The following is a 60,948-nucleotide window of genomic DNA, read 5'->3' as shown; positions in this document are numbered from 1 at the left end:
CCTGTGGTACCCCACTAGTTACGGTGACCCAATCGGTGAACCACCCAGTCATAGCTATCATCCAACCATGTCTAAGTTATTCCCACTACGTCATAGTCCTCCTTAGACATTACTAATTCCACTTCACCAATTTTATTGGTCGGGCTTCTGGCATTAGTATACATACAATTAGGAGGTTTTTGGATACTTTGCATCCTACACCTTTCTCATGAACTGTTCTAGTCCCTCCCTCCATTCCAACCCCAGTTCCTTACCATTTTCCAAACATGTGCTACAGACCCCATATATACTGTAATCAATCCTGCTCTCAGCTGATCGACAAGAGAATTCTCGGTCACTGATAGCAAACAAATATCTTGAAAATGGTGAGGAATAGAAAAATAATGCATATCAGAATGTTGTAAAACTTCCCATCCATAAAATGATAAATCTTAATTTACATAAAACCGAGAATCTTCTATCACAGCACAGTAAGACAGAACAGGGGAGGAGGAACAATACAATCAGACAACATGATCTTCTAAAAGGAGAAGACTTTTCTCAACCAACTAAACAACCAATGTGGAAACAATGAGATTGCTGTGGGTTTGGTTTTACGCTTCTGCTGTTTGTTCAGCATCAGCAAGACTGACTTTTCATGGGTAACATTTGTATTTCGACATGGTAATTTAATAGGAAGTAAACTTGGCAGACTTCACATTGTAATATCTAACTTTTATTTCAGGCACAAGGTGATCCAGGTCCAGCTGGAGACAGAAGAACATGTTAAGCTTATTAAAAGTATACACAGGAACTTCAGTGTAAGTAGTCATATTGATAAATGTTGTTAAGAACCTCTGGTAATTTCAAAAATATTCCAACAAAATTGAATTTATACTTTTAAATTTGCAACAAGATTGTGCATCTTTCACAAATGGTCACATAGTGTATGTAGTTGTTAATAATATGGTCAGCAAAGAAAAATCATTGTTGTATCTGGTTACTGAATCCAACTGACAGAACCATCTAATGGAAATGTATGGCATCAGTCATGACAGGCTGAGACAATGCACATAACTCTATAATAAATAACAACAGTGGGAATGGTTTTCTACATGGAAAATCACTCCCATCATTGCAGACAGCTTGTTGTATAGGTCCCTTCAACAGATGATGTTTAGTAAAAAAAAAAAAACAATCCGGTCTAATTAGACCTAATTGGCTTTATTTAATTATTAGTCAAAATGAACTTCTTTTTGAAAAATTTTCAGAATCTGCCGCTAGCTGGCTTTTTTGTTTGCCATGTTCATTGTCATCTGAAGTTTATGGGATCAAAAGATCATAGAATCTATTGGATATTATAATAGACCATGCTTGTTGCCTTTCCTCCAGAAGTTTGTCATTACATTTTCAAAATTATTTGTAGAATTATTTGAGCACACCCAGCTTTCTCCATTCAAGATTCCTCACTTGGTAATTTTTGGAAGTTCCATAGCAGTAAATTGAGCACTGCATGCTCTCCATTCATCCTTGGGCACAGTTCTTAAGATAGAAGCATATCCCAGAAGTGATTTCCCCACCTATTGGACATTTATGGCATATCCTATTTGCCTGACCATCACCCCAGGCTCCCTTACATTTCTCCCCCTCACCTATATAGCACTATTAAGCAATCAAGTGTCACGGACATATCGAGACATACCGAGATCTTTCAGACTGGCAACACGTGGTTTGATTTGACATATTTACCTTGTGGATCAATAGGCGTCTGTGTTGTTTCTGGTACTGGCCACACCCTTAACCTCCAGGTGTTGCTATTGTGGTCATTTAACTTTCCCTATTTATTGTTGTTTCTTCCACAATGCTGCGCTGTTTACAGCTTTAGTTGGACCTGTGGATAGCTGGTGTTTTAATCTCGGCTGTATTCCTGGTGCTGCCATAGCTTCTTGGAAGTTAAGTGTTACTTTTCCCTTTGTATTTTGACTTTTCTGTGTTTTGCATTCCTTAATTTTTTGTATTAGGCCTCAGGGAGACTCCCGTTCATCCTTCCTTTTGGATGAACAGGATGTCTCATTCCTGTCATTAGTATCAGGGTTTTTTAGAGTTAGATAGGACTTTACGTATCCTGTGTATGAACTCACCTACCTCTGGGGTCTCTTCATACAGGTAGTTAGTCAGGGCTTTGATTAAGGTTTTCACTAGGAAGTGTCCATCTTTCGTCCCTAGTTTTCAGGCTTTATTTCCTTTTCCCTTTCCCTCCTATGTTCGGTGTGGGGTTTCCCTACCACACTAGAGCATGACATCAAGATGGGAAACTGGGAAGTTGCCTATGGCCTACATCCCTAAAGGAGGCCCCTCTGGTCAGCTTCACAGCCACTATCAGAGTTGGAAGGGAGCAGGCTGGCTGCAGATGAATAGCGCACTGCGAGCGCACCCAGCAAGAGAGTGGAGAGTGCTGCACCTGCTTCCTAGTGCTGGCTCAGCCTCGTCCCATCAGAGGAGCCAGTGTAAGTGGAGCAGATGCACTAAAAGACTCAAGTCCTGTTTGCATCACTGGCTTCGCCTCCACCATTAGCATAAGTCAGTGATGTAATGTCAACTGTAACAGTCAATGCAGCACATGCTGGATACAGGGGTGGGTGAAACCTGAATCCTCCTGACCTATGATGTCATCCACCTGACCAGCCGCAGCATCAAGTCAGGCAGGGTCAGGACAACATGTACCAGAAGTTCTTTTTTCTCTGTGCAGTGGTGGTGAGGGGTACGAGTGTTTATAAATGAATATATATAGGTGTACCTGCATTACTGCACTAAGATGAATATATATATATATATATATATATATATACTAGCAGAAGGACCCAGCTTCGCACGGATATATTTCATCAATTTCATTTCATGTTTGTTTGTGTCGTTAAAAGATATCGACTGTATCCCCCATACAGTGACCTCTACAGCACCCCACCCCTTTACCAGTGAAATCCACAGTCCCCCACCCCTTAACACTGACCCCCCCCACAGTGCCCCGCCATTTTAAAATGGGACCTCCACAGCAGCCCGCCCCTTTATCTGTGAGTTTCACAGCACTTCCTTGACAGTGACCTCCTCAGTGGCCCGTCCCCTTAACAGTGACCTCCACAGTACCCCGCTGCCTTAACAGTGACCTCACAGTACCCTTCTGCCTTAACAGCGACCTTCACAGCTGTTGCCCCTTTAATAGTGGCCCCTGCCCCCTTAACAGTGACCTCCACAGTGTCGCCCCTTTAATAGTGACCTCCACAGCGGCCTACCCCTTTAACAGTAACATCCACAGTGAACGCCTCTTTAACAGTGACCTCCACAGTGCCCGTCCCTTTAACAGTGACCTCCACAGCGCCCTGCCCCTTTAATGCCAGGGCTACACGACGAGATGTGTCACGTGACATTTTGTCTTAACAATTTATTATAATGATAGGCTATGGTGTCGCACTGCGACATGTGACATGCTGCGACACGACAGTTGCAAAATATCCATCCAAGACACCAGTGCAACACCATAGACTATCATTATAAAAATTGTTGCGAAATCAATGTCGCGCAACACATGTAGCAGTGTAGTTGTGCCCAATGTGTCATACAACTTATTGTTGCACGACACATGTCGTCGTATAGCCCTAGCCTAAAGCTGACCTACAGCAGTGAAGAAAAATGGCTCTGTTGTTATGGAAACCTGGAGTAAAACTGTGTGTATGTGGAGACTAAGGGCCTGCGAGCTTCTATTGGCTGATAAGGGACATGTGTGTATGGCAGTTGGAATATGAAGAGAAAGACTTGCACGCTTGTATTGGCTAATGCAGGTCATTTTTTGGGAATATCTCAGGAACGGTACGTCCTAGAGAGCTGAGACCCGCACAAGATTTATTTCCAGGTAGCAAGGGATGTGTCTACCAAGTTTTGTTGAAATCGATGGTTGCATTTTTGAGTGATCGCAGAACATACACACATATATACGTCCTTTTATACATATATATATATATATATATATATATATATATATTAGTGACACAGTGAAGGGTATGCTCTGGGAAAACAGGTATTTTCCTCCCAGCTGATTTGCAGCCAGGTGGGGTTAAACACCGGACTGGATTTTAAGTGCCGGTCCGGGTTTTGATAGCACCGGGTTTTGACAGCTGGGCTCAGCAGCAAGGTGTGTGTGCTGGGATCTGAGGCTTGTGCTGTGCTGGAGGGCTGAGACCCGTGTTTAGGGGAAACAGGCTCCCTAAAAGCCTGCTATGGACTGCTGGAGATAGACCTGCCAACACGACGATTTTCGCTATGTGGACTTTTCATTGAGCGTGAACTAACACCAAGACTGCAAAGTGACGTTTTGTTTTTGCCTTACGTGTGAATAAACACAGAAGTTTGATTTAAGAACTGGTAATTTTCCTCTGTACTGGGTCCGCACACCCTGTCTACCAGAGCGAATCCCCACAATATATATAAATACAATTATTTATTTACTGTAACATGTTGACTGTTAAAGTACCGGAGGAGGTGTACATCTTACCCAGATGGGTTAAAAGGAATCCAGGAAAGCTGGCATTTTTTCTCCCTTCTCACTGCATGCTGAGAATAGGTCATCAATACTAAAATCCTGGAAAACCCCTACTTTGGCTTCTGTCCTATTTTTTTTTTTAGATAGAAATAAATCCCAATTTAGACTGTGCTGTGTGTCATTGCCAACCCCTCCCACATGTATATATATCAGCAGTCATTATTGGGAGCGTTGTGCAACTCAGTTGCAGCAAAATCCAAGGAGCCGTTCGGTTGGTATACCAGCCTTGGGCCTTCTGAAGACTCTGAGGCCTACCACAGCATTGAGGCCGGTTTTAATTTTGACCAGGGCCACATTTTGCCTAAAACTGGCCCTGTCAAGATGACTGACATACTTTCTTTAAATACTTAGGGGGTAATTTACAAACATATATACGCCACTTTTGTGGCATATATCTGGCGCAGATTCTGTCGCACGCCATGTTGCGGCAGAATTTGCGACTTCTTCCCAGGTCTAAAAAAGTGGGCGGGAAGGGGATGGGACAGTAGGCCAGTCTCATTTATCATTTTCTGGTTTAGGCATAGAAAATGGTCTAAATGTAAAACAGCAAGCAAGTTGTCTTACATTTAGAATCAGCGGTAGATACACCAAAGTTAGGTAGAGGGCGGTGTCTAAATAAATGTGCCCCTTAGTACATTACATTTGCTTTGTCTCTACAATATGCAGCAATAACCTTGTTGTACTTTTCTTAAGATTGATTTTTGGTGTCCAGATTCACCATCAAGAATAGCACCAAAGATGACTGCGGATTTTCATATTCATGCCAATCAGACTGAAAACGTCCTTAACCTTCTGAAGCAGAATAATGTTCAATTTGAGTAGGTATCAAGGTTTCTGATCAACACGTGTTAATTTGTAAATATTAATTTATGTTTTAGGACCTACTTCCGTGAAATAACAATACTGGATTATCACTTCCTATATCTCATATGCAATGCTACCTCTCTGTTATTCCTCCTAGAAGTTTAGGAATGGGTTGTGACACTGGCAGCTCTAATTGTATAGTTTTAGATTGTAACTAGCTACATCAGATACAACCATCCTTATATGCATCTCCTTAAAGCTATTAGAGGCACAAAGTTTCAGCTTGATGCGACCTTCCTGCACCGAACTGAAAAAGACCTTGAGATGGACAAAGTTCTACAAATTAGCAAATTAGCCAGATAAAATGCTTGTTGCCAGATTGCGCGCCCGGCAGTGTCTTAAAACGGTATGTTAAATTAAAGACGGAAGGGGGCAGATTACCTCCAATCCTGCTAGAATTTATGAACAATTCCATGCCTTTTTATCAGAAGCTATACTTCCCACCCATTTACCGCCCCACCCCCACCCCTCGCTGACTTACCGTCTATTCTCGTAACTTTACCTATTCCGACTTTATCATCGTCTGATGCAGAATTTCTTAATCACATAGTTTGGATGAGGAAATAGACATAGCGATAATGTCCCTTAAAAGCAGTAAGTTGCCAGGACCGGATGGACTTTCACTACTGTATTTTAAAAAGTTTAAGGATATTTTATCTCATCAAATTAAAAGTTTATGTAATTCTATTTTCCAAAGGGGCACATTACCTTCAGATATGCTTACTGCCTTAATTACAGTGTTTTCTAAACCTGATCACACTAGTCCTGCGAATTAACTTCCCAACTCCATCCTTAATGTTGACCTTAAACTTTTGACATCTATACTAGCTAAACACTTTAATTGTTACCTTCCCGCTCTAATACACTCTGACCAAGTGGGGTTTATTCTAGATCGCCAGGTACTGGATAATGTGCGGAAGGTGTGTAATATTATTCAGTGGGCTAAAACGAAATCCCAGCCTATCTCCTTGTTGGCCCTAGACATTGAGAAGGCTTTTGATAGACTCTCTTGGTCTTATATTTACCAGGTTATGACCACCATGGGTATTTTAGGAGCCTTTCCACTCTCTATAAAAACCTTTTATTCAACTCCCACTGCATATCTTAAATTGCCAACAGACTGTCCAGTTACTATTCCAATTAGTCGAGGCACACGTCAGGGTTGTCCTCTTTGCCCTGCTCTTTTTGCTTTGGCTATTGAACCGTTGGCCATAATGATCTGTACTAATCCAAACATTGCATCTCGCAAATACAAAAGTAAATCTTTTCATAGATAATATACTCCTAACTATTATCCTGACATTATCTAATTTATTGAACCATTTGTCCCTATGTGGTAGTTTTTCTGGCCTGCGGATCAATGTTGCTTAATCTGAGATCTTACATTGCAATACCTCCTCTTTAGTCCGCGATTTAATCATGCTTAAAGGGAACCTGTCATCAACTTTATGCTGCCTATATGTCACGACCATGGTTATGGTCGTGACTCTTGTGGTCGCATGCGGTTGTCAGCAGTTTGTTCTGTAGTGTCAACCACAGGTGAGGGCTCTGGGTTTGTTGCCTCACGTGTGGTTGCCATTGTGTACATGCTGGATGCTACAACTGATCCTTCCACAGATAAGTCTGTTCATTGATTTGTGTATTCCTGTTTGCTTGATCCTAGGTGACCCTGACTCCCTCCGTATTAAGTGTAGGGAGCCGGTGGTTGTGTCCCCTCACTATTATAGGGTGTTCAGATGTCATACAGTCGAGGCACGAGGGCATGCAATTTTCTATCATAGAGATCTTTGCATGGGCTGAGAAGACAGGGAGAGTTTCAAGGCTTAAATAGGGGTCACCCTTTTGTTTCTTAGTTTCGGATCAAGCCAGTCGGATCCTTATTTGTAACTTCTTGTTTTCTTTTTCTTTTACTAACGGCAGCATTAAGCAGAGACAGTTGAGTTGATTTCAGCGGTCTGTCATTTAAAAGTAAGTGGTTGCCGAGAACCAACATCACAATCATTGCAGACTGGGCCTGGAAAAGAGTCACTGCCACCTGAGAAGAGTCATGGTTATTTATGAATTCCTGCACTCCCTTCCCACCGGCTGATTATTGACAGTCTTCTACCTAGTTTTCTCCCTTTTTTTGGGATAGAACTGCCAAGCATCAGCAGATGGGCGAGAGTGCAGGAGATTATGAATAACCATGACTCTTCTCAAGTAGATTTGACTCTTTTCAAGGCCTGGGCTGTTATGATGCTGGTTCTCAGCAACCACTTACAGTCATGTGAAAAAATTAGGACACCCTTTGAAAGCATGTGGTTTTTTGTAACATTTTTAATAAAAGGTTATTTCATCTCCGTTTCAACAATACAGAGAGATTAAAGTAATCCAACTAAACAAAGAAAACTGAAGAAAAGTCTTTTCAAGATCTTCTGTAAATGTCATTCTACAAAAATGCCTATTCTAACTGAGGAAAAAGATAGGACACCCTCACATGTATTCCCTCTTAAATTGGCTCAGATCTCACACAGGTATATCACACCAGGTGCACATAATTAGTAGATCGTTACTCTGCATGTTGAATGAGGCTTGCCCTATTTAAACCTCAGACATTTAGTTTGGTGTGCTCCTGACTGTTGAAGTGAGAGTGAGCACCATGGTGAGAGCAAAAGAGCTGTCAGAGGACTTCAGAAAAAAGATTGTACCAGCCTATGAGTCTGGGAAGGGATTTAAAAAGATCTCAAAAGATTTTGAAATCAGCCATTCCACTGTCCGGAAGATAGTCTACAAGTGGAGGGCTTTCAAAACAACTGCCAACATGCCCAGGACTGGTCGCCCCAGCAAGTTCACCCCAAGAGCAGACCGCAAGATGCTAAAAGAGGTCTCCAAAAACCCTAAAGTGTCATCTCGAGAACTACAGCAGGCTCTGGCTACTGTTGATGTAGAAGTACATGCCTCTACAATCAGAAAGAGACTGTACAAGTTTAACTTGCATGGGAGGTGTGCAAGGAGGAAACCTTTGCTTTCCAAGAGAAACATCGAGGCCAGACTGACATTTGCCAGAGATAAAGTTGACAAAGACCAGGACTTCTGGAATAATGTTCTTTGGACAGATGAGTCCAAAATTGAATTATTTGGACACAACAGCAGAGGACATGTTTGGCGTAAACCAAACACAGCATTCCAAGAAAAGAACCTCATACCAACTGTGAAGCATGGAGGTGGAAGTGTCATGGTTTGGGGCTGCTTTGCTGCAGCAGGACCTGGTCAGCTCACCATCATAGAATCCACAATGAATTCTACTGTGTATCAGAAGGTGCTTGAAGAACATGTGAGACCATCAGTTAGAAAATTAAAGCTGAAGCGGAACTGGACCATGCAACATGACAATGACCCAAAACATACTAGTAAATCAACCAAAGATTGGCTGAAAAAGAAGAAATGGAGAGTCCTGGAATGGCCAAGTCAAAGTCCAGATTTGAATCCCATTGAGATGCTGTGGGGTGACTTGAAAAGGGCTGTACGTGCAAGAAACCCCTCAAACATCTCACAGCTGAAAAAGTTCTGCATTGAGGAGTGGGGTAAAATTTCCTCAGACCGATGTCGAAGACTGGTAGATGGCTACAAGAACCGTCTCACTGCAGTTATTTCAGCCAAAGGAGGTAACACTCGCTATTAGGGGCAAGGGTGTCCTATCTTTTTCCTCAGTTAGAATAGGCATTTTTGTAGAATGACATTTACAGAAGATCTTGAAAAGACTTTTCTTCAGTTTTCTTTGTTTAGTTGGATTACTTTAATCTCTCTGTATTGTTGAAACGGAGATGAAATAACCTTTTATTAAAAATGTTACAAAAAACCACATGCTTTCAAAGGGTGTCCTAATTTTTTCACATGACTGTACTTTTAGCTGAAATCAGCATTTCTGTCACTATTTTATGCTGCCTTCAGTGAGGTCAGAATAAAGTTGATGACAGGTTCCCTTTAATTTTTGTTTTAAAACCCGAGATCATTATCTTCTTTATTTAGGGATTACCCTTGGCGCCACTTTTAAGTGGAATTACGCCCGTCTCATCCCTAAACTCTGCCAGGAATTGCTTACCTGGAACACACTATTAAAATGGTCACCTAACCTCGAATACTGTATTAGTTTTGTTCCCTTCCTGTACCAGTGTAGGGTTTAGCTCTCGAATCTTTACAGAATGAAATCTTCCTCTTTGTGTGGGCCTCGAATATCCAGGTCTAATATGCACTTACATAAGAGGGTGGGTGGATATTCTGTGCCCCATCTATATAAATATTATTTAGCAGCTAGACTGTCTCAATTAGTATCATTCCATGCAATAGGTTATACTTGAATCCGATTTATTGATGCCAGTGTCCTCATTAGCATTAATTTGGTCACCTAATATTTCCTTAAAGGGTAGTTGACCCCTCGGCAAAAATCCCCTATCTTATTTTACAACTATGGAGGAAAGTCCACTTTAAATACAAATTACAGCCCGACCTCATCAATGCTTCCTGAAGTCGCTTCATTCAAAACTTTGCTTGAATGCTGTATGGATACCCATCTCTATACAGTATTCAAATGTATGGGCTTCGCGGAGGTGAATTTTGTTATCATTGAATAACTTCAGACTTCGATTATTCAACTTGAAAAACATTTTAAAACTTTGGACTTAACGAATTTCACCTCTGCAAAACCCATACATCTGAATGCTGTACGGAGACAGGTCTTTGGTGAGGGCAGCTTATAAACACCACGTGTGCCTAAACACAGGGTCGGTGACTTTTTTACACCAGAAAACTGGCGCTTTCCCCCCATGATGTATAGAAAAGCATATTTGGGCAGTATCTGCTTTGAATATGACTGATAAGGGTCCATTCACACGTCCGTTTTTTCTTTCCAGATCTGTTCCGTTTTTTGCGGAACAGATCTGGACCAGATCTGGACCCATTCATTTTCAATGGGTCCTGAAAAAAATCGGACAGCACAATGTGTGCTGTCCGTTTCCATTGTTCCGTTCCGCATGTCCAAAAAAATATAAAACATGTCCTATTCTTTTCCGCAAAAATCGGATCCTGGTACAATACAAAGTCAATGGATCCGCAAAAAAACGGAAGACATTCGTATGTCATTGAGTATGTCATCCATTTTATGCGGATTCCGTTCCTGGAAATTAAATCCTGCAAACAGAAACTTTTTTTTTTTTTCAATTTTTTTTCAAAGAAACCCAAACAACTTTATTTGCTTATTGAAATTTATACATGTTTCCGTTTTTTGCGGATCCGCAAAAAACTTATGACATACGGAAACATTTTCAGGAACAACGGATCTGCAAAAAACGGACGGAAATTCGGGATATAGAAAAATACTGACGTGTGAATGTAGCCTAAGAAGGGGGACAATGTTACTAGGAAAAGTGACTTGTATTATCTATTTCTTTCTATTAGGGTTTTATTCCATGACCTTCAGGCAGGAATTGAAGCACAGCGGGACAGCCCCAGGCTTCGGAAGTCTAAGAAGCATAGCTATATTAAATACAATGACTGGGAGACGGTAAGAAACCTTAACACATTTGTAGATTTTATTTTTATATATTTTTTGTCATTTCCATTACAGTGTTGATTTTTGACACGGTATAAAAACACACCAATGTTATAACTCCATGACTTTGCACTAAGTTTTATCTATTGTCCTGATTTTAATGTTATACTGAGTTCAGGAGAAAAATGAGAGATACTTTACATTTAGGTGGTGCCAAGTTAACAATGGCATTGTCATTAAAAAGATAGCACACTCCTGGAAAGCACTCAGGGGCGTACTGGCCTTTGATAGGTGTCTGCAGTGGACCAATGTCTTCATCGTTTCCTGCAAGCTCCTGTAGCTCCTTCCATCTGAACACCTACGGCATGATGGACAGGAAGTGTGGCTCAAAAGAGCACTCCAGTCAAAAATGAAAAATCAGCCATCACCTGGTATTTATATTTCTTCCTTATTTTTACATAACCTTAGCTGCCAACTGTCCCGAATTTGCCAGGAGTGTCCCTGATTTTTAGAGACAGTCCTGGCAAAATTGCTCTGTCCCAGGCTGAAAATGGACAGGGCTAACGCAAACACTGCCCATAAATAGCATTCCTAGGGCGAAGCTTATATGCCCCTATTTTGCCAACTCAAATGTTGGTAAGTATGCATTGCTCAGGCTTTCTGCTTCCTTTTATTTCCTGTTACCACATATTCTCCACATTGTAGTATGAGCGAGAAGTATGGCTATTACCTCTCAGTACATACCTGCCAGTGGGCGGTACACAGAACTAAGCCCCTCCCACAACTGTGAAAATGTAAACTGGCAGGTAGAATTGATGCGTCACGAGCCTGAGGGACACAAATCTGAGGTAAAAGTCCCATCACCACTGGTGTCCTGTTAGTGTCCTGCAGACATAGTCATCACTGTAATATTATGTGATGTTGTCTGCATATATTTCATATCCTAGGGTGGGTCAGGACAGCACCATTCTGTTGTTATGGCAGCTCAGGATTCAGCTGCGGCCTAGTGGGGGATCTGTGTAATGGTGAATAATACTTTAGCAGCATGATTTTGGCTAAAGGATTTTTTATTTTTTTTTGCCTGGAGTGACCCTTAACGTATAATGCCGCACATGTATGGCATTATGCACCAACAAATAAATAAAAACAATAAAAAAAAGTAAGCATATTTGGTATTGCTGCATCCAAAAATGTCTTAATTTTTCTATATATATAGAAACATTTCCTTTTTAGTCACCTTGTCCGCTCCCCCCCTCCCCCAACGAATTGAATAACAGTGATCATAAAAATGGTACCAATAAAAACTAGAGTTCGGTATGAAAAACAACAAGCCCTCACAAAGAAAATTTCGATTTTTTTCAATGGTTAAATTTAAAAAAAAAAAGTCATTAAACAAAATAAAAACCATACAAGTTTGGTATCGCCGTAATCATATTGAGCTAAGCACACATGCAACAGGTCAGCCAGTTTCATAGATACAAATCTGCTGAAAGATGCACTTTAGAAAATCTTAGCTTTAAAACAAGACCAGAAATGCAGATACCAGTGTTCTGGCTCTGATCAATGGTTAGGTAGGTTGATACACTGCTCCAAATTAGATAGATAGATATGTGCATGCACGGCGAGAGAAATAACACTGACACTCTAGATAATGTCAAAGCATAACTCTAATTTATTAGGTGGGGGCTTCACATTATATACCCTCCATATAAGTAGGAGGAGTGGGCTCAAATGATTGGTCTTTTTGCAAGAAGGAATGTAAACAGGAAATAATTTTAAGGCTAGATAGACTCATACTGGGGGTTGTCTCTCGGACAGACACCATTTTGTAAGTGACAAACAAGTGTTCATTATATTCCATAACAGTCCCCCCTTGGATTCTTGATTGTAGAACTTTCCCTGCCTAGTGAACCCCTGGGTATACCATTCGCAATCCTCTTCACCCACAGTGGAGACAACCTACCCCTTTTGGGTAGACTCCCGGTTAATCGGACTTATGATAGTACCCTGGGATTCATCTTTCCCTATCTCGGTACGACATCGCAATTGGTGGGGGAACTTGTGTTGAATTCCTTGGTTTCCATTTCTTCTTCACCATATAGCAGCATGATGGGCTGTTCAGTAGTTGAAGTCATAATTTTTTCACATATTTTTCGGACACAGGGTACAATGCAACATAACACTATTGACATTAATACTAGCATCAAGACTATCACTATACCTATCTGGGTGAGGAAGAATTTCCAGTTTTGGAACCCTCCAAAGTACTCATCCCATGGGTCTGTTATCCCTGAGTTACGTTTTAATTCCTCTGAGAGGTTAGTAGTAAGCTTGTTTATTGCTTCAGTTACCGTCCCTTTGGGGCCAGTGTTATCTGGCATGTAGGTGCAGCAAGTTTCCCCAATCATTTTACAAACTCCCCCAGTCTCAGCTAGGATAACATCTAGGGCCATCTAGTATTACCTGCACGTCTCACTCCGGTCCTGATGTCTAGGAGTTATGTGTCAGGCTGCATGGCAGCTAGCACCACAGTCCTAGATTCTTAACTTCAAAAGAAGATTTGGCTCATAGCTATAGGTGATATGCAGCCTGAGATATAGCCATTTTTAGCAAGGAGGTATCTCATACCTCCTTGGCTACTGAAAATTACTGGCACTGATTATATCGACTAGGCTGTTGGTTTACGTGTGCAGCATGTGTCCTACATGTGTGTAATGCGTTAATAGTGCATGTGGGTCATTTTCCCTATGTGTGAGTGGTGCGTGTGCTGTGCGTGTCCTATATTTGAGTGGTACATGTGCCGCGTGTGTCCTAAATATGGGTGGTGCATGTATTGCTTTTTGGGTGAAAAACAAGGCAAGTGTGCTTGCATGCTTTGAAATTTTAGACCTGAAATTTATTCCCAGTTTAACACAAAATTCTGCACCTAGATTGCACCGCACTTCCAAAATGACAGGTTCCCTTTAGTGATGACCTCTCATTATTTGGTTGATTCTAGATCGCTGATTGGACCAGCAATATGGCTACTAAGCACTCAGATCTTGTCAGCCGCATTGAAATTGGCAACACCTATGAAGGTCGCCCAATGTATGTTCTTAAGGTGAGAAAATTAAAAAAAGAGGTTTGTTCTGAGGCATTTAGAGGTTGGAAACTATAAAAATGTACCTGTTGATAAAAGGATCCAGATTTACACTGTAGCTATAAACATATGACCTCTCATCTTAATCATTGACATCTCACTCTGTAATAATAGCTGTAGGGACAAGGGGACTGTTTTTTTACCTACATACAAACTACTGAATACAAAAAAAAATGCTAAAAATATAAAACGAGAAGACGTAAATTTACAATATAGTTGTATGTATTGTTCACAATCACATTCTCTGGTAAAGTAGTAAGGCTGCTTTCACACTTGCGTTCAGAGCGGATCCGTCTGGGGTCTGCCCAGACGGATCCGCTCATATGATGCAGACGATGGGATCCGTTCAGAACGGATCCGTTTGCATTATATTGTTGAAAAAATTCTAAGTGTGAAAGTAGCTTCAGACGGATCCGTCCAGACTTTAGATTGAAAGTCAATGGGGGACGGATCCGTTTGAAAATTGAGCCATATTGTGTCAAATTCAAATGGATCCGTCCCCATTGACTTACATTGTAAGTCTGGACGGATCTGTTTGCCTCCGCACGGCCAGGCGGACACCCGAACGCTGCAAGCATGCACACAGTCTAGGATTGCCAAAGATAGCCAAGTAGAGCATTGTCTATTCCTGGCAGTCCCCCAGACTTTGAATGAAGCGGCAGTGCACATGTATTACCAGCACTACACTTAAATGGGGGATATTTTCGTGATCAGTGGGGGTCCAATTGGTCAGAGCCGCACTGAGCAAACACATCACATATCGTGTGAATAGGTGACATATATGGAGTATCTAGGTTCCCCACGCATTGGGAGAACAGAGATCCCCTTACCCTCATTCCATTAGGCGAGGTGAAAAATTTTCGTTTTTTTTAACTACCAATTAATTCAGCTCTTGAGCCATCTAGTATAAAGTTCTATTCTTAGCAGTTTCATAAAACTGGCTACAGTATATGACCAATATTACAGCTACCACCAGGTTTGCCCCCCCTCCAGCTTTCTTTGATTCTAGAATGAAAATTATGTTTACAGGTAATTTTTTGGAGGAAATATTTTAAATAGGCAAGTACCATGCAAGTAATTGAAAAAATATGATTTTGAGGGCATTTCTTTTGGGAGCCATATCAAGAAAATATCATATTATATAATATTTAACCTTTCCAATCAATAGAGCAACTTTCAAGATATGGCTTGTCTCCATCATTTTCAGACCACACTTAATGTATAGCTACTTTAGTGTTTACATTATGCATGAAACTATTATTTAGCGGACATTTTTGATCACGGAAATCCTTTAAATTATGCAAACTTCATCTGAGAGCAGGAAAAATCAAGAGATCGATGGTTAAATGAGAAATCTGCTTATCCATCAATCCAATAATGACACAAATAGTCAACATTTGGTCATTAGATAAGTCCTAATTTATTTTCCATTTCCGGAAACAAAGGCTTAGATATGATGATGATAATAATAGAAAATGTGAATCATGTTCTGTACAGTATGACATTTATATTGTTGTTTTTTTATTATCCTGGAAAGGTTGGGCAGTCAAGCACCGCAGGGCCGGCCATCTTCATTGACTGTGGTATACATGCCAGAGAATGGATCTCACCTGCTTTCTGTCAGTGGTTTGTTAAAGAGGTCAGTATTACTATTATTAAAAGTAGCAGTTGTAATAGTACTAGTTGTAGTAGTATTCATAGGCCAGTGCTCGCCGCTCCATGCCCACCAGTATTTCCCTGCTCTTGACGGGAACACACCCCATCCCACCAAAACCCATACCCCATCTCCCACTCCAGTGCTCTGACAGTCCATGTTCTTTGATGTCTCCTTGTCCCTTATCAGAGGGCACATCCACAGAAGTAGAGCTGCTCTGTCTACTCTAAATGTTGGCTGCTATTATCACAAGGAGTTTCTTAAATCAGGCCTTTATTAATATTTAATATAGTTATTGTTTAAAGGTTATATTTTAATTAGAAACAATTCAAATGGAAATAATAATCTGGGATAATCAACATATTCATGACATAAAATTCACTAGTTCTAACTGCCTAAAACTGTATGGGTTCAAATAAGGATAAACATTGTCTCAAATTTGAAAACAAGAACGGAGGTCCCTGATTTGCATGTGTGATTGGCACTGCAGTGCAAATGCATGACTAGAGGTCGCAATAACACTGTACAAGCGTCATACACACCTGTACAGGCAGTTTTACTTTCTGTTTTCTGGAGCACTGTATCAGCGCAGCCTGCCCACTGTACTCTGTCCTGTCCCTGCCACAGACACCATTAATTCTGATGGCAGGAACTGAACAGATCTTATGGAATGTTCTGATACAGCACTCCAGATCACGGTCAATAGGAAACGCGGCATCTAGGCAGTTGGAGGAAGAGGGTTCACTCTACCACCATCAGCTCTCCTCGAACACAATCATGGGGCGTCGATGCATTGCCAATTTTTGGTTTTGCATTTTTGTTTTTTCCTCCCCATGTTCCAATAGCCATAACTTGAGGGCTTATTTTTTGCAAGATAAATTGTATCTTGTGATGTTAATAAAAAATAAATTAAAAAAAAGCAATTCTGCCAAGGTTTTTGGGGTTTTGATATTACGGCATTCACTGCGCACTAAAAATGACAAGAAGACGTCTTAAAAAAAATAAAAACCTTTGAAAAATTTTTTAATTTTCTTTGCATCGCCATTTTCTGACAGCCATATTTCCATCCACAGAGCTGTATGAGGGCTTGTTTTTTGCAGGACGAACTGTAGTTTTTATTGGTACCATTTTTGTAGTACAGATGTAGCCAAGATAAAATTGATGGGCAATGCGTTAAGTAAATAATGGCAAGAAAATGTTAATGACTTTTTCAGTGGATTTCAATGGCTTTTGTCACATGTGTTATCAGAGTCAATTTTAGCCCGAATACATATGTATGACTTTTTGATTACTGTTATTCCATTTTTTGGGGGGACAAGGTGATAAAAATTGTGAATCTCGTGTTTTTCTTTTTTTTTTTGGTTACAGCACTCACTGCAAAGTATTTTTTTTATTATTTATTTATATCTTTGTTTTTGTTTTTTTAACTTTTTAACAGTATCATTTAGCCCCCTTAGGGGGTTGGAACCTGGGATCTTTTGATCCCTTGTCCTATTCACCCTAAGAGAGATGTATTATGGTGAATGGCATTTCGATGCGCTCCCTGCTTGAGCTGTGCTTTGTACACAGATTAGCAGAGAGCTTACCATGGCAGGCCTGGAAAGCTTCAGCATTGGCCATGGTAACCATTGAAGACACGCAATTTCACTGCGGGCCTTCGATCAGAAGACAGAGGGAGCCGCATCCCTCTGTCTAACTCCACAGATGCCGCGATCGCTGTTGATCACAGCATCTGAGGAGTTAAATGACAGGGTTCGATGTGATCACCATTCCTCGTCATTGGAGCCGGGTGCCTGCTGTATTATACATATGGAGTGGACTCACTGCAGTAGCCCGCTTCATACAATCTCTCAGCCACTGTGACATACCCGTACATCACGGTGGCTGAAGGACTTTTTTTTTTCTCCATAAAAGTGGTAAGAAACACACATACATATGATATCACACCATGTTTGTCGGAACCTGCATAATAAAGATAATATGTTATTTAAACTGTTCTATGAACAGCATAAAAATACGGAATTGTTTTTTTCCTGTTCACCCCTCCCCCAAAAAATAACTGTTAATCAGTTCCATGTAGCCCAAGAAATGGTACCAATGAAACCCACCTTTCTCAGCAATAAAACAAACTATATATGGCTACTACAGCTTAAAAGTGAATGCGGTCTGGCTCTTGGAATGCAGTAACATAAAGAGATGAGCTATTACTGTACAAAAGTAGTTAAAATCTTAAAACTCTACATATTTAGTATCACCGGAATTGTACTGACCCAGAGAATAAACGTAACATGCTAGTTATGCCACACAGAGAACATTAGAAATTTAAAGTGCAGAAAACATTTTTTCCATTACCACCCCAAAATAGGTAATACAAGTTAATAAGTTATATGTATCCCAAAATAGTGTCACTAAAAATTACAATTCACACCGGAAAAAACAAGACCTCTTATGGCTACGCTACTTTGACAGAAAAATGAAGCTATGGTCAGAAGAAAAAAACTGCCACCCAGCGTCTTATTTCATACTCCAATGAAAATGCTCCGTAAAAATAATAAGAGGAGTATTTTTACTCTTCTGGAATAAATGCAGAGCGTGACCACCATTCACTGTCCCATCATGAAGAGCTTATGCAGCTGTCTGTGCATTTCATAACTACAAAAATAGTTTAGTGCTCTCATTAAGAGAAACAAAATAAGAGTATTGCAGGTTTGATACCTTTTAATGGCTAACAAAAATAGAAGTAATGATGTTACATAGCGAGCTTTCGAGACATCACCAGTCTCTTCATCAGGCGTACTACAAGAATATATGAAGAAAGAGCAATATATATACAATAAGAACAGAGGCATGGGGGGAATGAATGGACATTTGAAAAAAAAATAAAAAATCTGAACAACATATTAAAGATCTTGAGAATGAGTCCTTAATTATCTTACAGATAAGGGGTGTGAAAGTGTTATGGTCTCTAAATTGATGTTATCTCAGAGACCTGGTGCCACGACTATGTCTTCAGAAGACTCTTTAGATCTTGTAGTGTGTCATAAATCTGGGGGACAAATTCAGTCCAGTATTCAAAGTGTCAAGCAGTGTTATAAATTTGTATTCCCAAATTCTTCTAGCTTTTTGGGATTTGAAGTTACCTTTTAATATGAGAACTTTCATGTGTTCTACATTGTGTCCTGGGCTACAGAAATGCTTAGCCACAGGAAAGTGTAGCTTCTTCTCTTTAATTGTGTGGCGGTGGGACCTCATCCTTGCATTGAGTCTCTGTCCTGTTTCTCCAATGTAGAGGCCTCCAACAGGACATTTAGTGCAGAGAATCAGATAAACAGCATTAGATGTAGAACATGTGAATGTCCCAGGGATCCTATATTCCTGCTGTGTGTGTTGGGGATCCGGATCTTATCTGTTGTCATTATATGGGAACAGGTTTTTGCATCTTCTTATATTACAGGGATGGGTTCCTGTTCTGTGGTACATGGCCTTGAACTTGATCTGATCAAAATGTTCCTTAGATTTGTAGGTTGTCGGTAAGCTAGTAAGGGGGGGTCTGGGAAGATTTCTTTTTAGTCGTTCATCCTTACGTAGGACATGATGTAATTTTTTGCCAGTTTTCCTCAGTACCTCTAGTTGTGGGTTGTAGGTCACAACCAGAGGTATGCTCTGGTTCTGTTTCTTTTCATTGTATTGGAGAAGTTGACTTCTGGGGATCTTGGTGGCTCTTGTGATCTGATCTTCAACTGAAGCAGGATGGTATCCCTGGTGTAAAAATGTCCTTTTCAGATATTGTAAATGCTCATCCCTGTCTAATTGGCTGGAGCAGATTCGGTTATATCTGACGGCTTGACTATAGATGATGGACTTTTTAATATGTTTGGGGTGGAAGCTGTCCCATTTGAGGTATGTAGGCTGATCAATAGGTTTCCAATACAGGGAAGTCTGTATTGAGCTGTCTTGAAATTTTATGGTGGTGTCCAGAAAGCTGACTTCTGTGTGGGAATAGTTGAGGGTCAGGTTTATGGTGGGATGGAATTTGTTGAATTGTTCATGAAATTTTATCAGTTCATGTTCAGAGTCGGTCTAGATTATTAGGATGTCATCAATGAAACTGAAGTAGGCCAAGGGTTTTTTGAGACAGGATACCAAAAGGTCATTTTCCAGTTTTGCCATGAACAGATTTGCTTATTGCGGTGCCATTCTACTGCCCATGGCGGTCCCAGTGCACTGTAAACATATCTCCTTGTCAAAAGAGAAATAGTTATGGGTGAGGATGAATTTGGTCAGTTGTAGTACAGACTCTAAGACGATCACATTCGCCTCCAAGTATACTCGGCAAGCAGTTAATCCATCATTGTGCGGGATATTCGAATACAAGGATTCCACATCCATGGTTGCCAAGATTGTGCCTTTAGGGAGGGTAACTTCAAATCCCAAAAAGCTAGAAGAATTTGGGAATACAAATTTATAACACTGCTTGACACTTTGAATACTGGACTGAATTTGTCCCCGGGATTTATGACACACTACAAGATCTAAAGAGTCTTCTATAGACATAGTCGGGGCACCAGGTCTCTGAGATAATATCAATTTAGAGACCATAAAACTTTCACACCCCTTATCTGTAAGATAATTAAGGACTTATTCTCAAGATCTTTAATATGTTGTTCTGTTTTTTTTTTGTTTTGTTTTGTTTTTTCAAATGTCCATTCATTCCCCCCATGCCTCTGTTCTTATTGTATATATATATTGCTGTTTCTTCATATATTCTTGTAGTACGCCTGATGAAGAGACTGGTGATGTCTCGAAAGCTCGCTATGTAACATCATTGCTTCTATTTTTGTTAGCCATTAAAAGGTATCAAACCTGCAATACTCTTATTTTGTTTCTCTTAATGAGAGCACTAAACTATTTTTCTATTGGCTAACACGGTACCAGACTTTTTCCTTTTTCTTTCAAAACTACAAGATAAATGTCATTATAAGTCTTGATGTTGCTTTGGTCCTATTAGTCAAAGATAATGGATTTTTACCTCTGTATATACTGTGTACAGTTCAAACGTCTAAGAAATCCACCAGTGATACATTTACCAAAATTTTAATGCTGTGTCACACCTTGATACACTTTCAATACACCTCTGACTGAGTATTTCACTGACTTGAAGGTGCTGGAAAATATCGTATGTCATATGTACTGTATGTAGTATGGTTCAGCAAAATGCGTTGAATTATTGTAAAATATCTTGGAAGAATTGTGATTGTGTAAATTATTCCTACAGCTTGTTTCCAGTTATTCCAAAGATGAAGAAGTAAAGAACCTGTTGACAAAACTGACCTTCTACATTCTCCCTGTACTTAATATAGATGGTTACATCTACACCTGGACAACGGTAATAACATCTAGCCATAACTAATGTACAGCCCGCTTACAATGGCCATTGACCAACACTAGTGTAAAATATTATAGAATCGTATGTGGAGAAAGAATCGCTCACCAACATCAGACAGCAACTGCTTTGGCACAGACCTCAACAGGAACTTTAACATATCATGGTGCGGTAAGAAAACTATTTACAGTCCATAGCCACTATCTGTATGGTCAATAGTGATGAGCGGCAGGGGCTATATTCGAATTCGTGATATTTCACAAATCCATATATTCGTGAATTCGAGATTATTTTCATGATCACAAAAAATCAGCAATTTAATATTCACATAATGTGCACAAAATACAGGCGTGGATCACTTTTGCTAATTTTCCAAGCTGCTAGACGTTTCCTGAGACTGGAGAAAATGGTTGGCACGGCAGGCCGATGATTGATCGGCAGGCTGATGATTAATAACAAACATATATATCTAAATGGCGGGGGGGCTTGACTTGAGTCATCTACTGATCAGTGATCATCAGAGCATTAGAGCTGCAGGAATAAATAACATCTAAATGTCTGGTGGGGTCGAGGGCTGATGGGGGGAGGGGGGGTTAAATGATCTAACCCAGCCCCCCTTCCCCCATCAGCCCTTGTCCTACCACCCCATCTACCCGTACCCCTGCAAAACTTGCTAGTTTTTATTCTGTCTTGTTGACAGGATTATGTTTATTTAAATTAAGATTATGTGGTTATTGTCTTATATGACTTGTTTTTGCACTGTATTTCTATCTTTATATGGCTCTAAAGAGGTTGTGCATTTGTTTACAGCTATAGTTAACTGGTACATTAAACTGTGCATATTTATGTGTGATTACAACAGTAAGTATTTAGTAAAGACTCCACAAGTTGGGGGGGGGGGCGCACTTGGGCAGCTCAGCCTCTGTTGGTGGTGGACCTTGTCCCAGCCCTGTATCCAACTATCTATCTAATGTAGTGTGGAAAGCACAGAGCACAGCAATGTCACTGCTCTCTCTCTCAGAACTCCATAAAACTACAGAAAATGGCTGCTGGGGAGGTTCTTATATAGTAAGGGGTAGGCAGCTTTCCTATTGGTTGCTAGGGATGTTGCTAAGCTCAGACAAAGATATTGCAGCCTTCTCATTGGCCCACAAGCAGGAAGGGAAGTTACTGATGAAAAAAAATCTAGAATATTCGAAATTACTAATAGATATCACTATATTCTAAATATTCATGAATTCTCGAAGTGCCGATATTCGCGATTAATATTTGCGATTCGAATATTCGTGATCAACACTAATGGTCAAGGAGGGACACATTAAAATAATAACCTTTATTTTTATAGAACCAACCTATATCACATACACTTTACAAATCAGAGTGTACATTTATAAACAAAATGAGACATTACCGAGTAATAAACTGTGGTGAAGTGCATGATAGAGGTGTGCTGAGGGTGTGTATCTCACCTAGGTTTTCAGTTTAGCTGGGTGAGATAACTGGAATACAGAAATGGTACTGATTCAGCAAGGCATAGTTGCTGGAGATCATTTTGTTTAAAGTTGTATGGGCTGGATTTCTTTAGACTGGGAGACAGGTTGGTAGTGGGAGTCTCTCAGTCCACACCCCTAGTCCACTACAGTTATTCCCTTTAGCTGAGGAGATCACAGGTGAGGCCTGCTATGTAATAAATGGGGGATAAACCAACCCTCTGTGTATGACTGTGGGAGAGGACTTGGAAGGAAGCCTGCAAAGGCTCTGTGTCGTCTTAGCCAGGAGGGCTGAGGGGCTACGAGGCTGTGTGAAAGCCTAAGTTTTGGGGGCCCAGCGACGCCTGCAGAAAGAGGTTCACACGGTCAAAGTCGGGAGAATTCTGGACCATATCCCCCCAAAGGTACTGGTGTTGTCACAGCCAGGAGGCTGCTGGACCGTATGGCTGAGAAAAGCTGGATCATACCCTGTGTGTAAACTGCGCTCTATATGTGAGGTAGAGATGACCTATTAGGTAGAGCCTCGACGGGCAGGTGTTTATTTTGTTTTGTTGTGTCATAATGTGCTGGAGTCTCAAGTGATGATATAACTGGGGGAGGTTCACCTGTTTATGTTGAAGTGCCTACAATAAAGCACAGTATAGACTTTAAACCTCCTGTTTGATGCAAAGTATGTAATTGCCGACTCCTGAGAGAGAGCGATCCCTTACAAAACACTAATGTAAAATTTGGGGGTGATACATTTAAAGGGTGATTTGTGGGTAATAAGTTAAAAGTTTATTCGCTATCTGTGACTCTTCACCGCTCACGCCAGGCCCCAAAAATTTGGGCTTGGTGTGGGTGGGGAGGGGGTCGGGCCGGCAGGCCCATCTCATTCATAGTTTTCTACGACTGCTTTAGAAGTAGAAAATGGTCTAAATGTAATCCAGCAAGGAAGCTGTCTTACATTTAGACCGGTGCTGGATACGCCGAAGTTATGAAGAGGCCGGCGTGGTGGCCCTGAAGCGGCAAATAAAGGCGGGAATAATTGGGGGATAAAAGAATAACTTGAGTCCAGACCTTAAGATGCAGTTGAAAAGCAGCTTTACTTTGTATAAACGTTCTCCAAAACGGTTTACATGATTTGTCTTGGTCCCAGCAGGCTTTAGCATTAAAACTCTGGCAAGCAAACTCATCTTTACTACAGCTATTGCTGTCTGGCTCTGCTGTACTGACAGGATGACTGTATAACGTTGCTTTTGCTGTATGCTTCAACTTCTCTCTTTGTAGTCTGTCTCTTAAGTTATACCAGGGAACTTTCCTCCCGGCTCCTGAGGCTTTAAGCTGTGGCCTCCATGACCAGCAGAGTGGTGCTCTGGCTTGGCTTGGCTTGGGCACGTCTAGCAGAGACATGCCCAGCATACCCTCCCTTGGCAGCGGGTAAGCTGAAACTAACTAACTCTCATCCCTACCCTTCCTGCAGGAATTGGGACTCGCCCACTCCTCCACAGAGTGGGGTCAGAATGGAATGGAGTACAGCTCTATCATGTTTGCTGCCACCTGCTGGTGAACCAGGCATATTACACGTGAACATACCAGTTACATTAGAAATAGGAATGCATATTATAGTGGACCTGAAATAAATACACAAGATGACATGATATTAGCATAGACAGATAGAAGCAGGGCGTACAAGTGGTAATGCCACTCTGGGGCAGTACACATGTGGCACAGTGGGTTCAAACCCGCTAGTTCATGACACAGGGCCAGGCAGTGAAAACATCATCATGCCTAGTCCTATCAATTAAAGTGCAGAGGGTGTGGTAGTTGCAGAGAGAGCTAAGCCTCTAGCGGTAACAGCAACTCCCCTGTTGCTCCTAGAGGCTAATTTGCATATATGAAAACATCATACTTCTAAGCGATGTGGGCACATATGAACATGGGACCAACACCGATGCTTTCAGCTGCCAAGTGCACATGTAACAGGTCAGCCAGTTTCATAGGTACAAAACTGCAGACAGATGCCCTTTAAGGGACACAGAATTATTTTTTGGATTATTCATTTTGGGATGAGTTGCATGTTTCAGTGTGCTTTTGTGATACATATAATCAACATTAATGATATTTTTAGGGGGATTCTGTCATCGTGTTTTGGGATTTTTTACACTAACAGTATAACTGAGTATATAGGTACTTGCTACAGTGATACCAAATATGTTGGACAACGAAAATAAAAAAAGTTACTGGTTTTTGTTTTGTTTTTTTACTTTGGGATAAATAATGTTTAAATTTTTTAAGCAAGCATAGAAATATGGCAGGTCAACGGGCTTTTATTAGGCCCCCAGGCTGTTATGGCAAACAGCCTGCACATGCGGAATGACAAGGAAGTCCCCTCCCTCTGTTAAACTACTTTGGTTCCATGGCCGCTACTGACTGCCCTATCTAAGGGGATAAGCATCTCTTCGCATTATGCCCTGATACCTGAATGCCTAACGTCTGAGTCACCCTGATATCCTACTGTCATTTATAACATATAATTAGATTTACTGTACGGGCATATTAATTACAAAAGGTCACCCTCTGACTGTGATATCAGTATGCAAGAGCTGAGCTAAAAATGAGGTTTTAAATGAAATTCTCTTGTAACAAACTAATATATTTCAAGTACACCAATGTATGAAGCTAGTGCTCATTTGTATCTTGTAGAGATTGGATCAGCAGATATTCCCTGCACTGAGATTTACTGTGGAAAGTCACCAGCATCTGAGGAGGAAACAAAGAATGTAGTCAACTTCATCCTCGGCCATTTAGACTCAGTCAAAGCCTACATCAGTATTCATGCGTACTCCCAAATGTTATTGTACCCGTACTCCTATACACAAGACCTGGCACCCAATTCACAGGAGCTGGCAAGTAACCTGTTACTATAACTGATTTCATGAGCGTAGTGATAGTTACTGACAAAAATGGAGGGAATATGTATCGTGCATTGTCTATGTTTACATGACAATACAATTCATGCATAGGTAATGCTGGTAATGACAAATGTCACAGAAATTCTTATAAATGGGTTTTATGCTATTTTGTGTAGAGCTGTATTAAGCCTGCCAATGTTGTCCATGAGCCCCCTACTTTAGCTTCAAATGCCTTCAAATATGTACAGAGGCATATAGAGGTTTTCTCTATCAGATTCTCAGTGGTATTCTCCCCAAAAAAGTCAAGCTAAGCATTAAGTTCTGGGCTAATTAATTTCATAATAGATCTTTGTAAGGACCAGAGCTTCATTTTTTTAAATATATATATATATATATATATATATATATATATATATATATTATCCAAAGGATGAGGCAGCACTCCCGTTTTCAATTGCACCATTTGTGTCAGTGAAAAACGGATCCGTCCCCATTGACTTACATTGTAAGTCTAGACGGATCCGTTAGGCTCCACATCGTCAGACGGTCACAAAAATGCTGCAATTTTTTAGTGACTGTCTAAAAAACACAACGGAGGCCAAATGCAGCCAAATTGATGCATTCTGAACAGATCCTTATCCATTCAGAATGCATTGGGGCCTAACTGATCCGTTTTGGGCCGCTTGTGAGAGCCCTGAAACTGATCTCACAAGCGGACCCAAAAACACCAGTGTGAAAGTAGCCTAAACCGCCTGATAATAGTAGTACCATGCAGATAGTGCCCTTCAATAATTATTGGCACACAGTGCCCTAAAATAACTGCGCCCAGCAAATAGTGCCCTTGACACTAATAGTGTAAACATAACATCCCCCCAAAAAAATTGTGGTAAGCTGATACTGTGCCAAGGTGCCCCCACAGTAATAGTGCTCCCAAAAGTCCCACCAATAGGAATAATTCTCTGCTAGAGCACACATGGTAGTAATAGTGCTTCTACAGTGCCCCCAACATGTCCCCACTTTACCCTAGAAGTAATAATGTTCCCATAGTGCCCATACTAGTAATCGTGTTCCCCATAGACCCCCCCCCAGTAGTAATAAAGCCCATCATAATGCCCCCAGTAGTAATAATTCTCCTTATAATGTGCCAGTGCAAAAAAGACCCCCTTTTAATACCCTCAGTTGAGCTAATGTCCCCAAAAATACCCCTATATAGTGCCCTCAGTAAATGCCCCATAGTGCTTCTCTCCCCCCTTCTTCCTAGTGCCCCCATAATGTACCAGTATAAAATGCCCCATATATAGTGCCCCAGTAGATGCCCTCATGTCCCCCATAATTTGCAAGTATAAAATACTCCTTCATAGTACCCACCATAATGTGCCCCAGTATAAAATGCCCCTTTACAGAGCCCCCCATATAAAATACCTTTTCTTTGTGTCCTCAGTAGAAGCCCCCAAAGTGTTCCTCTCCCCCTTACCCCGTATAAAATACCCCTTCTTTGTGGCCTCAGTAGATGCCCCCAATCATGTGCCAATAACAAGTGCCCCATAGATGCCCACCAATCATGTGCCAGTGACAAGTACCCCCATAGATGCCCCCCAATAATGTGCCAGTAACAAGTACCCCCATAGATGACCCCAATCATGTGTCAGTAACAGGTGCCCCATAGATGCCCCCCAATCATGTGCCAGTAACAAGTGCCCCCATAGATATCCCCCAATCATGTGCCAGTAGTAGTACCATATAAAAAAAATAAACACATATACTTACCTCCATCAGGCTGGCAGCGATGCAGGCCTCTTCTGGCCTGTGTCCCGCGCGGTACGGCTCAGGCGGTACAATGATGTCATTGCGCCGCCTGCACCGGCCTCTGATAGGCTGTAGGCCTAGTGCCTGCAGCCTATCAGAGGAACAGGGAAGGGAGACGCCTCTCCTGCCCCACCGCAGCACTTCCATCTGTATCGCTGTCCTGAGGACGGCAATACAGATGATTATGGAGCGCTCATCTCCCGGTGCCCTCCCTGTGCTCTTGACACCGGTTATTGAGTTCACAGAACACAGAGCCCTACTTATGCCCCACACAGATGACCCAGCAGAGGATCTCGGCCTAAAGTTCTTATTGGATTGGGTAAAGGTAGACTTTGCTAATCACTTCTGCCACTTAGCATCTCACATTAAGGCTGATGCACACAAATGTATTTTCTTTCCATGTCCGTTACGTGTCATTTCAATGGGTCCGCAAAAAAACGGAAGTTACTCCGTGTGCATTCCAATTCCATATGTCCGTTCCTCCAAAAAATAGAACATGTCCTATTTTTGTCCGCATAACAGACAAGGATAGGACTGTTCTAGGGGCCAGCTGTTCCATTCCACAAAATATGAAATACAAGCAGACGTCATCCGTATTTTTTGTGGTCATTTTTTGTGGACCACAAAATACATACAGTCATGTGCATGAGCCCTTAGTGACATCACCATGTCTGTGGGCCCAGGGCAGTGTAAAAATGAATCACAAAAAACGAATATTCTGATATTACTTAACTGCTACATTTATTACAGACACAGCAAATGTCATTACTAGATTTTCTGTTTTTGTCCAGGATGAAATATCTAAAGGAGCCGTAGCAGAATTATCCAGCCTTTATAAAACAAAATATGTCTATGGACCCTCGGCATCCACAATTTGTAAGCATGTCACTTTTGGATTATGTACATTTAGTTTATTTGGTAAAATAGATTGTCTGAGCTGTAGAATAATCTTGTACATATTATCATCCTATATTTATAAAGTAGTAACATAGGGAAGATTTATCAAAATAGTGCAAAGTAGAACTGGCTTAGTCGCCCATAGCAACCAATCAGATTCCACCTTTCATTTTCCAAAGGAGCTGTGAAAAATGAAAGGTGGACTCTGGTTGCTATGGTCAACTAAGCCAGTTCTACTTTACACCAGTGTGATAAATCTCCCCCAATATATATAAATATAGACACAGTAGAAGATAAGGGCCTGCTCAAAAGTAGGGGGACGCGTTCTAGTATTATGTGGGAAACCATTACAGTTGACTAATTTTCAGAAATATTAGGATGGAAATCATGGTGAACAGGCAATAATGCCATTTTTAGGGGCGTTGTTAAAACAAGGCTAATGAGGGAATACATCTACAAGTCTTTGAGAAGGAGTGTTTAAAAGGATAGAGGAGTAGCCAAGAGAAGCCCTATAATTGTGCATAGAGAAAGTTATGGGACAATGCCCGAGAGGTTATAATAGGACAAAGCCCGATCATGACAGGAGAGGAGGGCATGGTTATTGAAGCACCCATGGATGAGATCCAATACGTGGAAGGTGCAAGTGTTTTGAAGGCAAACTCAGATAGTTTCTTAGTAGGGATGAGCGAACTCGAACTGTATAGTTCGGGTTCGTACCGAATTTTGGGGTGTCCGTGACACGGACCCGAACCCGGACATTTTCGTAAAAGTCCGGGTTCGGGTTCGGTGTTCGTCGCTTTCTTCGCGCTTTTGTGACGCTTTCTTGGCGCTTTTTGAAAGGCTGCAAAGCAGCCAATCAACAAGCGTCATACTACTTGCCCCAAGAGGCCATCACAGCCATGCCTACTATTGGCATGGCTGTGATTGGCCAGAGCACCATGTGACCCAGCCTCTATTTAAGCTGGAGTCACATAGCGCCGCCCGTCACTCTGCTCTGATTAGCGTAGGGAGAGGTTGCGGCTGCGACAGTAGGGCGAGATTAGGCAGATTAACTCCTCCAAAGGACTTGATTAACTGATCGATCTGCAGCTGTGGATCATTGAGCTGCTGATCCTCAATTGCTCACTGTTTTTAGGCTGCACAGACCGTTTGTCAGTCTCATTTTTCTGGGGTGATCGGCGGCCATTTTGTGTCTTGTGGTGCGCCAGCACAAGCTGCGACCAAGTGCATTTAACCCTCAATGGTGTGGTTGTTTTTTGGCTAAAGCCTACATCAGGGTGAAGCTGTCACACCAAGTGCATTTAACCAGCAATAGTCTGTTCATTTTTTGGCCATATACAAAATCAGGGGCAAGCTGCGCCTGTCACCAAGTGCATTTAACCCGCAATGGTGTGGTTGTTTTTGGCTAAAGCCTACATCAGGGTGAAGCTGTCACACCAAGTGCATTTAACCAGCAATAGTCTGTTCATTTTTTGGCCATATACAAAATCAGGGGCAAGCTGCGCCTGTCACCAAGTGCATTTAACCCTCAATGGTGTGGTTGTTTTTTGGCTAAAGCCTACATCAGGGTGAAGCTGTCACACCAAGTGCATTTAACCAGCAATAGTCTGTTCATTTTTTGGCCATATACAAAATCAGGGGCAAGCTGCGCCTGTCACCAAGTGCATTTAACCCTCAATGGTGTGGTTGTTTTTTGGCTAAAGCCTACATCAGGGTGAAGCTGTCACACCAAGTGCATTTAACCAGCAATAGTCTGTTCATTTTTTGGCCATATACAAAATCAGGGGCAAGCTGCGCCTGTCACCAAGTGCATTTAACCCTCAATGGTGTGGTTGTTTTTTGGCTAAAGCCTACATCAGGGTGAAGCTGTCACACCAAGTGCATTTAACCAGCAATAGTCTGTTCATTTTTTGGCCATATCCCAGTCTAATTCTGTCACTAAATCCATACCGGTCACCCAGCGCCTAAATACTAGGCCTCAAATTTATATCCAGCTAAATCTGTCCCTAGTGCTGTAGCTGGGCGAGTTATTTAGTGTCCGTTCAAGCACATTTCTTGTTCTGGGTTGAAATACAATTCCCAATTTAGCAATTTCATAATTTAGTGGTTCCTGCTATATCAGAGCTATTTGAAATCTATCCCAAAAAGGGTATATAATATTGAAGGTGCACATTGGGTCATTCAGAATAACTTCACACACACCCGCTACTGTGTATTTCCAAGTCTAATTCTGTCACTAAACCCATACCTGTCACCCAGCGCCTAAATACTAGGCCTCAAATTTAAATCCCTCTAAATCTCTCGTTACCCACCGCTGTACTGTTGTTGCTGGGCAAGATATTTAGTGTCCGTCAAAGCACATTTTTTGTTCTGGGTTGAAGTACAATTCCCAATTTAGCAATTTCATAATTTAGTGGTTTCTGCTATATCAGAGCTATTTGAAATCTATCCCTAAAAGGGTATATAATATTGAAGGTGCACATAGGGTCATTCAGAATAACTTCACACACACGCTTCTGTGCATTTCCAAGTCTAATTCTGTCACTAAATCCATACCGGTGACCCAGCGCCTAAATACTAGGCCTCAAATTTAAATCCCTCTAAATCTCTCGTTACCCACCACTGTACTGTTGTTGCTGGGCAAGATATTTAGTGTCCGTCAAAGCACATTTTTTGTTCTGGGTTGAAGTACAATTCCCAATTTAGCAATTTCATAATTTAGTGGTTTCTGCTATATCAGAGCTATTTGAAATCTATCCCTAAAAGGGTATATAATATTGAAGGTGCACATAGGGTCATTCAGAATAACTTCACACACACGCTTCTGTGCATTTCCAAGTCTAATTCTGTCACTAAATCCATACCGGTGACCCAGCGCCTAAATACTAGGCCTCAAATTTAAATCCCTCTAAATCTCTCGTTACCCACCGCTGTACTGTTGTTGCTGGGCAAGATATTTAGTGTCCGTCAAAGCACATTTTTTGTTCTGGGTTGAAGTACAATTCCCAATTTAGCAATTTCATAATTTAGTGGTTTCTGCTATATCAGAGCTATTTGAAATCTATCCCTAAAAGGGTATATAATATTGAAGGTGCACATAGGGTCATTCAGAATAACTTCACACACACGCTTCTGTGCATTTCCAAGTCTAATTCTGTCACTAAATCCATACCGGTGACCCAGCGCCTAAATACTAGGCCTCAAATTTAAATCCCTCTAAATCTCTCGTTACCCACCGCTGTACTGTTGTTGCTGGGCAAGATATTTAGTGTCCGTCAAAGCACATTTTTTGTTCTGGGTTGAAGTACAATTCCCAATTTAGCAATTTCATAATTTAGTGGTTCCTGCTATATCAGAGCTATTTGAAATCTATCCCAAAAAGGGTATATAATATTGAAGGTGCACATTGGGTCATTCAGAATAACTTCACACACACCCGCTACTGTGTATTTCCAAGTCTAATTCTGTCACTAAACCCATACCTGTCACCCAGCGCCTAAATACTAGGCCTCAAATTTAAATCCCTCTAAATCTCTCGTTACCCACCGCTGTACTGTTGTTGCTGGGCAAGATATTTAGTGTCCGTCAAAGCACATTTTTTGTTCTGGGTTGAAGTACAATTCCCAATTTAGCAATTTCATAATTTAGTGGTTTCTGCTATATCAGAGCTATTTGAAATCTATCCCTAAAAGGGTATATAATATTGAAGGTGCACATAGGGTCATTCAGAATAACTTCACACACACGCTTCTGTGCATTTCCAAGTCTAATTCTGTCACTAAATCCATACCGGTGACCCAGCGCCTAAATACTAGGCCTCAAATTTAAATCCCTCTAAATCTCTCGTTACCCACCGCTGTACTGTTGTTGCTGGGCAAGATATTTAGTGTCCGTCAAAGCACATTTTTTGTTCTGGGTTGAAGTACAATTCCCAATTTAGCAATTTCATAATTTAGTGGTTTCTGCTATATCAGAGCTATTTGAAATCTATCCCTAAAAGGGTATATAATATTGAAGGTGCACATAGGGTCATTCAGAATAACTTCACACACACGCTTCTGTGCATTTCCAAGTCTAATTCTGTCACTAAATCCATACCGGTGACCCAGCGCCTAAATACTAGGCCTCAAATTTAAATCCCTCTAAATCTCTCGTTACCCACCGCTGTACTGTTGTTGCTGGGCAAGATATTTAGTGTCCGTCAAAGCACATTTTTTGTTCTGGGTTGAAGTACAATTCCCAATTTAGCAATTTCATAATTTAGTGGTTTCTGCTATATCAGAGCTATTTGAAATCTATCCCTAAAAGGGTATATAATATTGAAGGTGCACATAGGGTCATTCAGAATAACTTCACACACACGCTTCTGTGCATTTCCAAGTCTAATTCTGTCACTAAATCCATACCGGTGACCCAGCGCCTAAATACTAGGCCTCAAATTTAAATCCCTCTAAATCTCTCGTTACCCACCACTGTACTGTTGTTGCTGGGCAAGATATTTAGTGTCCGTCAAAGCACATTTTTTGTTCTGGGTTGAAGTACAATTCCCAATTTAGCAATTTCATAATTTAGTGGTTCCTGCTATATCAGAGCTATTTGAAATCTATCCCAAAAAGGGTATATAATATTGAAGGTGCACATTGGGTCATTCAGAATAACTTCACACACACCCGCTACTGTGTATTTCCAAGTCTAATTCTGTCACTAAACCCATACCTGTCACCCAGCGCCTAAATACTAGGCCTCAAATTTAAATCCCTCTAAATCTCTCGTTACCCACCGCTGTACTGTTGTTGCTGGGCAAGATATTTAGTGTCCGTCAAAGCACATTTTTTGTTCTGGGTTGAAGTACAATTCCCAATTTAGCAATTTCATAATTTAGTGGTTCCTGCTATATCAGAGCTATTTGAAATCTATCCCAAAAAGGGTATATAATATTGAAGGTGCACATTGGGTCATTCAGAATAACTTCACACACACCCGCTACTGTGTATTTCCAAGTCTAATTCTGTCACTAAACCCATACCTGTCACCCAGCGCCTAAATACTAGGCCTCAAATTTAAATCCCTCTAAATCTCTCGTTACCGCTGTACTGTTGTAGCTGGGAAAGTTATTTAGTGCCCGTCAAAGCACATTTTTTGTTCTGGGTTGAAGTACAATTCCCAATTTAGCAATTTCATAATTTAGTGGTTCCTGCTATATCAGAGCTATTTGAAATCTATCCCAAAAAGGGTATATAATATTCAAGGTGCACATTGGGTCATTCAGAATAACTTCACACACACGCTTCTGTGCATTTCCAAGTCTAATTCTGTCACTAAATCCATACCGGTCACCCAGCGCCTAAATACTAGGCCTCAAATTTATATCCCGCTGAATTTGAATACAATACATTGGGCCAAATAATATATTTGTTGTTGTGGTGAACCATAACAATGAGAAAAACATCTAGTAAGGGACGCGGACGTGGACATGGTCGTGGTGGTGTTAGTGGACCCTCTGGTGCTGGGAGAGGACGTGGCCGTTCTGCCACATCCACACGTCCTAGTGTACCAACTACCTCAGGTCCCAGTAGCCGCCAGAATTTACAGCGATATATGGTGGGGCCCAATGCCGTTCTAAGGATGGTAAGGCCTGAGCAGGTACAGGCATTAGTCAATTGGGTGGCCGACAGTGGATCCAGCACGTTCACATTATCTCCCACCCAGTCTTCTGCAGAAAGCGCACAGATGGCGCCTGAAAACCAACCCCATCAGTCTGTCACATCACCCCCATGCATACCAGGGAAACTGTCTCAGCCTCAAGTTATGCAGCAGTCTCTTATGCTGTTTGAAGACTCCGCTGGCAGGGTTTCCCAAGGGCATCCACCTAGCCCTTCCCCAGCGGTGAAAGACATAGAATGCACTGACGCACAACCACTTATGTTTCCTGATGATGAGGACATGGGAATACCACCTCAGCATGTCTCTGATGATGACGAAACACAGGTGCCAACTGCTGCGTCTTTCTGCAGTGTGCAGACTGAACAGGAGGTCAGGGATCAAGACTGGGTGGAAGACGATGCAGGGGACGATGAGGTCCTAGACCCCACATGGAATGAAGGTCGTGCCACTGACTTTCACAGTTCGGAGGAAGAGGCAGTGGTGAGACCGAGCCAACAGCGTAGCAAAAGAGGGAGCAGTGGGCAAAAGCAGAACACCCGCCGCCAAGAGACTCCGCCTGCTACTGACCGCCGCCATCTGGGACCGAGCACCCCAAAGGCAGCTTCAAGGAGTTCCCTGGCATGGCACTTCTTCAAACAATGTGCTGACGACAAGACCCGAGTGGTTTGCACGCTGTGCCATCAGAGCCTGAAGCGAGGCATTAACGTTCTGAACCTGAGCACAACCTGCATGACCAGGCACCTGCATGCAAAGCATGAACTGCAGTGGAGTAAACACCTTAAAACCAAGGAAGTCACTCAGGCTCCCCCTGCTACCTCTTCTGCTGCTGCCGCCTCGGCCTATTCTGCTGCTGCCGCCTCGGCCTCTTCCTCCGCCTCTGGAGGAACGTTGGCACCTGCCGCCCAGCAAACAGGGGATGTACCACCAACACCACCACCACCACCTCCGTCACCAAGCGTCTCAACCATGTCACACGCCAGCGTTCAGCTCTCCATCTCACAAACATTTGATAGAAAGCGTAAATTCCCACCTAGCCACCCTCGATCCCTGGCCCTGAATGCCAGCATTTCTAAACTACTGGCCTATGAAATGCTGTCATTTAGGCTGGTGGACACAGACAGCTTCAAACAGCTCATGTCGCTTGCTGTCCCACAGTATGTTGTTCCCAGCCGGCACTACTTCTCCAAGAGAGCCGTGCCTTCCCTGCACAACCAAGTATCCGATAAAATCAAGTGTGCACTGCGCAACGCCATCTGTAGCAAGGTCCACCTAACCACAGATACGTGGACCAGTAAGCACGGCCAGGGACGCTATATCTCCCTAACTGCACACTGGGTAAATGTAGTGGCAGCTGGGCCCCAGGCGGAGAGCTGTTTGGCGCACGTCCTGCCGCCGCCAAGGATCGCAGGGCAACATTCTTTGCCTCCTGTTGCCACCTCCTCCTTCTCGGCTTCCTCCTCCTCTTCTTCCACCTGCTCATCCAGTCAGCCACACACCTTCACCACCAACTTCAGCACAGCCCGGGGTAAACGTCAGCAGGCCATTCTGAAACTCATATGTTTGGGGGACAGGCCCCACACCGCACAGGAGTTGTGGCGGGGTATTGAACAACAGACCGACGAGTGGTTGCTGCCGGTGAGCCTCAAGCCCGGCCTGGTGGTGTGTGATAATGGGCGAAATCTCGTTGCAGCTCTGGGACTAGCCAATTTGACGCACATCCCTTGCTTGGCGCATGTGCTGAATTTGGTGGTGCAGAAGTTCATTCACAACTACCCCGACATGTCAGAGCTGCTGCATAAAGTGCGGGCCGTCTGTTCGCGCTTCCGGCGTTCACATCCTGCCGCTGCTCGCCTGTCTGCGCTACAGCGTAACTTCGGCCTTCCCGCTCACCGCCTCATATGCGACGTGCCCACCAGGTGGAACTCCACCTTGCACATGCTGGACAGACTGTGCGAGCAGCAGCAGGCCATAGTGGAGTTTCAGCTGCAGCACGCACGGGTCAGTCGCACTACAGAACAGCACCACTTCACCACCAATGACTGGGCCTCCATGCGAGACCTGTGTGCCCTGTTGCGCTGTTTCGAGTACTCCACCAACATGGCCAGTGGCGATGACACCGTTATCAGCGTTACAATACCACTTCTATGTCTCCTTGAGAAAACACTTAGGGCGATGATGGAACAGGAGGTGGCCCAGGAGGAGGAGGAGGAGGATGAGGAAGAGGGGTCATTTTTAGCACTTTCAGGCCAGTCTCTTCGAAGTGACTCAGAGGGAGGTTTTTTGCAACAGCAGAGGCCAGGTACAAATGTGGCCAGCCAGGGCCCACTACTGGAGGACGAGGAGGACGAGGATGAGGAGGAGGTGGAGGAGGATGAGGATGAAGCATGGTCACAGCGGGGTGGCACCCAACGCAGCTCGGGTCCATCACTGGTGCGTGGCTGGGGGGAAAGGCAGGACGATGACGATACGCCTCCCACAGAGGACAGCTTGTCCTTACCCCTGGGCAGCCTGGCACACATGAGCGACTACATGCTGCAGTGCCTGCGCAACGACAGCAGAGTTGCCCACATTTTAACCTGTGCGGACTACTGGGTTGCCACCCTGCTGGATCCACGCTACAAAGACAATGTGCCCACCTTACTTCCTGCACTGGAGCGTGATAGGAAGATGCGCGAGTACAAGCGCACGTTGGTAGACGCGCTACTGAGAGCATTCCCAAATGTCACAGGGGAACAAGTGGAAGCCCAAGGCCAAGGCAGAGGAGGAGCAAGAGGTCGCCAAGGCAGCTGTGTCACGGCCAGCTCCTCTGAGGGCAGGGTTAGCATGGCAGAGATGTGGAAAACTTTTGTCAACACGCCACAGCTAACTGCACCACCACCTGATACGCAACGTGTTAGCAGGAGGCAACATTTCACTAACATGGTGGAACAGTACGTGTGCACACCCCTCCACGTACTGACTGATGGTTCGGCCCCATTCAACTTCTGGGTCTCTAAATTGTCCACGTGGCCAGAGCTAGCCTTTTATGCCTTGGAGGTGCTGGCCTGCCCGGCAGCCAGCGTTTTGTCTGAACGTGTATTCAGCACGGCAGGGGGCGTCATTACAGACAAACGCAGCCGCCTGTCTACAGCCAATGTGGACAAGCTGACGTTCATAAAAATGAACCAGGCATGGATCCCACAGGACCTGTCCGTCCCTTGTCCAGATTAGACATTAACTACCTCCCCATAACCATATATTATTGGACTCCAGGGCACTTCCTCATTCAATCCTATTTTTATTTTCATTTTACCATTATATTGCGATGCTACCCAAAGTTGAATGAACCTCTCCTCTGCCTGTGTGCTAGGCCTAAATATATGCCAATGGACTGTTGCAGTGGTGGCTGACATGAAGCCTGATTCTCTGCTATGACATGCAGACTAATTCTCTGCTGACATGAAGCCAGATTGTCTGTTACGGGACCTCTCTCCTCTGCCTGGGTGCTGGGCCTAAATTTATGACAATGGACTGTTGCAGTGGTGGCTGACGTGAAGCCTGATTCTCTGCTATGACATGCAGACTGATTCTCTGCTGTCATGAAGCCAGATTGTCTGTTACGGGACCTCTCTGCTCTGCCTGTGTGCTAGGCCTAAATATATGCCAATGGACTGTTGCAGTGGTGGGTGACGTGAAGCCTCATTCTCTGCTATGACATGCAGACTAATTCTCTGCTGACATGAAGACAGATTCTCTGTTACGGGACCTCTCTCCTCTGCCTGTGTGTGTGCTGGGCCTAAATATATGCCAATGGACTGTTGCAGTGGTGGCTGACGTGAAGCCTCATTCTCTGCTATGACATGCAGACTGATTCTCTGCTGACATGAAGCCAGATTCTCTGTTACGGGACCTCTCTCCTCTGCCTGTGTGTGTGCTGGGCCTAAATATATGCCAATGGACTGTTGCAGTGGTGGCTGACGTGAAGCCTCATTCTCTGCTATGACATGCAGACTGATTCTCTGCTGACATGAAGCCAGATTCTCTGTTACGGGACCTCTCTCCTCTGCCTGTGTGTGTGCTGGGCCTAAATATATGCCAATGGACTGTTGCAGTGGTGGCTGACGTGAAGCCTCATTCTCTGCTATGACATGCAGACTGATTCTCTGCTGACATGAAGCCAGATTCTCTGTTACGGGACCTCTCTCCTCTGCCTGTGTGTGTGCTGGGCCTAAATATATGCCAATGGACTGTTGCAGTGGTGGCTGACGTGAAGCCTCATTCTCTGCTATGACATGCAGACTAATTCTCTGCTGACATGAAGACAGATTCTCTGTTACGGGACCTCCCTCCTCTGCCTGGGTGCTGGGCCTAAATATATGCCAATGGACTGTTGCAGTGGTGGCTGACGTGAAGCCTCATTCTCTGCTATGACATGCAGACTGATTCTCTGCTGACATGAAGCCAGATTCTCTGTTACGGGACCTCTCTCCTCTGCCTGTGTGTGTGCTGGGCCTAAATATATGCCAATGGACTGTTGCAGTGGTGGCTGACGTGAAGCCTCATTCTCTGCTATGACATGCAGACTGATTCTCTGCTGACATGAAGCCAGATTCTCTGTTACGGGACCTCTCTCCTCTGCCTGTGTGTGTGCTGGGCCTAAATATATGCCAATGGACTGTTGCAGTGGTGGCTGACGTGAAGCCTCATTCTCTGCTATGACATGCAGACTAATTCTCTGCTGACATGAAGACAGATTCTCTGTTACGGGACCTCCCTCCTCTGCCTGGGTGCTGGGCCTAAATATATGCCAATGGACTGTTGCAGTGGTGGCTGACGTGAAGCCTCATTCTCTGCTATGACATGCAGACTGATTCTCTGCTGACATGAAGACAGATTCTCTGTTACGGGACCTCTCTCCTCTGCCTGTGTGCTAGGCCTAAATATATGCCAATGGACTGTTGCAGTGGTGGGTGACGTGAAGCCTCATTCTCTGCTATGACATGCAGACTGATTCTCTGCTGTCATGAAGCCAGATTGTCTGTTACGGGACCTCTCTGCTCTGCCTGTGTGCTAGGCCTAAATATATGCCAATGGACTGTTGCAGTGGTGGGTGACGTGAAGCCTCATTCTCTGCTATGACATGCAGACTAATTCTCTGCTGACATGAAGACAGATTCTCTGTTACGGGACCTCTCTCCTCTGCCTGTGTGTGTGCTGGGCCTAAATATATGCCAATGGACTGTTGCAGTGGTGGCTGACGTGAAGCCTCATTCTCTGCTATGACATGCAGACTGATTCTCTGCTGACATGAAGCCAGATTCTCTGTTACGGGACCTCTCTCCTCTGCCTGTGTGCTAGGCCTAAATATATGCCAATGGACTGTTGCAGTGGTGGCTGACGTGAAGCCTCATTCTCTGCTATGACATGCAGACTAATTCTCTGCTGACATGAAGACAGATTCTCTGTTACGGGACCTCTCTCCTCTGCCTGGGTGCCGGGGCCTAAATATCTGAGAATGGACTGTTCCAGTGGTGGGTGACGGGAAGCCAGATTCTCTGCTATGGAACCTCTCTCCAATTGATTTTGGTTAATTTTTATTTATTTAATTTTTATTTTAATTAATTTCCCTATCCACATTTGTTTGCAGGGGATTTACCTACATGTTGCTGCCTTTTGCAGCCCTCTAGCCCTTTCCTGGGCTGTTTTACAGCCGTTTTAGTGCCGAAAAGTTCGGGTCCCCATTGACTTCAATGGGGTTCGGGTTCGGGACGAAGTTCGGATCGGGTTCGGATCCCGAACCCGAACATTTCCGGGATGTTCGGCCGAACTTCTCGAACCCGAACATCCAGGTGTTCGCTCAACTCTATTTCTTAGGCTATATCGAAGCATGGTCGAAAAGGTGATGAGGTATGATATGTTGAAGATATTATGCACGTTTAAACTGGAGCATTTGGAGATGTTCTGGCTAAGAGGAAAGAAAGAAGGTAAACCAAGGTGGTGGGCTTGTGAGGAAGACAAGAAAATGCACCTCCAGTTACAGTTTTTTTGGGGAGTGGTCTATCATTTATAATATATCTATATTGAACATGTAGGTTTGCACATGTTCAGCGGTCAAGTTACCCTGTATGAAAAACTTAAAAATCAACATATTAAGGCAAAACTATGAATGGGTCAAATACATTTAATGAAATTGAAATATTAAAATTGCACCTTCTAGATCCCACCTCTGGATCCTCTGATGACTGGGCCTACACACAAGGAATACAGTATGCCTTCACCTTCGAGCTACGGGACAGGGGCAAGCATGGCTTCCTCCTCCCTGAGTCACAGATAAGAGCGACCTGTAAAGAAACTACACTGGCCATCAAATATATCGCCAATTATGTCCTCTCTCATTCTTCCTAAATGTCCTTCACATTTTTTGTATTCTTTCCTGTGCATAAATCATAACAGCAAATGAGTTATCAGCATCGTTTTTGTGGCTTCGATATACTGTAATTGGGAGATTATTATCTGAAGCGTTTACATAGGTACTGGAACAAGGCAATTCTTTACAACTGAAGTTTAATATGGATTGTGAGGTGTTGGTGACTGGTCCTATATTATAACCAGGTAATTGGTAATTTGGTTGAGGCTTTTCTACCTATATATTGCTGTTACTTGTCATGGCACCACATGGGGTTATTTTGATTGCCTTCTATGAATGTCCTGCTAAAGTCTCCAGCGCTGGCGAGAGAAACCTGCTTTTGGGCACCAGTTCTTGCAGGCTAATCTGTGCGATGGCAAACCTGTGTACGAGATGATCAAGTGGTAGGACTGAACTACTGGGGATGTGTCTCAAAACGATGTGGAGGTTCTTAGAAGGGATCAAAAGAACATCAGGGGGCAGAAAAAGAAAAAAAATTCACTTTCTAAAATATTTTAGAGGGATTCTGTCACCAGGATTAACGCTATAGCGATATTTATATGTGCCCATTAGTCTCCTTGCTGTGTTTAAAATAATCCCACTCTTACTGCTCTGTGTGTGTTAGAGTCTTATAAAAATCCATCTTATTGATATGTAAATTACCTTGGTCAGGAGCCCAAAGGGTTGTCCCACGATCTGATAGAGCCCAGCCGCGCCCATCGATCCGGAGCCCAGCAACGCCTACCACTTAATATATTCACTCCACTTGCCCTGACGTCATTTCTTCTCCCTGCCGTAATCTCACGCATGCTCAGTGGACACTGTAGTCTGCGCCTGTACGGACTACTGGCACCAGCTTCGACGAGTCAACTGCGCATGAGCCTGCTCCCTTTACCGGTGCCAGCGTGGTGCGCAGGGAGCTGGCGCATGCGCAGTTGACTCGTCGAAGCCGGTGCTCGTAGTCCGCACGGGCGCAGACTACAGTGTCCACTGCGCCTGTGCGAGACTACGGCACTGAGAAGAAATTATGTCAGGGCAAGTGGAGTGAATATATTAAGTGGTAGGCGGTGCTGGGCTCCGGATCGATGGGAGCGGCCCATAGCTGGCATATTTCAGTATAATAAATGACCCCCTCTGTTTTCACTTTCCCGTTATGGTATATTGAGTGCAGAATGATGGGGGGAAATTGGAACTTTTTTTTTATTTGAACACAAGACTGCAACATAACAAAATGTGAAAGGGTCTGAAGACTTTCTGAATGCACTGAAATTAGATAGATAATGTAAATGGTGCCATAACAAGTACTGTAGGTAAAAGACATATTTAGACAAAGGACCTTAATTATTTAAGTGGAAAAATATAATTGATGGATAACCATCAGGAAAACCCTTGTCCATAAATTCTGTTAATACACAGGTATTTTAATAAGTCTACTGCTAGGGTATGGATCGTTCCAAAACTATTGTGTCAAAATTTCTCCTCACAGAAGCCAACTTGCAGTACAGATTAATATACAAGCTGTCCACTAGAGGGAGACGCTGCTTCACAGGAATGAGCAGTAGTACTCTAGGATTCATCCCATATTGTACAAGGTCAGTCTTCTACACAGCTTATCATAAAGTGGCCTTTCAACTATATTCAAGTATTTATAGCTCTGTTTATTCTAGTACATAATAGCTTTGTTATTGCATAATTATCACTGTGAATCACAGTAGAATGGAGGCCCATAACAGTTTATTAAATATTGCTAAATTATTTAAGAAGTTATCACCCCTGTGAAAAAGCAGCCACTGCCATAAACTCAGTATCTAGATTTATTCTTTCAGTGGCAACCAATTGTTTCCTACAATGTACTACCATGACATGACTCACTCTGAAATCTGACAGCGAGCACAGATGTCCATGTTTGAGCTGCGCCATGGTGTACGTGCAGGCTGCGGAGTTCCCTTAATTTCAGTCGATGACCCCATAAGTACCAGCCAACATGGTGCCATATGAGCAATTACTTGACTAGAACAAATATTCTCTAAAGCCTAAGATAACTAAAATAAAACACCAAACCAAATTGTGGTAGAAAATTGGCCGTGGTCCTTTATTAAGGGCTACATAAATATAATACTGCTGATAATAATACTCATCAATAATTAAATAACCAATCAATAAATACTCATTAAATATTCATTAAGTCCACAATTGTCCCCCCAGCAAAGCTGGTTGACTAATCCACCAGACATGAGAGAATTAACCCACATGTCCCCCCCTAAAAACCAGGGCCTTATCAATCATATCCTGCAAACCCGAGTTAAATATGTCCAGACCTATATCTGACAAATGGACCAAATCATTCCGATAAAGACCCACAATAAATCCCTCTAGCTCAATGTGTCTTATTGACCATCCATTTAATTTAGGAAGATATTTCTCTAAACTTCTATTAATTCTCTTCCTAATTTTTTCAATAAACCAAACTGATCACCCCTCCAAATTAATCTTGGTATAATTTCGGAGAAAATTAACATTACTTCCGGAAGTAATGATTTAATATAATCAAGATCCGATTTCATATGAGCTAGTAAGTCTAAAGTTCTAATTTTCCCCAAGTCATTACCCCCAGCATGGATTATTAAAACATCTGGCTGTGGTAATGACCTCAAACCTCTAAAACCTAACCAAAAAACAGAAATAAAGAACCCATACAACTTTTTTGAGAATAATTACACTCCGCAGCCCTTCTTTCTGCCCAAAACACGAAAGAATGACCCAGAATCCATACGACCATTTGCTCTGGACCTGAAAAAGATTTAAAAAAATTAGAGCACCAAATTACGTCTAACATACAACTTATATCTGTTAGATTCCCAGCGACCGATTTTTTAAAAATTATTGCCTCATTTAATCCCAAGCTAGCTGCAACTGTTGCAGCGCCAATTCGAAAAGAATAAGACTAATAATTTTCCTTAGATAAGTTTAATAACACTAAACACTTTTTAAGAATTGCATTGAATTGATAAATTATCAACACTGAACCATCTTCAGAACCGTCTCTCTGAGGCCTAACATCAAAAAATTCTCTAACCGTCTTGACTGGGCACAATGGTGATTCAGCTAACATTGCTAACCTGATCCATATCCCTTTAGCAAGCTGATCCGTTTTTGATTTCTTAATAAAAAATCCCACTAAATTACTATATACTTTAACATCACTGACCTCCAGTGGTGACAATGACCTTCTATTGGCCGCGGCTAACTCTCCTATCCGAAATGCCCCAAAAAATGTTCCCTCAAAAGCTACTTTAAAAAGAATTGCTTCAAATTTTGAGTATGTACATTCTCCAACACTGACACCAGAGAACCAAGCAACTCAAACGTGATTGGTCGTCTAACGTCTACACTCTTCAGCGACCTCCTAACCCCTTTCAAAAATTGTTTCACTACAAATTGGTTTGAAAATGACTAAAACCAGCTAATTTATAAAAGAATGAAACACCTGAAACGGTCAAGTGTAAAACTGAATAACCAAAACATTCATCTAATAACAAACAAAGAAATTGAAAAAATACATCTAAATCAAATAAAAAACACGAAACGTTCCTAACTATACAAAATTGATAACACCTCCTCCAAGCCAGTGAGTATCCTTCCCATGTACGAGGCGCTAATGACTTCTGAATGAACTTGCTGATTATATCCGGATAAGATCCCAAACCCGTTCCGGACACGGAATTCCCACCTTCTCCGCTTGTGGCACTAGATAAAAGAATCTTTCCCACTGTGCGCAAGAAGGTGAATCAACTATCTCATTTTCTTTACTAGGAATATATTTAGCTTTTAGCCAAACGTTAAATTCTAAACAACAATGAACTAAATAGCGTAACAATCCAACAACTACTTCTGAATGTGATGATAAACAATTAAATGCAAATAACACTCCTTTGTTATCATAAAAAAATAATACTCTCCTATTCTTAAAAACCTTGCCCCAAATCACTAAGGCGACCACTATAGGAAATAACTCTAATAACACTAAATTCTTATTTAAACCTAACTTAACCCACCACTCCGGCCATGGTTCAGCAGACCACTGTCTATTTAAAAATGCACCATAACCCCATGACCCTGAAGTGTCTGTAAATAAACCTATGGAGCCTGCTTCTTGAAATTCCTCCTGCCAAGCACAGTGACCATTAAAATGAGTTAAGAAATCCTCCCAAACTGCTAAATCATCCTTGAGAACCTTTGTAATTCTAACATGCGCATAAGGAGATTTCGACCCTTTAGTTGCTATATATAATCTTCTAGAAAAAACACGACCAACAGGAATGACCCCTGACACAAAAGCTAAAACACCTAACAAACTCTGCACTTCTCTCAACTGAGCCTTCTTCGCAGAACCGATTCTCCTAATCAATAACATAGCCTTCTCCACCTTTTCCATAGGAAGCCTGACTTCCATATTCACTGAATCAATTATAATACCTAAAAACTCTATCACTTGACAAGGCCCTACTGACTTCTCTTGTGCTAATGGAACACCAAAATACTGACAAATCGGTATAAAAACTTTCAATAATAGAGAGCAATCATTAAAAGAACCAACAAAAAGAAAATCATCTAAGTAATGCAGGACATTAAAAGAACCCAACTCCTTTATAACGACCCAATTCAAAAAATAAGAAAATTATTCAAAATAAAAACACGACCAAGAAAACCCCATTGACAAACATTTATCAAAGAAAAATTGACCGTTAAACTGAAAACCTAATGATCTAAAACCTACAGGATCTACTGGTAACAAGCGAAACGCAGCCTTAATCTCTGCCTTTGCCATAAAGCACCCTTTCCCTACAGAACGGATTAAAGAAACTGCGTCATCAAAAGATGTATAGGCTACTGACGCTATCTTTTTATCCAATGAATCAGTCAAAGACTCTTTAGCTGGATACGATAAATAATGAAATAATCTAAATTCATTAGGATTCTTCTTTGGAACAATCCCCAAAGGAGAGACCCTAAAGTCAGAAAAAGGTGGAGAAAGAAAAGGACAGTGGCGTACCGCCCATAGAGGCAGACCACGCCATTGCTATGGGACCCGCGGCACTGGGGGGCCCGGAGCGCAGAGAAGGCCCCGCCCACACGTTAGAACGCAGCCGGCCAGCCGCAGCTGGATAACATAAGATTTACAGGGGGGCAGAGCGGAGGCCAGCGACTCGGCGAGAGGAGAGGCCCTGCGTGACGCGCACTGGGCAGGCGAAGTGAGGAGGGGCCGGGGGATCGGCTTCAGTTGAGGCACTCACTGTGACCTCCTGCGTCGGATCTCGCGAGATGACGCGATTACGCGGCGCGGGAAGGCAAAGTTAGCGATCCTGTACCAGGATGCCACAAGCTGTCCTTAGAGAGGTAAGTATTAATTATTATTTTTTTATGTTCCCTAATCCCTACGTTCTACCCTTATTGCAGAGGCACTGGGGACAAGAGAAGGGGACCACTGACTGTACTCAGTCAGTGGACATCATAGTATTAATAAGAGTGGAGAGACGAGTCGACCATTATATTAATAATAAAGAGGGGGACATTATATTATTGATAAAGAGGGGGCCATTACATTAATAATAAAGACGGGGACATTATATTATTATTAATATAATGGCCCCCTCTTTGTTATTAATATAATGGCTCCCTCTTTATTAATATAATGGCCCCCTCTTTGTTATTAATATAATGGCTCCCTCTTTATTAATATAATGGCCCCCTGGGCCCCTCTTTATTATTAATGTAATGGCCCCCTCTTTATTATTAATATAATGGCCCCCTCTTTGTTATTAAAGAGGGGCCCATTATATTAATAATAAAGAGGGGCCCATTATATTAATAACAAAGTGGGGGCCATTATATTAATAACAAAGTGGGGGCCATTATATTAATAACAAAGTGGGGGCCATTATATTAATAACAAAGTGGGGGCCATTATATTAATAACAAAGTGGGGGCCATTATATTAATAACAAAGTGGGGGTCATTATATTAATAACAAAGTGGGGGCCATTATAATATACAGGGGGAATAATATTATGGGGAATGGGGGACTATCTGTCTGGCTCTAGCACAATATTGGGGGGCAGCAGGATGAGTTGTTGAGACACCAGGAAGGAGAGGTTTATAGTAAAGTGAGGAACCTAAATTTTTTTTCTGTGAAACTCTGCAGAGACGAGAAGCGGCTGAAAGAAGGTGTCATGGCGGTCTTATCTCTGGATGAAGACGTTGAGAAAAGTCTACATCACAGGAGACGTCACTGGATGTAACAGGTATGGGGCGGCATTCTCCTGTAATAATATTATCCATGCACATATCTGTTTCTCGGTAGGGTAAGGGGTATATAGAATTTGACCCACACTGCCTCAGCCCGGCCCCAGAGTTCAGGTAACACTGTGTGTGTTCTGAATTCTGGGGCCTCACACCCATCTACATTATCTGTACTCAGAGAGTTATCACTGTGTTACATAGGACTGGTAGTGATCTACTACAGTATTTGTTAAAAGGGGCGTGCCCGGGGTAGGGGGGGGAGTAGGAAGAAAGCACACCCCCCCACACACACACACACAAACACATGCGCATATGTGCACACTCAGCAGCAAGGAGTTAAAGGGGTTTTGGGTAAGAGAAGTGATGACAAAATGGCGCAGGTAGCAAAGGGGTTAAGATGTGGGGGATGGCTTACGTCCGGCTTTAGCACAGTGGACAGAGGCAGGAGGAGTGATGTGTATGCGCTCCTGCCCTGCACTCACTCAGTTGTGTGGCATACATATTGCGCCCTGTGTCCACTCTGCTAAAGCCTGGCAAGTGACATGCCCATTGTATGAAAATATAAAAAAATAAAAATGTTTATCCCTAACAGTTTCTGTAGGTCATGTATAAATTTATTTAATGGGGGTGTGGCATGGGAGGAGCCAGGTCAGGAAGTGGAAGGGACCATGGTGGGTAGTGGGCGGGGTTAAGGGGCCCAATTCAGATTTTTGCTATGGGGCCCAGTGATTTCTATGTACGCCCCTGGAAAAGGACCAGCTATCCTACCTTCTTTTAACTCTTTAAGAATCTTAGTCTCAACAATATCTAAATACTTTCTAACTGACAGCAAATTATCATGCACTAAACAACCTTTACCTGTGAATTTCGGAACATAAAAAACATTAACAAAACCTTTAAGAATTAACTCCGCCTTCAGACGGTCTGAAAACAAATCTAATCATGGTAGCATTCTTTCCCAATTCACTGGCATCTGAGTTTTTTTTAAAATCTCTAGTGGATTGATTTTGCAAAATGGCTTGATTGGATTTTTTGCACCGAAACATGGGGTGCACACCTGAACAAAATGAACACTCATGCCGGTATCAACAATTACTCAGCCATCTACACACTGACTCATTATATGCGAAACAAACACCGTTTTTACTAATAGCCCCAGACCCCACTGAATTAATTGGCCTAGCTTGAAAACCACTTTCCTGTGGCAACATCAAGCTAAGCCAAAGGCCAACATCCTTGGAACTCCAAATCATGTTACAGTGCACTGCTACCTTCTGGCGAAAAGTTTCATCATATGTAAACCATACGAGGCCACCAAAATTACGGTAAGCCTCCAAAATGGAATCCATATGCTGAAACAAACCAATACAACTCTTAGGATGTTTAGCACAAAATACTGAAACATAGATTACAAAGGCTTGCAGCCAATTATTAAAGTCCCTTGGCGCAACCCTTTTTCTTTCTTCCTCCTTTTTCAAACACTTTCTTCTCAATCTTAAAGGATTCTTTGGCGGAAGGAAGTAACGATAAAATATCAATATATTCCCTTCTCCAAATTTTTTCCTTCACAGATTGAGATAAATGAAATCCCAAAGGAGAGCCGTCACACGTCAAAGCCTCCTTTAGGCAAGTTTCACTTATACCAACCCCATTATCCAAAGCTACTGTATTCAATGATTTATTAAAACTTATATTTTCAGCACCTGCATCAGCTGGCATATCTCTCCACACTGCTGCAGGCTGATCTACTGAAACAGGCACACTAGCTGTAGCCCACTCAGAAAATAACTTGGCTAAGCTAAGCAACAACCTATTCTCATTTGTCCCTATGTTAGTAGTCAAAGACAAGCTCTGCCCACATGTCTCCTCACCAGTCTCCGGTCCTGGGTCCATGCTGGGTGCGCTGGAGGCCGGCTCTGGTGCTCGACTCAAAACCCCAGGCTGGGATACCGCACACCTAGGGGAGGAGCGCACACTGCCACGTTTCTTGCTTCTGATGGTGAATAAGCCCTCCTCGGCCTCTTGATTCTCTTGGACACCCGGGCTTCAGCACTATAGGAAGCGCTTCCTGATGACCTCACCGACGCCGTCGCCTCTTCTGTGACGTCACTACGCCAAGCGACGTCACGTGATCCCACCTCTTTCTCTTCAGCTGACAAGCCGCCAGCCAAGCATCGCTGAAGCCACGCCTCCCCTCCTCCTGACTCGGCGCGGTGAATCAACTTCTTCAGGAGCTCTTCCATCCGAACGGTAAGATCTTCTCCGCCGCTCTAACTTCAGCCCTTTCGGCAAGTAACTCGCCCGCTCTTCCGCCTTCGGCAGCCCGCACCTCCGGAACTCAGCGCCGCTTTAATCTTCACAGCAGCGCTCCACTTCTACCTAGTAAAGCAGAAGTGGGGCTACGCCGGCAATTCACCAGGGCTTCAGACGACGTCCTCTTCTTCCAGGTTCCGTGGCGGACAAGCTCCGGACCTGATGCGACCCTCCTTAAATACTTAAATTTCCCACCCTATAACATTATTCTCCAATCAACAAACAGGCAGAAAACAGGTACCTCCGCAACAGGTAGGCAACCAGGTACCAATCAGAATAATTAGTCAGATTTACCTCAGAACACTGAAAAAGAACACACATTAATATACGGAAAAGGCGGGAAAAAAGGGGGAAAATGGAAATTTAACCAAACTACTACTCCCATTATGCTCAATGCCACCATGGTGGGCATTCAGTATACACTTCTGTGCCCACTATCAGTATAGACCAATAGTGTCCTGACCGCATACATGCCAAAGGTAGTTACATGCTAGCATCAGAGCTAGGAACAACACATTAAGGAACATGCTAAGGGTACATCCACATGGGACATGCAATACAGCTAAGAAGTCTGTAGCAGATTTATTTCACAGATCGAAAACTGTATGAATTACATGTGTTTTTGTGGAGGAAATGGGTGTGGATTTCATCATTCCATTGAAATCTGCAGGGCAGATCCACAGAATCAATTGTCAAGCTGAAGATTTTAAATCCATAACTCAAGTCAATTTACGCAGTGGACTTTTTATGCAGCGTGGATTTAAAAAATCGCATTACTTTGCTGATTCTGTACACCACTGCTGATTTGCCGCAGAAAAACCATAATACTATGCATTACATTTGAATGTACCGTAAATGTGGCACCACATCATAACATTGGTGGGTCGTCATGCATGAAGCATACCTCCTAACTTTTTGGACAGTCAAAAAGGAACACTTATGGTTCATTGTGTAAAAGATCAGTTTTTCCTGCACATCTATACAGTTCAATAGTTTTGTATTACGAAATGGCGCAAAAATTATCTGAATATAGAAATTTCTAAAATCCATACTGCATCAAATAATGAAATAATATACTAGGTGGGCTCAAATATACAGAGAGGAACCACACAAACCCTTTCTGGGTCAATATTGTGAATGTTATAATGCAAATCTATCCTTCAGAGGGACATTTATGGAACAAAAAGGGACAGAGGGACCTGGGACAAAAAGAGGGCCTGTCCCTCCAAAAGAGGGATATTTGGGAGGGCCATGAAGTGCTATTCTAATGTCCCTGCTGCAGCACTTCTATGGGGCTTGCACAGCAAACTACAACTTTAAAGGGGTTGTCTCACTTCAGCAAATGCCATTTATCATCTAGACAAAGTTAATACAAGGCACTTACTAATGTATTATCCATATTGCCTCCTTTACTGGCTTGATTCATTTTTCCATCACATTATACACTGCTCGTTTCCATGGTTACGACCACCTTGCAATTTCATAAGTGGTGGTCGTGCTTGCACAATATATGAAAAAGTGTCAGCCTCTCTGGTGGCCGGGACCGTGGGACCGGACATAGGCCAGCGCTTTTTTCCTATGATGTACAAATACGGCCACTGCTGCTGGATTGCAGAGTGGTTGTAACCATGGAAACAAGCAGTGTATAATGTGATGGAAAAATGAATGAAGCCAGCGAAGGAGGCAATATGGACAATCACAATACATTAGTAAGTGCCTTGTATTACCTTTCTCTACATAATAAATGCAATTTGCTGAAGTAAGGCAACCCGTTTAATTGGCCTCAGCTCATTCAGTTGTTTAGATCATTGTCTTGCTGCTGAACCCAATTACTCTCCAGCTTCAACCACACCATCTCACCACCTCCATAGTACGTCACTGCCATTTTACAGTAGTATTCAATACAAATATAATAGAAGTATTCTGTACTGTAGCATACCTCCCAACCTCCCCGGATTCTTTCAGTGGCTGTCCCACGGTCCTATAATAGCTGAGGTATGTCCTGCTTTCACCATTCCTCTCAGCTGCGGGCACTCCACAGCAGCAGCACAATATCTGTCACACATCAGTTGGTGGTCTGTGTAGGAGAAGAGGAGGAAACAACCTGTGGAGTCCTCCTCCTCCTACATAGCAGCGTGATGTGTGACAGTATCCCGCCTGCTGGGGAGCACTGGCAGCTGAGCTGTGACCATTGGAGGAACTAAGTGAGTATTTACTGTACAAACCGGATTCCCAAAAAGTTGGGACACTATACAAGTGCCAACTTCTAATATTTTAGAAGTGCCAACTTCTAATATTTTATTCAGAATAGAACATAAATCTCGGAACAAAAGTTTAAACTGAGAAAATGTACCATTTTAAGGGAAAAATATGTTGAATCAGAATTTCATGGTGTCAACAAATCCCCAAAAAGTTGGGACAAGGCCATTTTCACCACTGTGTGGCATCTCCCCTTCTTCTTACAACACTCAACAGACGTCTGGGGACCGAGGAGACCAGTTTCTCAAGTTTAGAAATAGGAATGCTCTCCCATTCTTGTCTAATACAGGCCTCTAACTGTTCAATCGTCTTGGGCCTTCTTTGTTGCACCTTCCTCTTTATGATGCGCCAAATGTTCTCTATAGGTGAAAGATCTGGACTGCAGACTGGCCATTTCAGTACCCGGATCCTTCTCCTACGCAGCCATGATGTTGTGATTGATGCAGAACGTGGTCTGGCATTATCTTGTTGAAAAATGCAGGGTCTTCCCTGAAAGAGATGGCATCTGGATGGGAGCATATGTTGTTCTAGAACCTGAATATATTTTTCTGCATTGATGGTGCCTTTCCAGACATGCAAGCTGCCCATGCCACACACACTCACATGCAACCCCATACCATCAGAGATGCAGGCTTCTGAACTGAGCGTTGATAACAATTTGGGTTGTCCTTGTCCTCTTTGGTCCGGATGACATGGCGTCCCAGATTTCCAAAAAGAACTTCGAATCGTGACTCGTCTGACCACAGAACAGTCTTCCATTTTGCCACACTCCATTTTAAATGATCCCTGGCCCAGTGAAAACGCCTGAGCTTGTGGATCTTGCTTAGAAATGGCTTCTTCTTTGCACTGTAGAGTTTCAGCTGGCAACGGCGGATGGCACGGTGGATTGTGCTCACTGACAGTGGTTTCTGGAAGTATGGCTGAGCCCATTCTGTGATTTCCTTTACAGTAGCATTCCTGTTTGTGGTGCAGTGTTGTTTAAAGGGATTCTGTCACCTCCCCTAACCCAAATCAGATTTTAAAGCAGTCATGCAGCACAGCTTACCTTGAATCGGCTGTGCTCTTCTATCTTGAAATCCGTCAAGTAGTTTATGAGAAAATCGACTTTTATGATTATGCAAATTAGCCCTGAAGGTGCCCAGAGGTGCCTCTCATCCCTCTCCACCCCCTCCCTCACGGCCGAATGAACTCTCGCACAGGCGCAGTACCCTCTGAGGGCTGCGCCAGTGCGATCTGCAGGAGACTGAGGGCAGGAGCTTCATCCTCGTCACTGGGCATGCGCCGAGCCCAGTGACGTCCCATGCTCGCTCTTCCCTCAGTCAGCGGAAGGAAGGCGGGCTGGGCACTGTAAGAGGGGAGTTACTGGGCACACTTAGGGGAACAAAACGCCCCTCTGGGCACCTTCAGGGCTAATTTGCATAATCATAAAAGTCGATTTTCTCATAAACTACTGGACGGATTACAAGATAGAAGAGCACAGCCGATCCATGTGCTGCATGACTGCTTTAAAATCCGATTTTGGGTTAAGGGAGGTGACAGAATCCCTTTAAGGGCCCGGAGATCACGGGCATCCAGTATGGTTTTACAGCGTTGACCCTTACGCACAGAGATTGTTCCAGATTCTCTGAATCTTCAGATGATGTTATGCACAGTTGATGATGATAGATGCAAAGTCTTTGCAATTTTTCGCTGGGTAACACCTTTCTGATATTGCTCCACTATCTTTCAGCGCAACATTGTGGGAATTGGTGATCCTCTACCCATCTTGGCTTCTGAGAGACACTACCACTCTGAGAAGCTCTTTTTATACCCAATCATGTTGCCAATTGACCTAATTAGTGTTAATTGGTTTTCCAGCTCTTCGTTATGCTCAAATTTACTTTTTCCAGCCTCTTATTGCTACTTGTCCCAACTTTTGGGGGATTTGTTGACACCGTGAAAATTTGAATCAACTTATTTTTCCTTTAAAATGATACATTTACTCGGATTAAACGTTTGATCTGTCATCTACGTTCTATTACAAATAAAATATTGACATTTGCCATCTCCACATCATTGCATTCAGTTTTTATTCACAATTTGTTTAGTGTCCCAACTTTTTGGGAATCCGGTTTGTATTTATTTTAACTTCCTGTGAAGGAGGCACACATCTGGCAATATCTACTGTGTAAAGCACACATATCTGGCAATAACTACAGTGAAGGGGCACATACCTAGCCATAACTACTGTACTGGGGCATATCTGGTATAACTATTGTGAGGATGCATATCTGGGCATAACTATGGTGAGGGAGCACATATCTGGGCATAACCATGGTAAGGGGGCACATATCTGGACATAACTACTATGAAGGGGGCACATATCTGGCCATATATACTGTAAGGGGGTACATATCAGGGCATAGCAACTGTGAAGGGGCACATCTGGGCATAGCAACTGTGAAGGGGCACATCTGGGCATAATAACTGTGAAGGGCCACATCTGGGCATAGCAACTGGGAATGGGTAACATCTGTGCATAGCAACTGTAAAGGAGGCATATCTGGGCATAACTACTGTGAAGGGGGCATATGTGAGCATTACTGCTGTGAAGGGGGCCTATCTGGGCATAACTACTGTAAGGGGCATAACTACTGTGAAGGGCACACAATGCGGACATTACTGCTGCAAAGGGGGCACAATGTGGACATAACAGCTGTTAAGGAGGCACATGTGGGCATAACTACTGTAAAGGGGGCACAATGTGGGCATTACAAAGGTTCCCTCTCATCGGTGGTTTATCAAGAGCTCTGTGATACACGGTCGGCTCTAAGGAAACTAATTGGTCAAAAATATTTAGGAGCCGGAGACAAGCTTAAAAAGCTCTTCTATGGATAGGGAGATAAGAGCGGTAGATTGCTGGCAAAGCTGTTGAGACCGAGACAAGCCTCCTCTTACATCCCTTTGCTTAACCGTAGAGAGGGTGGTCGCATTCACGCCACTGGTGACATCTTACAGGAATTTCAATCATGAGGGTCTCTACAATTTGAAGGGGAAATATGCAGATCTCCACATAGACATAAAGACCCAGAAAATCAGAAACTGCATTTCGAAGCTAGTAGGCCCTAAGCTCTCAACAGAGGACAGGGACTCTTTGGAGGGGGAAATAACCTTACGAGAGGTCCAAACGGTTACAAAAAGACTAGAAGTAGGTAAGTGCCCGGGTCCTGAGAAGTTCCTTGATGATGTCTCCAACCCTCTTACCAAAATGTGCAACTCTCTTGTGGAGGGTTCCTCCTTACCACCACAAGCTCTGACTGCCATTATCTGTGTACTTCCTAAACAGGGCAAGGATTCCTTGGTCTGTAGCAACTACCATCCAAAATCATTGATCAACATTGACAAGAAGATATACGCTAAAATTCTGACCGACAGATTGAAGAACTACATGCCCTCTTTAATACATGAAGATCAGGTGGGCTTTGTTCCGGGGTGTGAATCAAGGAATAATACTATACAGTCCCTGGCTCTTGTAGCTCAAGCTAATGCGACCAATGCCCCCTGTGTCTTCTCTCGGTTGATGCCGAAAAAGGCCTTTGACACAGTGGACTGGGTCTTACTGGGAGAGGCTATGAGGGCTTTTGGCTTGGGTCCCAACATGATCCACAGAATCCTTGCCCTATATCAAAACCCTAGAGCTCAGGTTTGGGTTAACGGATCCTTATCAGCCTCTTTTCAGATACATAAAGGTACCAGGCAGGGGTGTCCACTTTCCCCCCTATTATACATTATGGTCATGGAATTCCTGGCCAGAGCTCTCAGAGCTAACGAGTCTATCAGGTGATTCAAATTAGGGAATATGGAATCTAAAATAGCCATTTATGCTGACGACCTCTTCATCTACTGCTCTGACCCGGTTGTTGGTCTCCCCAATGTCTTGAACGAGTTCGTGTCCTTTGGAGACCATAGCAACTTCAAGGTAAACATCCACAAGTCCGAGATACTCAATATTACCTTACCATCTAATACGGTACACACACTACAGACTTCATTCCCCTTTCACTAGACGAAGAGACATATCACCTATTTGGGCACGGTTATCTCTTCTTGACTAGTTAACCACTACTCTACGAATTTTGCACCACTTCTAGAGGATATTAGGAGGCCTGGAAGAAAATGCCTATATCCTGCTTTGGGAGAATACATACATTAAAAATAAATGTTCTACAGAGGATATTGTGTTTCTTCAGGACTATTCCCATTCCATTACCATGCTAATTCTTTAAGGCCTTCAGATCTCCTAGGTTGGATATCTGTTTTCTGGTTCAATCTAGATTGTTACAAATGTATCATAGAGCTGCACTCTTTTCGTATGTGTTGGATTGGTTCCATAGTGGTCTATCCAAACGCTGAAAGGAAGGAAGTTGGCAGCCCAAGATCTGCTTTGAATCGCTAAATCAAATAGACCCCCGCACCTCCCCCGACTAACATCGGGAATATTGCATATGTGGGATAAATATGCAGTGTCCCTAGGTCTTACAACCTTTCCGGGTCCCATGACATTGCTGGGAGTCCACAGGGAAGAAAACTCCTGGGCATTTCAATTTATTAGGAAGAATACTATTCGCCCACTTGACTCGTTTTCTGGGGGGAGTAACAGAGGAGCATGGTTCCAATATATAATTATCCAAAACTTCATATCCTCATTGGGTCCTATCACAACTTTATCTAGGGACTTCACCCCTTTCAAATCTCTCTGCCTCCAAACAACCCCACCCACACATCTCGTGTCTCTGGTCTACGGGCTGCTCCAGGGGGGCGGAGGCTCCCATCTTCCCTGCCATATGTGTCGGCTTAGGAGAGGGAGTTGGGAACGCCCTTCATTGCAGAACAATAGGAGAGAGCATTTACATTATCGTACAAATCATCCATTAGCTGCAGTTTACAGGAGAAGAACTTGAAGATTTTGACCATATGGTATAGGACACCAGTACTCCTACATTCTTTCTATCCTACTTGTCCAAACACGTGTTGGCGATGTGAAGGGGAGGTGGGTACAATGGCCCACATTTGGTGGCAGTGTGACCGTCTGACTCCCTTCTGGAAGGCTTTGAATCATCTGTATAATCAGGTGAGCGGTAAAGCAACTCAGTGGACCCTCGAAGGGGCATTGCTGTCCATGCTCCCTGGTACCATTTTTGCCTTAAAAAGGGGCCTCTTAAGATTCTTTGTGCAGGGTGCTCGTGTGGGCATACCCAGATATAGGAAATCTTATGACACCTCACACATCAGGGATTAGTTAGACACGTTTGAAAAGAGCCGCAGAACGGAGGAATTATTGGCGGAGGATGAAGGAACGGATGAGAGATACCTTAAAACGTGGACCCCCTGGATTCTATTTAAGGGTTCTCAAGTGTATCAAACCTGGTTAGACCAGGTAGTTTTCAGAGTGTAAATTCTTTACAGAACATAGAGATACCAAATAGTATACCCCTCCCCTTTTTTCCTTCCCCCCCTTCGTCTATATGTTTGATGTCTGTACTTAAGCTTACCGAACTAGGTTTTTCATCTTACCAATAGTGGTTATCTACTGTATTCTACCAAATATACATTTCATGTGAGGTGATGGCCTAATTGTATTTTGATATCGTATTTATTGGATAATAACTAAATTTCAAGTCAAGATGTTTTGCTTTATGCTATATGATTGTCTTCAATAAAAGTGATTGAACAACACAATGTGGGCATTACTACTTTGAAGTCCCAGAGGGCACACCACGCATGCGCAGCTGCCCTCCATTCATTCCTATGAGAGTACTGAAAATTTCTGTCAGCCCCATAGAAGTGAATGGAGCAGTGCCACTCTTGCGTGGTGCGCCTCCCATTCATTTCAATGGGACTGATAGGAATAAATGTAGGGCAGCTGAGCATCTTTATCACTCGTTTTTGTTTTCCAAATCTGAGCTGTTTAGAGAAAAAAAAGCAGGTTATCAACCATTAATCAGTGTCTTCTTTGACTGTATTCATTTACATTCCTTTTCTTCTCCATCTGACCCAGGCAGGCATGAAGGCTCCTTCTCTGCATATTTTGTGAATGGACTTCTTTGGCTGTTTTGCTCAACATTCCAATTCTACCGATTATTCCAATTGGTGGTAAAACCCAATAATCTGAATTTTTGGCATTTCTTATAGATATGTCATAAATGTTACTCATGGGACAATCCAAATATGTTTTCTTAACATACCACATTAGAGGTTAACAAGGTGACAGTTTATTTGTAATTCTAGCAGTGCCAAACCTCATAGCTAAAAATGAATTTATAAAAAGTTGTGAAGTCAGTGTTTAGTTTGTTGATATCAAAATATATCCTGCATTTAGCTTTAGCACCCATCCTACTTGTGTGACAGCTTACAGTGTGAAGCATAGGCCGTTATTAACTTGCAGCTGTCTGGTAGCTTTGTAATAGGAGGTGATCTCTTCAGTTTTAAAAGGATTAATGTTACTGGATGACTAATATACCATGTGTCTTACTATGATGAATATATTGCCATAGTTTGCAGCAGTTGTAGGCTCCAACAAGACCTCACTATGTAGTATGTTTATTCAATTTTGAAATTCTTCAGCCCTAGGGCAGGTTCACACCAGCAATAGTCATTTCCGTTATTCTTCTGCATTGGAAAAGCAGAACAACTAAAATAACGGAAGTACTTAATTGATTCGGCATAAAGACACATAAGAAAAATCTATGTTTTATATGCAACGCCCCTTAGGAGGTTTTTACAATATATGTCCCTCTTGCAGAGCAAGTAGTCGTGATACCAGTTGCAGTTAAGCAATGAGGACATGGAATTCCCTTTGTAAATGGTAGTATTTGTACCTAGGTGTAGGATTGCCAGAGTGGTGTAGAGTGGCCTACAATCTCTCTGAAGGTGTTGTATGCACGTGTCACGGTGCTCCTACCTGGATATCCTTGGATCCCAAACGTGGTTGGACGAAGCAGTGCAAAAAGCGTGACTAACTTGGATGATGAAGGAATAATTGAGTTCAGACTTTAATTTGAACACAGCTTTACTTGGCATAAACTTTATCAAGGAACAATCTTCCAAATTGATCTTGGTCATCAGCAGGTATTGGCTTAACTTCTGGCAGGCAAACACATCTGCAACAATCTCAGCTCTGCTATGCTGTAGCTTTCTCAGCTCTGCTATGCTTGCTGGACAGGCACATTACATGTTAACAGTAGTTTATAAGGAAATATATATACGCATATTGCAGGACATGGTAATAAGTATAGGAGATGACACAGGATGCACCATAAAGATAGTAGGAGGCCCAAAATATGTGGTAATGCCACTCTGGAGTATTACACATGTCCTCATACATATCATTGCTCTTTCAGAAACAATTACACAAAATGTTTTAAACTGTAAAACCTTGTTAGTTGGTGATATAGTGATTACAACAAAACAGATATTGCAGTTGTTTTAAGGGATTTTGCTTAAGTAAATATAAGACCTATAGGACATTCATTACCCATATGAATCAAAGGGAAGAAGGGGAAGGGAAGAAGACAATCTGAATCTCATCCATAAAGTACTGTCCAGTATTTCAGTTCATGCACCCTCATAGGCTATGGCAGGTATCAGCAACCTTCGGCACTCCAGCTCTTTCCACCTGTGTGGGAGTTTAGAGAGTAGCCAAGCAAGTGTGCATGCTGGGAGATGTAGTTTCACAACACCTGGAGTGCCGGAGGTTGTTGACCCCCGAGCTATGGACATGTTTAAACTGAGTTTTATTTTGTTTATTTGCTTCCTAAATGCAAAATCAGTTTTCTTAATAGTCTTCATTAGAAACAATCCCACCACTTTGCTTTTGTAGAGTCTCTGAAGGCCCTTTACATGGCCGGTTGTGATGCTGCTTTTGATATTAATGCTGACAGCACATAGTTCCAGACTACTATTGCTTACAGCTGATCTCATCTATCTGAGATCATGCTCTTTTCGATCTGCACTCTCTCCCAGGATAAGTAGGGCACAGTCTGTGGGGGAGGGAGGATCACAAGAATTGTATCAATATAGAGAGGGAGAGGAGAACCCACAGCAGAATATGCAGGTGGAGAGAGAAGAGGTCACAGAGGCAGAATAAGTGTCTGTGTTGTCACAGGGGAGAGAAGATTACACAGGGAATTTACAGAAGGGGGAAGCAGAATAGAATTGAAGTTTCACTAGTTCATGAAAGCAAGTACAGGCAGCAGCATTCTGGATTCACAGCCACACACACACACCTACACATACCCATATGAGGTACATGGCTGGTTGTGATGCTGCTTTTGATATTGATGCTGACAGCACATAGTTCCAGGCTACTATTGCTTACAGCTGATCTCATCTATCTGAGATCATGCTCTTTTCAATCTGCACTCTCTCCCAGGATAAGTAGGGCACAGTCTGTGGGGGAGGGAGGATCACAAGAATTGTATCAATATAGAGAGGGAGAGGAGAACCCACAGCAGAATATGCAGGTGGAGAGAGAAGAGGTCACAGAGGCAGAATAAGTGTCTGTGTTGTCACAGGGGAGAGAAGATTACACAGGGAATTTACAGAAGGGGGAAGCAGAATAGAAATGAAGTTTCACTAGTTCATGAAAGCAAGTACAGGCAGCAGCATTCTGGATTCACAGCCACACACACACACCTACACATACCCATATGAGGTTTAAAACTAGGATCAGGTTGCAAACTGCATATCTTAAGGTCTTAAATGCAACATTTTTAAAGTGACCCACTGGTTCACTTTTCAGTGCTGCTGTTATAGTTCATTCTATTCCCAGTCCCTTCTTCACACAGGTAAAATAGCCTCCAGATTCCCAGACTATTCTATGCATAGTGTGCTTTCATAGTCTGAGATACTCTCACCACACTGTCAACAAGGGGTAAAGGAGAACCTATATACCGAAGAGTGCTATTGGAAGGAGTGCCAATGAGGTGCTAGACTTGATTGCTGGGGGTCTTTGTGGAAAATAGGCCAGGACCTGCTTATCTAGAGATGCAAGATTGTTCTTCTGCAGGAGAGGTGGGAGAGACTAGGGACTGTAGTAGAGTGGTGGTGAGTGGAGGTCAAAAGCCATGATGGGTCCTGTGCAGAGCCAAGAAGAGAGATTGTCTGCTAAGAGTGAGTGAGTTTTTGAGAGGAGGGCAGTATGGTTGCTTTGCCAAATGGCACCTGAACTGTGAGTCACTGAGCAGACAGGTGTAGTCCTCCAGAGCAGGAGTACGCCAAACTGTTTAGTGTCATGCATTCTATTTCACTGTTTGTTTCCTTGCTATCACTACCAGTAAGGAAGATGTAACACAGGTTGGTAGAAACAGGGTTAACCATCCTGTTTCTCCCCTCTTGGGAGGAGTGGGCTGGTCCTGCTTCCTACCAAGGGTTAGGGGTTTGTAGCTACAGTGAGGAGAGGACACAGTCTACATTGCTCCTGCTCCTGTTATAGATTACTCCAGAGAGAACCATTATCAAATCACCTCAAGTGAAGCCTTGTGAGGATAAGAGACATCACAGTGACCTGCTACATCCAGTTTCTACGGACACTGCTGTGAAGTGTGGGAAAACATGCCAAAGACATCCTCATCACCAAACCATCACTGGGCCAGTATGAACTAAGGGGGTCATTTACTAACCTGAAATATGCCTATATTATAGTCTCATTTAAATGTTGAAGTATTGAGACACAGGGTGAAGTACAATCTCATTGTTCAATTGCTTTGTATTATTCATAAGTGGCTATCAGACAAAAATGTTAAAAGTTTTAATATTTAATT

General features: G+C 42.8%; 1 protein-coding gene across 1 annotated transcript; it reads left to right on the top strand.

The window, feature by feature from the left end:
* The first annotated feature begins 498 nt into the window (after positions 1-498).
* LOC122934617 (carboxypeptidase B-like) lies at positions 499-40,330 on the top strand. The gene is made up of 11 exons (XM_044290205.1): positions 499-641; positions 725-800; positions 5,267-5,391; positions 10,871-10,976; positions 13,963-14,064; positions 15,641-15,742; positions 21,033-21,143; positions 21,221-21,311; positions 25,316-25,518; positions 28,122-28,206; positions 40,088-40,330. Exons 1-11 carry the CDS (start codon positions 571-573, stop codon positions 40,273-40,275), a joined length of 1,260 nt encoding a protein of 419 aa, XP_044146140.1. The 5' UTR covers positions 499-570; the 3' UTR covers positions 40,276-40,330.
* The last annotated feature ends 20,618 nt before the right edge of the window (positions 40,331-60,948 follow it).

This window comes from Bufo gargarizans, chromosome 4 (genome assembly GCF_014858855.1).
Source record: "Bufo gargarizans isolate SCDJY-AF-19 chromosome 4, ASM1485885v1, whole genome shotgun sequence".
Classification (NCBI taxonomy): Eukaryota; Metazoa; Chordata; class Amphibia; order Anura; family Bufonidae; genus Bufo; species Bufo gargarizans.
Note: the sequence above shows the minus strand (reverse complement) of the source record. Positions and strands in the feature narration are given on the sequence as shown.

Coding starts and splice junctions, on each gene's coding strand:
- LOC122934617 (XM_044290205.1), top strand. CDS start 571: ATGAGATTGCTGTGGGTTTGGTTTTACGCTTCTGCTGTTTGTTCAGCA. Junction 10,977..13,962: donor AATACAATGACTGGGAGACG/GTAAGAAACCTT, acceptor GGTTGATTCTAG/ATCGCTGATTGGACCAGCAA. Junction 25,519..28,121: donor CACCCAATTCACAGGAGCTG/GCAAGTAACCTG, acceptor GTTTTTGTCCAG/GATGAAATATCTAAAGGAGC.